This window comes from Ambystoma mexicanum, chromosome 4q, assembly GCF_040938575.1.
Source record: "Ambystoma mexicanum isolate Mex_15411 chromosome 4q, UKY_AmexF1_1, whole genome shotgun sequence".
Classification (NCBI taxonomy): domain Eukaryota; kingdom Metazoa; phylum Chordata; class Amphibia; order Caudata; family Ambystomatidae; genus Ambystoma; species Ambystoma mexicanum.
The window spans coordinates 752,769,647-752,841,735 of NC_090928.1; positions in this window are offsets into that span (position 1 = coordinate 752,769,647).

The following is a 72,089-nucleotide window of genomic DNA, read 5'->3' on the forward strand; positions in this document are numbered from 1 at the left end:
ATAACTGGTTCAGCCCATCATGTCATAATATCAGCTTTGTCACCTCCCCCTACTATGTTGCCTGTATTTGCATAATAAAAGGGAGGAAGAGTTGACAATCCTCTAACTGCAAATCTGTGGTCTATTTTCTCTCCTTCAGCTTTCTTATGGTACCAGTCTTTCTCTTTCTCTTTATTTATTCATTTATTTATTGAATGTATTTGTTTGTTAGGCGGCGAAAGCCTGCAGGCATCGGGACACAGACATTCACACAAAAGGATAACCATCAAAGACAAGCCAATGGGGCGGCCGGAAAAGTGCAGGAAGTCACTCGTATAGGTGAGATTTGAAGGTTTTTCTGAAAACTGTCAAAGCTGCCTCAGATCTCAGTGTAGAGGGAAGGGAGTAACAGAAGATTTTTCACATTCCCTCATTCCATCCAGTTCTCTCAAACCACTGTCTCCTCATAATTATTTTCTGTCTTTTATCCTCTGTGACAAAGTGACCTCAGGGTTATAATCAAGATGAAGCCACTGCGAACCCGAAAATTGAGGATTTTCTTTTCACATTTTTGCACTTTTTTTTGCAAAAATATAGATGGAAAGTGGGCAAGGGGTTTTAATAGGGAATGGTGGATGTAGAGAGGCTGTGGGTTGTCTCCCCCTGCATTTCTTTGTGCAAAAAAGTGCAAAAAAAGGGAAAATAAGTCTGGCTTTTCGGGCTTCACATTAAAGGATTCAGTATTTTCACATAGATCTGATGCCAGCAGTATGATAGGATAGGATATGATATGATATGGCATTTATAACGCACCTGTACAGTAATTATAGGTGCGACAATACAAGGAGGGGGAAACAGAGGGGGAAACAGAGGGAGGACAAACCAATGATCTTACCAGACCTTGTGTAATTCAGATCGCGCAAGTGCAGGCAAGTGGAAGGGGAGAAGTGCTGAAGGAGGGGGGAGACGTGCAGGTAACCCAATAAGTGCAGCCAGCGAGTGGCTCATAAGTGCAGAGAGAAGGGACTGTAGGATTGCAGATACAGATCATAAATGCTGGGTGGGCCCGGAGGCAGTGCAAGGGCAACTGGAAATGTAGGAGCCTCGGCTTGAGTTCAGAGGGTAGCCAGGAGACCAGTGTGTGGAGCAGTCGGGACAGGGGAGAGGAAGAGAGAAGTGAAAAGGAAGGTCTTGAGCTGCTTCCGGAACAGGAAGTGGTTCTGTTCAAGTTTGAGAGAGGCAGGGAGGCTGTTCCAGAGGGAGAACCCAGCCGACGAGAGAAATCTACCCCCGACTCCCTGCTTGGAAAAGCATCTGACCCTCAGAGAGTTGGAAGTGGATGAGCGGAGAGCTTGAGAAGGGAGATGTTCAGGAAGAGAGAGTTGGAGGTAGTACGGTCCCAGGCCCCAGAAAGACTTGTGGAAGATCTTAAACTTGATCCTTGCTGCCACAGGTAGCCAATGAAGAGATTTCAGAGCTGGAGAGATATGATCCCTAAGCTTGAGGCCAAGGACAAGTCTCACAGTCCTGTTCTGGATAAGTTATAGAGGCCGGGGTGTAGAGGCAGGCAGGTTTAGAAAGAGGCTGTTGTAGTCCAGCCTAAAGAGGACCAAAGCTCTGGAGACAGTGGGCCTCATTATGAGGTTGGCGGTAAAAATAGCAATTACCGGCATGCCGGTACGAATGTGTCCATGTTGCACTGCCCCCGTAATCAACGGTTGCTTACGATTCCGCATGCACACGTGTACCGGCATGACCGTAACGGAAGCACCGCCATGCCTGTAAGGACCTTACCGCCCCCGATAGCAGCATCATTGAATGCGCAGAGACTGCCACCGTCATCGCTGGATCTGCTAAGAGCGGCACCGTTGACACCGACACCGGTAATGCAGCCACCAGAAATAACATCATCGCGCCAGAATGGGAAATGCGCCGGCAGCCATCTTTGAAAACACAATACATTGCCATTCACTGCAGACATGACCTGTTTCAGAAAACACACTGCCCTGCCTGCCAGAACATGTCAAAGGTAACCAGAGAAGGTACCCCTTGCCAGCGAAAACCCAGGTTCAGCGATGATTACCTTAACATGCTTGCTGATACACTCTTCGAGCATTGCAACTGTTTTGCGCTGAACTGCGCCGTGCAGCACAAATAGGGAAAAAAATATATGGGAGGAGGTCACCAGGAAGGTATCTGCCGTAGGGACAACCCCACGCAGTGTGAAGGACTGTCACAAGAGATGGGATGACCTGCGGCTGCAAGTGAGAAACATCCAGTCCGCCAACCGCAGCCAGGGGCAGGCAACTGGTGGTGGACCTGCCTCACCCATGAAGTTGGCAAGGTGTGAGGAGACGTGTAGCTATGTCATGGATATGGAGGCAATCGATGGAGTTGGCCAGGCAGAGATAGGAGTCCCATCATCAGACGATGACGGTGAGTGACCCTTTGCGCAATACAGAAGTCACTGCATACACCTGATATTCCAAGTACAAAGTTGTACTCCAAATGGGAAGTAGATGAGATCAAATACATGGCCCCTCAGCCCCACCTAATCACATCCCTAAACCAAACACCACATCCCAGCCATAAAAACACACAAGCAAACACAAAACCACCAACACAATGATAACACAGTTGCACACACAAACAAGATATGCATGCACACACACACACACATACACACATCCCTGTTGAGATGCTGGCATCACCACTGTCCCATACAAATGCATGCTGCACGCCTCTCCACTACAGAATACACACATGATACACAACCAAACAGCACATGGCTCACAGCCCCTGAGCCATGGCTACAGCACGCAAGCCATGACACACCTGTAGGCCACCCAACAGACACCATGGACATCATGGCAGCACCAGAAGGATGCCAATACAATCCCCCCTAATCCTGCAAGCACTATGTGTGCCCCTCAAACATGCACACAAAGATGCACATGACCCAAATTGTACCAACATTGATACATGCAGGATGTAACATGCCCTGCCTCTCCATGACCCGCAGGCACGAATCCAGACTGTGACGCCGCATCAACAGGAAAGACACCTGCACGCATGGGCAGGGATGAGGATGATGCCAACAGGCCATCAACTTCTAGGCCTGCAATGCATAAGACAGGCACACCAAAATCACACACCAGTGCCCAACAGGGTGCACACACCCCCAAGACCAGGAGGAGCAGCCACCTGCAACAGTCACCCAGGAGCACCATGGCGGACACATTTGTGCCATCAAGGCACACTTGCAAAAAGATGTTGCGGCCTGAAATGTCGCACCAATGAGGAAAATGGCCCCCCCGCAGACATCACTTGCTGACGATGAACCAACCAAAGTGGCCAGTGATGTTGATGGGTATGCATTCAATGGCCACAAGTTCTGTGGGTGAGGTGGCAGCCTCAGCACAACAAAGCGCTGAGGAGGACGATGGGCCTGAAGATGAAAACACTGGAGGACCTAGCATGTTGGGGGATGGCCAACACACCCCAAGCATGCAGAATATACCACAGTGCTCCCCTGGACATGTGGCTGGTGCCCACAGCACTGAGGAGGAGATGGCTGAACACAGCTTCAGACCCGTGATGAGTATATCACCACTTCCCGTACAACCATCTGGAAGCACATGCATACAGGACATCGAGGGGCAGCTGAGCCGCATGGAGACGAGACAGCAAGCCATGCATGACATGGTCAAAGAGCACTTGGCCGAAGGGGAGGCTACACGCAGGGCTAACAGGGACACACAGGCAATCATCTGTGCAGTGAACCGTGTGGCGAGCGGGGTACATGAGGGCATCTTAGCCTTGACACAGTCTGTCGACCGTATGGCTGGCAACATGGCGCAACAACGTCCTGCACCGGCTCACCCACAACCACCATTGTCAAGCACAACACCTGCAACCTCGACGCAGACGAGCCCTGTGCGCAGGTCCCTGCGTAGTGTGCGCCATCCAGATCTACAAACCCCACCATCCAAAAGGGGGCGACAATAGCCAGTGACACTGGGACATGTTATGTGGCAGTACTGTTGAACTCAATTTGGGCTGAGGGGGCGTGGGTGTGTGGGGGTGTTGGGGGGTGGGGAGCGTGGGTGTGTGTGGGGGTGTTGGGGATGTGGGTGTGTGGGGGTGTTGGGGCCTGGGGGGCGTGGGTGTGTGGGGATGTTCGGGGGTGGGGTGGATGGATGTGTGGGGGTGTTGGGGGTGGGTAGTCTGTAACATCATGCGGGTTGAGGGTTAATTCATGTACACTGTACTATTTAATTAATACACCTATTGTGTGAAAAGAATTACCTGACTGGACATTGCTTCTTGAGCATTTGTCAATTTATTGTTCAACAGTGACCAGTGCCCAGAGTCTCCCAGTGCCCAGTGTTACACATTGCCGGCACCTTCTGTGACCCAGTGCATCAAAAATATTGTGCTATCAATGATTGGCGTACAGTACGTCCCTCACGCGCATCGCGACGTGGCGGATGTGCAGCATCTTCTCCATCATCATCATCTTCACCCGGTGGTGTCTGGTCCATGTCAGGTGGCAGAGGTACGTTGCCCAGGGTGCACATGTTGTGCAGCATGGCACATACCAATACAATCTTGCCCACCTTCTTAGGCCCATAAATGAGTGCTCCACCCGACCTGCTGAGGCAGCAAAACCGTTCCTTCAACAGGCCAAAAGTCTGCTCTTTCACCACACGAGTGTGTGTATGTGCACGATTGTAGTCCTCTTCATGCTGGTTCTGTGGATGCCTGACAGGGGTAAGGAGCCACGGCTTCAGGGGATAGCAAGCATCACCGGCATGGGAGCAAAATTAAGTGTGAATGTGAGTATTTATGCCATTCCATGTGTGCACTGCCTGTACATTGTTCATGTTCATATGCAAAACATTTCCAATGTCAGCTATTGCCATCACATCTGCACAATTATCAGGCTTGTGTACTAATCGGCAAACCATGGTGGGGGGTATGGGTGACGTACACAATTTAGGGACCCTGACTTTAGATACACCACTCACCCAGATGAAGGTCCATGATGTACTCACATGTGAGTGGTGTGTGGCAGGGAATGAAACCAAATGCATGTCGAGCTTTGTAAAATGCATGTGTCTGATGTCCAACATGATACAGGTGGGTTTGACTATCATGCCATCAAATTATTGATGACGCCATGCACATGTCCCTCAACACCTTCACCCATGTAACCATGGCAAGATGTGAATGGTGGTATGGTCTGCCAGTGTAGGGATACATCCCTTTCATGATGCAGGGTGTGAACTGGCATGCTGGTATTTATGTACTGTGGATTGTTCCCGCACCAATCGCACTCATGTTGGTAATGTTCACTACTTTATGTAATCTATTTTCAGCATCCTTGTAACATGGGATTCTTGAGTTTGCCCTCATCTGCACATAATGTCATGGTGTTATGCGGTGTTCCCATCAGGGTGGGGCAGTGACAGGGGATTTCCTGAGTGGCATTTTACATTGCACAGTCATGGATGCATGACCCGTGATGTGCTTTCATGCGCTAATGTGGATTCAGCTTTGTGACTGCCGGATGGTGCATCGTGGTACCTGTGGGTGCGGTCCGATGATGTCCAGTGAACATGTGCATGGGTAGGCGCTGAATTGGAGTCTGACATTTGTACATTGATGTGCGGCCATGGTATGTCTGCATCCATTGTCAGTGTCATGCATCAGGTTGGGATGATTTGGGTCAGTGTTTGCCACCAAGGACAATGCCCGAACACCCAAATGACCCCCATGGCCCAGGAATCAGACATTTTGCATATGCATGTGATACCCCCAAAATGATCCCCATGGCCCTGTGGTCAGACTTACCCAACAGCCAGGCACGTTGTGCAGCATGTCGTTCCATGTAGCAGGGGAGCATGGAGTTCCGCAGCACCATTGCATCATGTGTAGATTCTGGGTATCTAGCACAGCAATATGTTATCATCTTGCTTGCATTACACACCATCTGGACATTGATGGAGCGGTATTGCTTCCGATTGCAGTACACCACCTCCACGGCATGCCGGACTACCAACTCCACGTGGGTGCAGTCGAGGGTACCAATGACATTTGGCATGCCTACCAGTGCACAAAATACACTTTTGGTGTCATTCACCTCCTGTGCAGTCCGTGGTAGAGATATGTAGACACTTGCTTGCTTTAGGAGTGCATCCACCACCTGGTTCAGCACACCAGGAAAACATGGCTGCGAGATGCCATGCAGCTGACCCACTGTGTGCTGGTAGGTGCCTGTGGCCAGTAAGTGGTGCACTAACAGTACCTTCAGCACAGAGGGGATGGCGGTGGCGATGTTGATCAGGCTGACCAGGTCATCATGAAGGAGATCCACGATGGTGGTGTAGAGGAGGTCCCAAATAAAGCCTGCACTGCCATCGCCCATTTTGAAGTACCAGGAATGTTCACACCAAAATATATGACGTATGATGAGCAAATAAACCAGCAGAGAGCCGCGGTAGGGCTCTGCCCAGTACCCATCAGAAGAGCAACACATATTGAAGTACTAATACCCAGACAACCATGGACAGTAAGGTATCCATTGAGAAAACCCTACCAACAAATGAAATGAAATGAAGAAGTACCGTCCCGGAAAAAAACAAAAAGGTCTTAATGGAGACGAATAGTGACGTCACGAGAGCCCGGACGGAGTCACAGATAGAACAAATGAGGAACCAAGAATGACACGAAGAGGCCAAACGCCCTGAGAAAAGAGATTGTGAGCTTAAAGTGATAGAAAGCTATCAAAGCGTAAGAGAGTTAAGCTGTAAGCAGGATGAAGATATTCAACCAGCTAACACCTGGACATACGCTTGAAACTGCAAGAAAGCTAAGAAAACCGTGCAGCTTGCTATGCTAAGTAGAATAATAGCGCGGCAAGCGCCATTGTACATAATCTACCTCAAAACGAAGCACATTATTATAAGTGCGATTCCACTTTGCGCAAAAAGCAGAATCATCTCAGGTTACTAGAGGCCAAACAAGACAAGATTCATATTCTAGCAAAATGAGAAGAGACGGCTGAATCGAAACTCAACAGATGCAACTCGTGCCAGGAGAGCCAAGGTCATACCAATAGAAGGCAAAAACAGTAGCTCCATCTAATTGAAACTTAAGAACAGAATATCCTGTCTTTGAAAGGTCAAGATGAGGAAGCGTGGGCAGGTGGCAAGCCGAATAAGAATTAAATGCACAAATTGAGAGAAACTAGGCAAATTCACGGTGTCTGCATCACGTGACCATCCGAGCGAGGAGAAGCACAAGTTCACACCTACTCTTGGCATCCGCCCAGACAGAGATATCAGAACTTTTCCAGACAGAAGATGCAGTTTCGAGGCCAACCACAGTAAAATAATTGACACATAGTTGCTGAAGCAATGATTGATTGTAACTTTAATTGGAGGAAGGCCGGGTAGCTGAGGGGGCACCCTGCACCTGGCTGACCGTTCTGCGAGCTACTAAGTAAAGTGGAAATTTATGCATGGGGTTGGTGCCAACCCAATCACAATGGACCAAATAATCTAGGGTCCTATAGTTGGTAGAACCAATGGGACATCGTACTTTTAGTGACGTCTACAGTAGTCATTTTTGAAGGAAGGGCTTAGACGCCCACCTGACAGTATTTACCCAATCCCCTCACTCCGTTACCATATACAGATATAGTATCTATATTAAAGTTACCTTTCCCTAACCAATAGAATTGCATGTTAACTTTTAAGTGTAACACGTCAATTATGACGAGATTTGAGTATAAATGTTACTGTTTGTATGACGCTCGTTGGAGTTGAAGTGAGACAGACTATCGCATCACTGCTGATTGCAATGACTCCCCGTTTTTTTTACTTGTCATTAAACGGACTCCCTTTGCCAAACCATTGAGTTGTCCTTATTGATTGGTGTTGGAGTAATAAATCTACACCCTCATCCATCTCAAGGTGCAGCTATTTCGTCTTAAAGTACTTCGGAGTAAATCTCACCTCTATGGACCGGCTGGGGGTCTCCTGAGTACACTTGGTAGCAGAGGATGGTTATCGATTATTGATTTGAATCAGACACCAATTGACCGTCGACATAAAGTAACTCTAGGTCTTCGGCAATATCACAAGTCCTTTGTCATTCGGCTGAGTAGAAGCTCCCCTTAGACAGTGGTAGTGTAAAGAGACTGCAGACAGGGCCTGAAGGGACCCGTGTTCCCCACGGATCCCTTGCCATTTCTACGGGCAGTTGAATGAGCATTAAACCAAAGAAGGCGTTAACGAAGGCAGCGATCCCGAGGGTCCAGAGAGGAACCATGCAAACGGTGAGTGAAAAAGACTAATATTCTGGCAAAAGTGCATGCTTTAGAACAAGTAACGGGAAAAGGTAACGAGGGAGGTGGGAAAAAACTAAATATAGTTAGAAGTAGAGAATACTGTATAGATATATAAGGGGATAATGACTCGGGAATAATTAAATAAAGGTTACCAGGGAGGACATCCGAAAAGAGAGAGGATTCGCCTGATTCCTACACTTTTAATACAAGCGGCTATAAGAAATGTGTACCCAGAGTCCCAGCTAAAAGGGGAACGATTAGACTACCATGACGGTTAAAGACGTCGTGAAAGGGGTACCTTTAGACTCCATGAAGGGGTATTGATTAGAGGCAAAGATAACTGTGACCAGCTGGTGTCTGTCTAGTCTGTCAAGCGTCTGTCTTACATGTTTTTTGTTGTGACGTCATATGTAAAAAAAAATCTTAGAGAAAACTGATTTCTATTTTATGTAACTTAATAGCCGAGTTAAAATCGCATATGAATTGATGGTTTTTGAGTAAATCAGAAGATATAACATTTTGTGAAAATTTGGATTGGAGCATGCAGTGTTTGGTGCTCGCTCATATTGTTGGAACTGTTTAAGACACAAGAAAGTGTTGACCGGTGTTATATAAAAGGAAAGGGAACAGATTTAAAGAATGGAGGATATAACTCCATTGACACACTTATGGAAACAGTTGCCGAAACAAGTACCCAAACTAAAGAAATAAAGTACAGAGTGGGTTAAAGGGACTGGCCACAATATGTGTCATGATGCCTACCTCCAAGGAGCCAGGTCCGACCCAGCAACCCCAGAGGCAGGCATCATTTCCCCCAGGGGAGTGCCAGCAGGCCCAAGCTGGGGCCCTTTGGACGCAGTCCTGGTGCCTTAGGCGCCAGGCTCATGTTGGACCTCTGTCCTGGCGCCTTAGGCACCAGGCTCATAAAGCTAGACATGTCTTCAAGTGTTTTAATGTGCACTTACCTGATGCAGACCATGCTGCCACATCCAGGCCCTCTTGAGGCCTGAATAGGAACTACTTTACCCGTGGGACTACTTTCCACCCGGGTGTGGTCGGGGAAGGATACATACCTGATCGGAGGAAGGATACACACTTGGAACTTCTTCCAAAGCTATTTAAACCACACCCGATCAGCAACTCACGCTTCGCGTTGTTCTGCTCCTCGCAGCTGGGCGCTCACCGTGTCAGCTCCTGCATCTGGACTTCAGCCACGCCTGTCAGCATCCTGGGTCACCTGCAAAGGGAGACAAGAGACCTACCAGCTAATCTGCACCACGGAGACATCACCGACGATCCTGAAAGGGAAGAAAATCATTTTTAAAAGCATTTCGTTACGATCGCTGCAGCGCTGCATTTCACTCACCTTTCCTGGGTTCCTGCATCTTCAGCAGCGATCATCCGGATACACAGCCACTTCCCAGAGCCTAGAGAAAAAGACAAGAATAAGAGGTGAGAGAAGGAAGGGAATAGGAAAAGCTCAGTTTCCTTCTAAGACTTACCTGTTGGGTCATTCCCATTTCATTTCGGGTCTTGCTGCTTCAAGCAGGACCCCGGCCCCTATGGGGAAAAAAGACAAAGACATTAGATGAGCGAATGCAAAAACATTACCTGAGCGCTCATCTAGGACTTACCAGATCTTTACTGCAACTGCACGTTTCACTTCGGGTCAGCGCCATATCTCCGGCATTCCGAACCCCGGCCCCTATGGGGAAAAGACATCAACATCAGCGCTTTGTTGCAAGAAGTCTCCAAAGGAATCTTCATTCATCACCTGAAAAAAGACAATGAACATTATTATTTAAAGCTTGAACTTTTGAACTTGCAACAGAACTTTTACAGCGCCTTACCAGTATAATCAAGCTTACCTGAACTCCCATCCAACCTCAATCCAGTGAAGTAACTGGGTTCAACGCGCCCCTGCGTCAGAAGCATGATGGAGAGCTTGTCCTTTCAGACCCTAAGGTGAGACCTCACGGGGAATCGTGGAAGGGTATCGTGGAGGGTTGGAAGAGAGAGGGAGGCTTGAGCATAACTCAGTCAGTAGGTAATACCCCTTTTCACGCACAGGGGAATATTCCTGCGAGCCAGAGAAGCCAGAGTAGAGGGCCCTTCCTGTCCATCTTCAGAGTCCTGCGCTTCACCATTGAAGAAGCATCAGCACTCGAAGCCAGACCTGCGCCTCCGTGGGAATCAGGTGAGCGTTACAGAACGCGAAGCCTACCCACAATTTCCCACCCGGGCGCTATGGAGACTTCCGAGACTGACCAGCTGGCCCAGCTTTTGGGGGAATTACAGGCAGAGGTGCACTCAGCCCGCCAGGAGACTAACGCTCTGAAAAGAGAACTGATCTTATCTAAGGAAAGAACTGATGACCTAGCCAAAAGGTTATTACAGGCCCAGGCAGGGCACACTCCTTTACCTAATTCCGGAGACATTTCCACATCAATGGGTTTCAGTAACCCGGTACAAATTAATCTACCTGGACACATGCCTTTGGCCCTGCCTGAACGTTTTGCGGAGGATCCCAAGAAATATGCCGTCTTTATGAACCAATGTTGTTTACACTTTCTATGCAGACCCGGAGTCTTCCCTAACGACCAGACCAAGGTAGCCTTTATACTATCTTACCTCAGTGGCAGTGCTGCCGATTGGTCTATTCCGTTGGTAAATCAGGATGATCCCATTCTCCAGAATTTTCAGGGCTTCCAGGCCAGCATGGAAAGATTGTTCGCTCGACACTCTCAAGGACAGGCCCTTGATAACAAACTGCTATCCTTACGACAAGGTAATCAGGATCTTCTGTCCTACATAGCCACCTTTAACAGACTGGTTGTGGAAACTGGATGGCCAGAAAGCAAAAGGATCACATTGTTTCATCGAGGCCTGCGCGGAGAGCTTAAGGATGTTCTAGCTCAGATAGTAAACCCACCCCAGGTCTGCGCAGACTACATTGACTTGATGGTTCAACTTGATCACAGACTTCAAAATAGAAAAGCAGATCAGTTCAAGTATGAAAACCGAGCACCGATCAAAACCCACGCTACCTCCAAGAGTACCGACGTATCTGAACCTATGCTAATCGGTGGTTTTAAAGGACCATTAACGCAGAAAGAACGAGAGAGAAGGCGGCAAATGCAACTTTGTCTGTATTGCGGGACTTCCGGTCACTTTCTTCGAAATTGTCCAGTTAAACCACTTAAGAAGGTGGTTGGAGCTACTGATAACGAATTAGTGACACCTGATTCGGGAAACGACCTAGCCCGGCAAGCGTAGGGGTCTGCTTGCCGAGCTTGAAAACTAACTCTTTGACGTCGCATTTCATCATGCCAATGGTGCTCGTGGACCCAAAACAGCCTCAGCAGTTGCATGCTATAAAAGCATACATCGACAGTGGAGCTATTGGAAATTACATAGACCGTGAATTGGCTTCCAGGATTAAGCTTCCTCTCCGCCCGAAAGTAACCCAAGATGTCATTACTACAGTAGATGGAACCGAAATAGCCTCAGGGCCTGTAACGCATTCCACTGTTGAAGTGACACTGGTGGGTCAGGATGGACATCGGGAAGCAATCATGTTTGATGTGATCAAGGCCCCACAATTTCAAGTAATTCTTGGAATTCCTTGGTTAGAAACACATAATCCCAGAATTGACTGGCGAGCAAAGAAGATAAGTTTTCCTGATTGTGAACCAACTTGTTATCCAAGAAATCCAGCTATGGGTCTAGCCACAGCAACTTCCACCCCTGTACAGCTACCGTCAGAATACCAAGAATTCCAAGACGTTTTTCAGAAAGAACAGGCTAACACGTTACCTCCCCATCGGTCTTATGATTGCCAGATCGATCTGGTACCCAATGCTCAACTACCTTGTAGTAGGATTTATGCTCTTACGGAACCTGAGAACCTGCATTTGCGTCAGTATTTAGATCAGTACCTAGCCAATGGTTTTATTCGCCCGTCCAAGTCTCCTGTCTCTTCAGCTCTGTTCTTCGTGCCAAAAAAAGAAGGCGACGTTAGAACGTGTATAGACTATCGCGCCCTAAATCAAATAACGATTAAGAATCGTTATCCTCTGCCCTTGATCCCTGAGCTTATCGACCAGGTGAAAGACGCTTGTGTGTACACCAAGTTAGATCTCCGAGGAGCTTATCACCTGGTGCGCATAAAAGAAGGCGACGAATGGAAGACTGCATTCCGCACCAAATTTGGGCTCTTTGAATATCAGGTGATGCCCTTCGGTTTGTGCAATGCACGTGCCGCCTTTCAGTACTTTATGAATGATGTTCTTCGGGAACTTATCGATGTCTGCGTCATTGTTTACATTGACGACATCCTGGTGTACTCTTCTTCAGAATCTGATCACAGAAAACATGTTAGAGCAGTTCTTGAGAAACTGCGCCAGCACAGACTATTTGCAAAACTCGAAAAATGTGTTTTTCATACCACAGAAGTTGAGTTTCTCGGATTCATCCTGACACCTCAAGGAGTCCGAATGGACTCGCGAAAGGTGGACGCCATCCTCAAATGGCCATCTCCAAGCTCGGTGAAGGGAGTTCAGAGCATGCTCGGCTTTGCCAATTTCTATCGAAGATTCATCCCAGAATTTTCCCGAACAGTCCAACCCATCACCGCTCTCCTAAAGAAAAACAAACGCTTCGAATGGACTCTTGAGGCCGAACAAGCCTTCCAGGACCTGAAAACCAAATTCACCTCTGCACCTGTATTGAAGCACCCGCACCCAGATCTCCCGTACATAGTGGAAACCGATGCTTCCAGTTCGGCCATGGGAGCTGTCCTGTCGCAAAGAGACCCAAAAACTAACCAACTAGACCCAGTGGCCTTTTGGTCCAGAAAATGTTCTCCTCCTGAAATCAACTACGCAATTACTGATAAAGAGTTACTGGCCATCAAATCTGCTTTCAAGGCTTGGCGTCACTACCTTCTCGGGGCAAGACACACCATCACCGTAATTACGGACCACAGAAACTTACAGTATTTAAAGACGGCCAAAGCTCAATCTTCACGACAACTCCGATGGGCTCTATTCTTTGCGGAATTTGATTTTGTAATTACCTATCGCCCTGGCTGCAAGAATGGAAAAGCAGACGCCTTATCCCGGATTGGCATGGAAGAACCTAATTCGAGCTTAGAACCTGTGCCCATCATACCTGAGCAAAGAATCTTAGGCTTAACTTCATTGCAATTTATTGAGGATATCCAAACGCAAGTAAAACAACTTCTAGACTCTTCAACCTTACTGGAATGGAGTCAAAAGGGTCCACATTACACCGTTAAGGATGACTTACCCTACTTCCAGGAGCGGTTGTTTCTGCCAAGTAAAGAATTGCAAGAACTTGTTATTGCCCATCATCATGAATCTTTAATGGAAGGACACCCTGGTATCGCTAAAACGGAGGAAAAAATCAAACGCCACTTCTGGTGGCCTTCTTGGAGACAAGACATAAAGTCTTTTGTACTGTCTTGTGGAATTTGCACCCAAAACAAGGCTCAAAAGAAAAGGCCAGCCGGCCTACTTCAACCCTTGGATATTCCACCGGCACCATGGCACACCCTGTCAATGGACTTTATAACAGATCTGCCTCCTTGTGCTGGTTACAACACAATCCTTGTAAATGTGGACCTATTCTCCAAAATGGCCCACTTTATCCCTTTAAAGGGTTTGCCTTCAGCTTCCACCTTGGCCAAGGAATTCCTGGAGAATATAGTTTGCATACATGGTTTCCCTTCCATTTTAGTCTCGGATCGTGGAAGTCAATTTATCTCACATTTTTGGAAGAAGTGTTGCCAACCTGCACAAATAGATGTGCGGTTATCCACCAGCCACCACCCCCAGACCGACGGACAAACCGAGAGAACCAATCAGACTCTCGAGCAATATCTTCGGTGCATGTTACACCAATCCGAGTTAAATTGGAAAGACATCCTTTGGATCGCAGAATATGCATACAACAATTCAGTGCATTCTGGAACCGGACAAACCCCCTTTTATACTTTGTATGGTCACCATCTCGGACCTCTGATCTAGATCCACCTCTGACCCTGGAAATGCCCGCAGTAAATCATCTTCATTCCACAATAACCCGAGCCTTCAAAGAAGCTGCAACTCATTTACAGCAAGCCAAGAAAAAGTATAAAGAAAACGCTGATTTGCACCGAAGTAAAACTCCTCCTTTCCAAGTAGGAGACCAGGTATGGCTAGCAACTTAACATTTACCCCTCAAGGGCCCGCGAACCTTCAATCCCAGATTCATAGGACCTTATTCCATCAAAGCTATAATCAACCCAGTGGCCTTTAAACTGGATCTACCGTCCAGCATGCGTATTCATCCAGTTTTTCATGCATCACTTTTGAAGCCAGTACAACCAGGAACCCAATTGTCCAAGCCTCCAGATCCAGTTCAAATTGAAGGGGAATTAGAATTCAAAGTTAAAGACATTTTAGACTCCAAGGTGGTAAAGTCGAAACTCTTCTATCTTGTTGACTGGAAGGGATATGGACCTCAGGAGAGATCGTGGGAGCCTAGTAACCATGTCCACGCACCTCGATTAGTACAAAGGTTTCACCAGAGATTTCCGAACAAGCCCAAACCCCCGGAGGGAAGAACCTTGGGAGGGGCCTTGAGGGGGGGTACTGTCATGATGCCTACCTCCAAGGAGCCAGGTCCGACCCAGCAACCCCAGAGGCAGGCATCATTTCCCCCAGGGGAGTGCCAGCAGGCCCAAGCTGGGGCCCTTTGGACGCAGTCCTGGCGCCTTAGGCGCCAGGCTCATGTTGGACCTCTGTCCTGGCGCCTTAGGCGCCAGGCTCATAAAGCTAGACATGTGTTCAAGTGTTTTAATGTGCACTTACCTGATGCAGACCATGCTGCCACATCCAGGCCCTCTTGAGGCCTGAATAGGAACTACTTTACCTGTGGGACTACTTTCCACCCGGGTGTGGTCGGGGAAGGATACATACCTGATCGGAGGAAGGATACACACTTGGAACTTCTTCCAAAGCTATTTAAACCACACCCGATCAGCAACTCACGCTTTGCGTTGTTCTGCTCCTCGCAGCTGGACGCTCACCGTGTCAGCTCCTGCATCTGGACTTCAGCCACGCCTGTCAGCATCCTGGGTCACCTGCAAAGGGAGACTAGAGACCTACCAGCTAATCTGCACCACGGAGACATCAGCGACGATCCTGAAAGGGAAAAAAATCATTTTTAAAAGCATTTTGTTACGATCGCTGCAGCGCTGCATTTCACTCACCTTTCCTGGGTTCCTCCATCTTCAGCAGCGATCATCCGGATACACAGCCACTTCCCAGAGCCTAGAGAAAAAGACAAGAATAAGAGGTGAGAGAAGGAAGGGAATAGGAAAAGCTCAGTTTCCTTCTAAGACTTACCTGTTGGGTCATTCCCATTTCATTTCGGGTCTTGCTGCTTCCACGCAGGACCCCGGCCCCTATGGGGAAAAAAGACAAAGACATTAGATGAGCGAATGCAAAAACATTACCTGAGCGCTCATCTAGGACTGACCAGATCTTTACTGCAACTGCACGTTTCACTTCGGGTCGGCGCCATATCTCCGGCATTCCGAACCCCGGCCCCTATGGGGAAAAGACATCAACATCAGAGCTTTGTTGCAAGAAGTCTCCAAAGGAATCTTCATTCATCGCCTGAAAAAAGACAATGAACATTATTATTTAAAGCTTGAACTTTTGAACTTGCAACAGAACTTTTACAGCGCCTTACGAGTATAATCAAGCTTACCTGAACTCCCATCCAACCTCAATCCAGTGAAGTAACTGGGTTCAACGCGCCCCTGCGTCAGAAGCAGGATGGAGAGCTTGTCCTTTCAGACCCTAAGGTGAGACTTCACGGGGAATCGTGGAAGGGTATCGTGGAGGGTTGGAAGAGAGTGGGAGGCTTGAGCATAACTCAGTCAGTAGGTAATACTCCCTTTTCACGCACAGGGGAATATTCCTGCGAGCCGGAGAAGCCAGAGTAGAGGGCCCTTCCTGTCCATCTTCAGAGTCCTGCGCTTCACCATTGAAGAAGCATCAGCACTTGAAGCCAGACCTGCGCCTCCGTGGGAATCAGGTGAGCGTTACAATATGTTTATGCCATGGCCACAAGGTGGTTCCTTATCTAAAGCCGTCTTACAGCATATGACGACATATTGGCATTTGCATGCCACATACAAGGGCAGAAAGCTAGAAAAACGCCTCGCTGCCCTGGAGCTTTGGAAAATGTATGAGCAGGGAAAGGAGGAAGAGCCGCCAACAGATTGGATACTTAATGTATGCACAGAGGTGGGTGAGAAGCCTACCGCGCCACCTGCCCCACCCGAAACGAAAGTTGAACAAAGTAAGGACGAGGGATTATACCCACTGAGAGAACTCAAAGCAGCCATGGGGTAGAGCAACCCCGCATATGAGTCACCTACACATAGTAGTGACGAAAATCAAGGAAAAGATAAGGATAAAAATATTGCCTCCACAATCCCATGGGACAAAGGGAGATGTGATGACGAAAGAAGGGATCAGGCACAGACAACTGCATCTCTCGACAAAGAGAGAGAAGGGAAGAGATGGAAGGGAAACGAAGATAGAACTGATGAGAAAGCATTTGCAAAAGACGAATGGATGGGAGAGCAAATTTTATCGAAACTTGATGGCAAAGGCATTGATGACGCAAAACCAAGGGAAAGGATAGAGGATGTACAGGGAAAGGGAAAAGAGAAGGAGTTAAGAGACGAAAGAATAAGAAAGAAAAAAATATTGCGAAGAGCAAGAGAGACAGCTCGATCGCAACCCAAGAGCAGCCAATGATCAAGACAGACAGAAACAGCAGAGGTTAGAGGAAGAGCAAAGGATACGTGAGAAAAGAATAAAGAGACGAAGAGATGAGGAAATTCGGAGGGCAGATGAACGTAGAAATGAAAAGAGAAAGGAAGAAGATAGGGTCAGAGAAGAGGCGAGGAAACACAAAGAATTAGATGACGATATAGAACATAAGCGATGACAGAGTACACAGGATCTTGAATATCTTGGGAAAGAGGTTAAAAAACCTGATCCAGTAGTAGATTGGGAAGATATAGAAGAATTCTTTCCAGCATACCATTCAGTACCAGGCACGTCTAGGACAAATATGGAAGATGATTTCACCACCAGAAGCATTGGAGAAACGATCAATAGAATATATGATGATATGGGGTTAGAACAAACACCCCAAGGGGAGGGGGAAGACGAGCGCCTGGAGAGCACTCAGCTTTACGATACTGAGGATGTCTCCTGCAGTAGTGGGAATAGAGACTTATCCCTGGATAGATTAGAAAGAGTAAGGAGGACACAAGGAGAGGCACTAGTTGGGGACAGACAATGTCCGACTCGGAAAGGGAAGAGCGCTAGAAAAATGAGGAAGAGAGACTAAGTGAAAGACGACTCCCAAGGGGAAAAGGAATAGGATGGTCAGACACTAGCAAGTCTGCACCAAGGGTATCAGAATCAGCCACACAGTCTGACCGACATGAAGAAGTATCTCATGGTCAGAGGGGGGTGTCATCACCGCCCTATGTAGACAGGCTCAAGACATTGCGAGGCAGACAGCAATGCGGAAATATCACCCCTGCAATACACAGAAGAACAATGAGAGAAGAGAGAGAGGGTTATGCATCCCAATTTCCATTGCTCGAGAAGGGGGGAGTAAGACCGCAATATATTACATGGCCAATCATGGATCAAGAAAATTTGAAAAACAATCTGCCAATGCTGACATCGGGAGCTGGAAAGTGGATACATGAGTTAGAAAAAATGCAGGAGGAAACGCGTTAGCTATAGGGGACATTAAGTGTCTCCTAATCCCCATACTTGGTGAGAGAGCAGACGATGTGTGGGCACTAGCAGGCTACCCTGGCGTAACCACAATTAATACCGCACATGACGGAGCTCCATTTAACAACTGTAGAGCTTCAGTATGGAAAGCGCTACGAGTACTATATCCAGATACTTCAGATATGGGAGCTATAATGATGCGAAAAATGAAGGAGTCTGAAGATCCGTTAATTTGCATACAGAATTTTCAAGACGCATGGGTGCTCAAGACTCATTAATCTTGGACAAAATCTATACCTGTGTTTTACCATATATTGTGCCAAGGGCTGCCCGAGCCGGTGCAGAAACAATTCAAGAAATTGGTGGGAATTGAAGCCAAGCCTTGGGCTCAAATCCATTTGACCATCGCACATTATTGTAGACTGCTGCAGGAAAATAATTTCAAAAAGGAAGCCGCTCGAAAGGGTGAGGAAGCGAAATTGGTACAAAAGGAATTGTCAAAATTTGCTCTTGAGGGAGCCATGATAACTAGCACAGCTGAATCAAGCATGCAGCAGGTGATTAATCCACAGCAGAATAATCATGGCAACATGGGGTTTTACCCCAGGGGAAGAGGATTTAGGGGAAGAGGATGGCAGAGTAATCAGAGAGGTTTCCAAAATAGCCAAGGAGGTTTTCAAAATATGCAAAATGGTAACCAAGATATGTCAAATGGGCAAATGATCTGACCAACTCCAGTATGTTGGCTGTGTGGAATGACAGGGCATTTGGCGGGCACATGCAGAAGTCAAGGCATGATGCAGAACGGCCAAGGAACCGGATCAGGCATAGCAAATCCACCTGCAGTTTTACAGCAGGGTGGTGCACAGAATCACATGGTGCAACAACAAGCTCCAGGAGCGCAACAAGGGGTGCAACCGCAAAGCATGGGGAATTTTCCACAAGGAAAATCCCAACAGGCACCGCTGCAACTATCGCAGATAATGAGCACAGGGCAGACCATGAATCCTGGAATGGGAAGTAGTAATGGGAATGGGGGAAATTCACCAGGACACAGTGGGCCAAAATATGTATATAAACTAGGACAGCTCACTGGGAACCCTGATGTGTTCTATCCTATCAGTGACACCAGACCCTCACAGGGAACCTAGGGTGGATGTCGTTATAGGGGATAAAGAGTATGTGAAGGCAAGTTTTCCTTGTCCGGTGAGGCCATAGATACTCAGCGTTTTACAGGAGCAACCAGTCGTGTTCCCTTCACAAATGCACGTCCAGGAGAGGTTTAAAGGATGGTCCGGAATGTTGGGCATGTGTTCAGGATAATGGTAGGATGGAACATATGCTGTGGGATTGTGTGAAGGTTCGTGGGTTTTGGAGTGATGTCTGTGAAATTTGTGTAGAAATCCTGGAAGTGACCATTGATTTTAATTTCGAGACGTTAATTCTGGGGAATGACTCCATCTTGGATGACCTATCTCAGTGCCAAAAAAAATGGTTATTTAGAGGGGCTGCAGTGGGTAAGAAAATTATCCTTAGGAATTGGAAATCAGTTGCTACATTAGAAAAAGAAATGTGGCTAAGTGAAATGCAAGATTTGGCAGCTCTGGAGGAACATTTATATAGGAGACAAGGCAAAAATGGGCTGAAGCCATATTTAAAACGGCTAAGCCACACACAATAAAGCAGATGCAGAGGGCCTCATTACACGGTAGGTGGTAAGGGTTTACCAGTACCGGTAAGGGCACCTGTACCGGTAAACCCTTACCGCCTTACTACGAGTTCCCTTTGTGGGACCCGACCTTAACGGCTGGTTTTACCAGCAGTTAAAGTAGGGTGCCGCAAAGGGACCTCAGTGCTAATTACGGTACCGCAATTTGCGGTACCGTAATTAGCTCCTTCCCCATTCACATTATGCCCTATGGGGCAAAAATGGGAATGGGGAAGTGCCTTGGTGAATGGGGAATTACCGCCCCGCTCACCTTGGAGTAGGATGGTAATTCCGCCATCCACCAAGGCAGACACGGTAAAATACCGGCGGCAACCATGGCGCTAATAGCGCCATGGTTACTGCCTACCGTGTAATGAGGCCCAGAGTCTTTTAGGCCTATGCAACTATGTCAGGGCATAGGTATTCGACTACAGCTCTTATACCAAGCCTCTACTTCAGGCCCTAAAGAAGGCCCAAGTGATGAAAGAAAAAAATCGAATGGTCTAAGACCATGGAGAAAGGATTTGCTGAACTCAAAAGAGCCATCTGCACAGCACCAATTCTAGGGATCCCCAATTATGCAGAGGAATTTTACCTGTTTTCACACACAAATGGTAGCATTATGACGGCAGTACTCACACAGAGAACCACGTTGGGGTACAAGCCCCTGGCATTCCACAGTGGGAATTTGGACCCAGTACTGAGAGGTAATTTCCTGTGCGAACAAAGTTTAGCTGCCGCAGCATTCGCCATAGAGAAGGCTACAACCATTGTTATGGGTTGCTCAATGACGTTGTACGTCGAGCACTCACTATTTTCCATTCTAGAAAAACCAAAGGGCACATTGACATCTCAGAGAGCTTCTGCTTATGAAGTAATCATATAAAATCCATCGAATAAAATAGTCTGATGTAAGATAGTAAACCCAGCTATGTTCATAGCAGAGCCAGTCACTGAAGGAGAGCCCATACAGGAGTGTGCAATTTATGAAAAATTCTATGATGAAATACACAGGGTGAAAGAAAATGCCTTGGCAGAAGAAGAGATCGTCTTTATTGATGGGTCTTCGAGGATCGACCAAAATGATGGGCAAAGATACACAGGCATTGCTGTGATGAAGCACACAACGAATGGAGAGTTTTGAGTGCTTCTTAGTGCACAAATACCATCTCATTATTCAGCACAGGCTGCAGAAATAATGGCATTAATACTCACCATTGAAAATCGCGCAGACCAGGAAGTAACAGTGTACAGTGACTCCGCCTACGTGACATCAACAGTGCACGCAGGCTTAGCGCGCTGGAAAAGGAGGGGCTACCTCTGAGCAGACGGCACGCCAGTGCAGCACGCAGCCTTATTGGACAAGCTGATCAAGACACTACAGCTCCCAGCGGGCATAGCAGTCATGAAATGCGCCGCCCACACGAAGGGGACAGATTTTATCTCACGTGGGAATCAAGCAGCAGACACGGGAGCCAAGCGTATGGCATCCAAAGCGAAACAATTATGGAAGTGGAAGTTATCCATGCCAACGACCGAATGTGGGTTAGATGAACTGCACCTGAAAGTTACAGTAATTTGGGGCAAACACAACTAATGGAACTCCAAGGGGAGGCCCCACAGGAAGAAAAGAACCTGTGGAAACATTGAGGGTGTTCTTTAAACCCCTCTGACAGCTTGTGGCAACAAGACAGCACTGGTAAAACAGTAATGCCAGTAGCCCTATTAAAAATAGCACTGGAGCAGTTAAATTACCCGGCACACAGGACAAAAGAAAACCTAGCAGCAACACTCGCAGAAGACTGGTTCATACCGAATTTAGCAGAGCACGTTGCATTCTTTATGGTAAACTGTATAGTTTGTCAGCAATTCACGGCTGGGCACATATTAAAAGTAATGAGAGGAGTCATCCCAAGGCGAAATGGGCCTTTTCAACACTTGCATGTCGATTACGTTGACATGATTCAAGTATATAACGGGCACAGATACTTAATTGTTGTGGTGTGTCCATTCTCTATATGGATTGACATAACCAGACTCTACCTGTGGAGCCATATTTTTTGTGAAAGAAGTGTTCCCCAGGTGGGTGGTGTGCAATGTCATGAGGTCAGATAATGGCCCTCATTTTGTCAATGCAGTGTTCAAGCAGATTAGCTTGCTGCTTGGTATAAAGCACAAATTCTCATCAGCGAGGAATTGAGGTTAAACATTGGGCCGAATTACAGTTGACTATTGCACAAGGACATAAAAAACAGATACTCTGTGCATCCTGGTTGCAGGGTGAAGAAGAAAATTGCATGCACAAGCCACAACACAGTCTGATGACTTTGAACTTTAAACTGAGGCATACTTAAGCCTTGATGAGAAAAGAATATGCCAAATTTTGACCGAGGACACTTACATTGGAAGCAACTACAGTATCCCGACTCGTTCCACACTGAGACCCTATTCGGAATCACTTATGGTGTCCTGCAGTAGCGACATCACCAAGGATGTGGTCACCTATTTTGATCTAGTGCTAATATCATACCCGTCATTAGTAGAAAGGCTCACCAGTGTCACTGACTTTCTACATCCTGAAAACAATAAGACAATAAGACAACTCCTCACTGTCATTGCCGAACAATTTATCCTACTCCCTGAGTACAGTGAGGAAAAATCAAATGTTCCCAACACAGGCGGAAATAGATGATCTCATCAATACACTGTTCTTTCGCATAATCAAAGACTGTCCAACTCTTTTCAGGTGAACAACAGATACACTCACATTTCTTCGAGACCCAGCAAAAACAGAACATTTAAGCCATCTTTTAAATAAAATCATAATTCTAGTTGCACTCCATGCGACCGGACAGTGCAGACATTGTTCACATTTAGGAGAAAACATATAATCCCGAACCCCAGCAAGACAGGACGAATGTCCCTGTCACCAGAAGAGACCAGGTTGGCCCATAATGTCCTCTTTCATCTAGTCACTGACTTTCCAGAGCTAGTGGGGAGACCAATCGATTTTGACGTCCTCGTTTTCATCAGAGACCCAGCTAATATTGCACAGATGGGAATGCTACTACACGGAATCATGCTCCAAGTCGAACTCCTAACACTCAGAGGAGCTATCTGAGAAAATTCTAAAAGCCTTCCGCCGAGGGACAGATCAAGGAAGCAGTGTCAAGAACTCTCTGTGTCCTATTTGTTGCTACTTTTTCCCCTAGTGCTCCGCACTGATCAACGTACACTATGTCCTCAGGACTGAAGCAAATCCGGGGAGTGGATTGGGAGCTTACCTATTTTGAACATGCACAGTAAAGGGACTCACTAAAGTGTTATTTTACTTGGATTTTTCCCATAGACTAGCAAAAGAACTGTATCCTGACATAAGAGACAATTTGTCACTCGCGAGAGGGGGGACACTTGTGGAACACCTGACACTCTTAAAACTCAGAACTCAAAAGACAATATTGGTTAAATGGACTAATAACATTGACATTTGGCGAATGATCAAGATAGGGGTCCAGAGCAGCAATCTGGTCCTCCCACAAGAAGAGAGGCACCCCCGCTTCTCTGGAGGAAAATGCTGCCGCCTGACCTACAGGGGCATAATGTACCTATGCATCATATTCATTATTGTTTTACTGTCATTAATGATCAGAACTGCATTCTTTATTGGTGCACAAAGCGCTCCAATTTCAGTGCACCCACCTAATGATGCATGCATAAAACCCACAAAAGCACCCAGACCTTATATAGTCATTCCAGTCCCTAGAAGATCTGACGGTGGACTGAATGAACTTGAAATGGATGTGATTAGCAATGATACACACACACTTGTGGTCACGAACAAACAAAAAGGCCAGAGACAGGGTCAGCAAGGAATGAATGAAGTAATATCACTGACAACTACACGCATGCAAACACTGAATGCACACGAAACAGGCCTAGTGTCAATGACTGCAGAACCACAAACCAAAGCAGTAGAGAAGAAGAGACTGCCTGCCATAAGAAACTCCACAGAAGATGTTGTGAGAAAACAAGAAGAGTTCAAATGAAAACCAACAGAAGCGGTTATATCAGAAACTCTTAAGAAAACAAGGGCCAACTCTGAGAAACTCTCTGCACGGACACAACTGAGAGTAGACTCACTAGTTCCGCACATAGCCAGAGCAAGGAAACTATAAGAGGAACTGAAGAACAAAACCACAGAGACTGTATTACCAAGCATATATGTTCCAATGCAAGGGACATGTACCAGTTCTACAATACAACCATACACCGGACCAGTGTTAGCCTGGTTGGCATGGGCATTTGTAACCAGCAGGAGAAAGATGTATGAGGAGAGGGAAAGAGCTGCCAGACTCTTGTAAACTCAAATGGCGCAGATGAGTTTTTGGTAATCAAACTATAAAAACGGTTTGAATAAAAAAAAATGTTTTTAAAAATAAATGGCGCAGATGAGGAGGCCTGCACCATGGACCAGGATACCTGAGAATCCTCCAGCAAGAAAAAGCCATACAGATGCATTCAGGGATGTAGTGATAGCCAACTACAGGAAAACATTAAGAATCAAGAGAAGCATGCATGGAGATGACAATGAACTAAACAACTACCTGGACAGCACAGCACATCTGGGAAACAACATTTGGTACCAGCACATGAAGGAAGTTGGAAGACGGAATTCAGAAGGGGAATGCTTTGTTTGCACACTCCTACCATACAGCATGGGGAAGTCCAAGATCTTCGTAGCTGTAGAAATCGATGTCCAGACAGCACACTGTATGCCACACGTAGCAATGTGCAAGACCAGAGGCCAGTTCATGGGTGGTGATGCTTCACTGAAATGGGCAACTGAAGCAACTGATCCAAATGAAGATGATTATATCCAAGACATAAAGACAAGAAACAATGAAAAGACAAAACACAATGTGATCAAATATGAGAAGCCTGGGGTTAAAGGAGCAGAGATCAGAAGAGAAGCAAATCAGAAGCTAAATGTCCAAAGAAAAACTGCAGAAGAAGTTCGGAGATGGAAGAATCGAGGCCAAATGCAAATGCGAGCATGGATGGTCTACGGTCAATACGAGCCCACCATCAACATAGTGTGAAACAGATGCAAGTCATTGTGGCCAAAACTTACAAAACTACTGACATGGGTCGAAGACAGAGGAGGACCGTTGCAGATAGTGCCACTAGAAAGCCCAAAGTTCTGTTTCAGAAATAATGGCACAAGAAAGATAGGAGAGAATCAGAACTGTGGACAAGTTTTTGACACTCCAGGAATGGTACATGGAACTGCAGTGATTATGGATCATTATTGGGCGTGTGGGTCCAAAGCATACATCAGACTGCCAAGAGACTGAGGAGGCATATGCACGATAGGGAACGTCCACGTTCCAGCATTGGTGATCCCAAAAAGTGACCTGAATATTGACAGTTTCCTGAAAGCAGATGCTCACCTGAGGAAGAAAAGATCTGTAGAACTGCTGACGTGAATGAAGAGAGAAAATTATTTCTCTGCTTAATCAGAAGAAGCATTTCATGCAATCCCATATGAACACAGGCTGTTCAGCCTCACCTCATCAGTGTTCACAACGATTTTTATGCCAAGAATCCAAGTTGGAGTAAATACTAAATGGTTGCAGATAACCAGATGGGAGTTACTACAGACCATCAACACAACCATAAAAGGATTCAATGCAATCAAGGAAGAGCTAAGAGCCATTCAAATGTTGACTCTCCAGGACAGATATGTCCTTGACATGATCACAGCTATGGATGGAGGAGTTTGTGCAAAAATAGGAGAATCATGTTGCACATTTATACCTTCTCACGACGAGGAAAATGGAACTTTAACAGAAGCCATAGGTATGCTGACGAAGCTACAGAACCAGATGATCGACGAAACTGACGAAGTTGATGATGACAGCTGGTTTGGATCACTATTCTCTTGGGTCCCACAATGGATGGCAGACATATTCAAGTTCTTAGGAGCCCTGCTAGTAATGGTGTTACTAGGATTTTGTGTTATCAAGATAGTAATCTTGCAATGCCAGAAAACTGCGAAGAAAGCCATAGTGATGAAGATCATGATTGATGTCAAGCCAGGATGGAAGCCCAAAGACCTAACTGATGAAGAAATAAGAGACTTTGTGAAGGCCAGCAGGCACGCGCCAGACGGTACAAAGTTTCTCTATCCCACGAAGCACAGAAACTATGTGGGAAGATGGGTTTACTGTAGCCCAAATGGAAAATGTCAACTCATGACATGGAATAAAGACGAACATGTAAGAACAGCAGGAAGCATGAAGGGAGTAATAAAGATATGGACTCCGAAGAGACACTTTTTCAAACCATCATGTACAGATCCAGAAGATGAAGAAGGAATGAAACCAGGTGATGGAGTGAAGATAAATATAGAAGAACCAAGTGAATTGCATCCAAAGAAGGAGGTGAAAATGGTCGATGAATCGCCCCCAGAGGGGGGAGTGTAGAAGAGGTCCCAAATAAAGCCTGCACTCCCATCGCCCATTTTGAAGAACCAGGAACATTTACACCAAAATATGTGATGTATGATGAGCAAATAAACCAGCAGAGAGCCGCAGTAAGGCTCTGCCCAGTATCCATCAGAAGAGCAACACCTATTGAAGTACCAATACCCAGACAACCATGGACAGTAAGGTATCCATTGAGAAAACCCTACCAAAAAATGAGATTAAATGAAGATTGCCCGGAAGAAACCAAAAAGGTCTTAATGGAAAACAAATGGTGATGCCACAAGAACCGGGACAGACTCACAGATAGAACAAATAATGAACCAAGAATGACACAAAGAGACGAAACGCCCTGAGAAAAAAGATTGTGAGCTTAAAGTGATAGAAAGCTATCAAAGCGTAAGAGAGTTAAGCTGTAAGCAGGATGAAGATATTCAACCAGCTAACGCCTGTACATATGCTTGGAACCGCAAGAAAGCTAAGAAAACAGTGCAGCTTGCTATGCTAAGTAGAAGAATAGTGCGGCAAGCACCATTATACATAATCTACCTCAAAACGAAGCACATTATTATAAGTGCGATTCCACTTTGCACGAAAAGCAGAATCAACTCAGGTTACTAGAGGCCAAACAAGACAAGATTCATATTCTAGCAAAATGAGAAGAGACAGCTGAATCGAAACTCAGCAGATGCAACTCGTGCCAGGAGAGCCAAGGTCATACCAATAGAAGGAACGAACAGTGGCTACATCTAATTGAAATTTAAGAACAGAATATCCTGTCTTTGAAAGGTCAAGATAAGGAAGCGTAGGCAGGTGGCAAGCCGAATAAGAATTAAATGCACACATTAAGAGAAACTAGGCAAATTCACGGTGTCTGCATCACGTGACCATCCAGGCGAGGAGAAGCACGAGTTCACACCTACGCTTGGCATCCACCCAGACAGAGATATCAGAACTTTTCCAGAAAGAAGATGCAGTTTCGAGGCCAACCATAGTAAAATAATTGACACATAGTTGATTGTAACCTTCATTGGCCGGGTAGCGGAGGGGCACCCTGCACCTGGCTGACCGTTCTGCGTGCTGCTAAGTAAGGTGGAAATGTATGCATGGGGTTGGTGCCAACCCAATCACAATGGACCAAATAATCTATGGTCCTATAGTTGGTAGAACCAATGGAGCATCGTACTTTTAGTGACGTCTACAGTAGTCATTTTTGAAGGAAGGGATTAGACGCCCTCCTGACAGTATTTACCCAATCCCCTCACCCCGTTACCATATGCAGATATAGTACCTATATTAAAGTTACCTTTTCGTAGCCAATAGAATTGCATGTTAACTTTTAAGTGTAACACGTCAATTATGATGAGTTTTGAGTATAAATGTTACTGTTTGTATGAAGTTCATTGGAGTTGAAGCGAGACAGACTATCACATCACTGCTGATTGCCATGACTCCCAGTTTTTTGTACTTATCATTAAACGGACTCCCTTTGCCAAACCATTGAGTTGTCCTTATTGATTGGTGTTGGAGTAATAAATCTGCACCCCCATCCATCTCAAGGTGCAGCTATCTCGTCTTAAAGTACTTCGGAGCAAACCTCAGCTCTATGGGCCGGCCGGGGGTCTCCTGAGTACACTGGTGATGGTGTCCCTGTCCAGGCCGTAGAGGGTGTGGATCTGTGCTGGGGTTAAGTCTAATGGACTGGCCCTTATGCGAGGGATTTGTGGCTGCCTGCGGGGAACCACTGCCTGCACTGGTGGTATTTGCTGGGTCAGTCTAACCCTCCTCTTCCTCCTCCTCCTCCTCCTGGGTCTCCTCTGTAATCCCTGGTGTACTGCCTGCTCAAAGAGTAGCAGTGCAGGCATGTCCTCCAGCTCCTGTATCACAATTGATAGTGGTATCAATTTGGTCTTGGAAGTGGTGTGGTGTGTGGGTGTGCAACTTTTGTGCTGGGCCAGACTCCATTGCCTCCATCTGTGCCGATTGTGTGCACCTGTGGCATGTCAGAGCACAGCAAATTGCCATTAACAGCTGACCCGCGATGCCGTTGTTGCCGGCATCTTGGTGACCCTTCTTACCGGCATCTGGATGCCGGTATGTGCATGTCCGTGCGACTTGTGATGTCCTCTTCCTTGTGGCATGCCGGTTTTACTGGCACGTTGCCCGCGTGTCCATGCACAAACCAATATGGTGGTGCATGGTCACAGCGGGTCCCTGTCGATGCTGGTAGGACCCCCAATGCAAGTCGTGATGGCCCGGTCCGGTAAATGATGCCGGTATTCCCTTACCAATATCGTTATTACCGGACCACCAACCTTGTAATGAGGCCCAGTGAGCTTCTGGGCGGAGGTGAGGAAAGGAAGAATACCTCTGAGGATATGCAGCTGATAGACTTTTTAGAGACGTCAGAGATGTGAGGAGAGAAGGAGAGGGTGGAGTTGAAGATGACACCAAAGTTTTTAGCCTCACAGGCCGAGACGTCATTACACTTAAATGCCAGGGGTAGCGGAAGTAACATCACACGACCCTTGACCCCTGATGACATCATAGAAAGTGATGTCATTTGACTCCACCCCCAAGTGATATCGCGGGAAGCAACGGAACACGACCTTTCACACGTTGACAAAACAGGAAGTGGCATCCCATAGCACTACACACTACGAAAAATAATGTGATGTACATTTCAGACAAGAATGGATCGCCATATGTATCATTAAGATCAGTGTGTATGGGCCCATATTACTGTGAATGCAAGCAGACGTCCATGACCAAATGATAATGATATGTTATTATATAGCACTTACGCTTAAGCGCTTTACATAGACAAAATATACAGCCAATATCACCCAACCTGTGTTGGTACCCATTTATCAACCTCAGAAGGATGAAAGGCTGAGTTGAGGCGTTTAAGAACAGACTAAATCAGTGACTCACCCCCTGAAGTGTGCCTGAAATAAACCTTTAATGAGTCTAGCAAATATTGTATAGAATTTCAGAAAGACACATTTTTTGGCATTCCTATGCTTTCTTATTTAGGATCAGTGTTGAAAGTGTTAGACTTGTGGCACTCCTGTTCTTATTTTAATTCTTTTTCTTCTTTTTTTTAGGGGCCTGAACAAGAATGCTAGCCACTCCAGAATTAAAGATCCACATGGTGCTGGCCACAGCCCATGAGCTTGCATTGCATTAAAAAGAAAAAAATATATATATTAGTTATGGTTAAGTTGCTGTTTCCATAGGAAGAGCACTTTTCGGCCGGTTTATAACTTCGCTCCCCCTAGACGAATCCTCACCAAACTTTGCTAAAAAAGTATATGGCCCACTCTGAATTTTTTTTGCAAAGTTTGGTCCAGGAGGGGGGGGGGGGCAAAGTTATAGGGGGGTCCCAAATTTTTCACATAGACATAATGGGAAAAAACTTTGCTCACGCCTACAGCCCAAACCACTGGACGGATTTACACCAAATTTGCGGCAGGAGCGGCGGCTTGGTCCCGAAAGTGTGCTTTTTTTATTTGGTGTAAATCCGTCCAGTAGATTTTTTTTAAATGACAAAAATGTAAGTGAAAAAAATTAGTGATATCTATGTCTGCTTCGCGGACACACTTCCCTGTTCGCTCCGCGGACAGGACAGGGATTGGGAAGCGGCTTGTGTGATGTCCCCGGACATGTGACGCGCTCTCCCATTGGCTGCGGTGAAGCGTGCTGTCGAGAGGCTTTGTTAACAGGAGTGGAATCTGCCACCTGCACAGTAAGTATCTCCCTCCTGTTCCCCCCACCCCCCGCTCATTCTCTGCGTCTCCGCTCATGCCCCATGTCTCTCTCCTGTTGCCCCCCACCCCCCGCTCATGCCCCTTGTCTCCCTCCTGTGCCCGCCACCCCCCGCTCATGCCCCGTGTCTCTCTCCTGTTCCCCCCGCTCATGCCCCGTGTCTCTCTCTTGTTCCCTCCCACCCCCTGCTCATGTCCCATGTCTCCCTCCTGTTCCCCACACCCCCCGCTCATGCCCCGTGTCTCCCTCCTGTACCCTCCCACCCCCCGCTCATGCCCCGTGTCTCTCTTCTGTTCCCCCCACCCCCGCTCATGCCACGTGTCTCTCTCCTGTTCCCCCACCCCTCGCTCATGCCCCGTGTCTCCCTCCTGTTCCCCCACCCCCCGCTCATGCCCCATGTCTCTCCTGTTCCCCCATCCCCGCTCATGCCCTGTGTCTCCCTCCTGTTCCCCCCACCCCCTGCTCATGCCCAGTGTCTCTCTCCTGTTGCCCCCACACCCCTGCTCATGCCCAGTGTCTCTCTCCCGTTCCCTCCACCCCCCGCTCATGCCCCGTGTCTCCCTCCTGTTCCCCCCTTCCCCCACTCATGCCCCGTGTCTCCACTCATGCCGTGTCTCTCCTGTTCCCCCCACCCCCCGTATCTCTCTCCTGTTCCCCCCACCCCCGCTCATGCCCCGTGTCTCCCTCCTGTTCCCCCACCCCCCGGCCATGTCCCGTGTCTCTCTCCTGTTGCCCCCCACCCCCTGCTCATGCCCTGTGTCTCCCTCCTGTTCCCCCACCCCCCTGCTCATGCCCCGTGTCTCTCTCCTGTTCCACCCACCCCCCGCTCATGCCCCGTGTCTCTCTCCTATTCCCCCCGATCATGCCCCATGTCTCCCTCCTGTTCCCCCACCCCCCGCTCATGCCCCATGTCTCTCTCCTGTTCCCTCCACCCCCCTGCTCATGCCCGTGTCTCTGTCCTGTTCCCTCCACCCCCCGCTCATGCCCCGTGTCTCTCTCCTGTTGCCCCCCACGCTCATGCCCTGTGTCTCTCTCCTGTTGCCCCCACCCCCCGCTCATGCCCCGTGTCTCTCTCCTGTTCCCCCACCCCCCACTCATGTCCCGTGTCTCCCTCCTGTTCTCCCCCACCCCCCGCTCATGCCCCGTGTCTCTCTTCTGTTCCCCCCACCCCCCGCTCATGCCCCGTGTCTCTCTTCTGTTCCCCCTACCCCCCGCTCATGCCCCGTGTCTCCCTCCTGTACCCCCCACCCCCCACTCATGCCTCGTGTCTCTCTTCTGTTCCCCCCACCCCCTGCTCATGCCCCATGTCTCTCTCCTGTTCCCCCCACCCCCCGCTCATGCCCCGTTTCTCTCTCCTGTTCCCCCCACCCCCCGCTCACGCCCCGTGTCTCCCTCCTGTTCCCCCACCCCCGCTCATGCCCCGTGTCTCCCTCATGTACCCCCACCCCCCGCTCATGCCACGTGTCTCTGTTCTGTTCCCCCCGCTCATGCCCCGTGTCTCCCTCCTGTTCCCCCACCCCTGCTCATGCCCCGTGTCTCCCTCCTGTACCCCCCACCCCCGACCCATGCCCCGTGTCTCCCTCCTGTGCCCCCATCCCCCGCTCATGCCCCGTGTCTCTCTCCTGTTGCCCCCCACCCCTGCTCTTGCCCCGTGTGTCTTTCCTGTTGCCCCCCACCCCCGCTCATGCCCCGTGTCTCTCTCCTGTTCCCCCCACCCCCTGCTCATGCCCCGTGTCTTTCTCCTGTTCCCCCCACCCCCAGGTCACATCCCATGTCTCCCTCCTGTCCCCCCCCCGCTCATGCCTCCTGTCTCCCTCCTGTTCCCCCCACCCCCGCTCATGCCCCGTGTCTCCCTCCTGTACCCCCCACCCCCCGCTCATGCCCCGTGTCTCCCTCCTGTACCCCCCACCCCCCACTCATGCCCCGTGTCTCCCTCCTGTGACCCCCCACCCACGCTCATGCCCCGTGTCTCTCTCCTGTTGCCCCCACACCCCCGCTCATGCCCGGTGTGTCTTTCCTGTTGCCCCCCACCCCCGCTCATGCCCCGCGTCTCTCTCCTGTTCCCCCCCCCCGCTCATGCCCCGTGTCTCTCCTGTTCCCCCAACCCCCTGCTCATGCCCTGTGTCTTCCTCCTGTTCCCACCCACCCCCCGCTCATGCCCCGTGTCTCTCTCCTGTTCTCCCAACCCCTGCTCATGCCCCGTGTCTTTCTCCTGTTCCCCCCACACCCCGCTCATGTCCCGTGTCTCCCTCCTGTTCCCCCCCGCTCATGCCCTGTGTCTCCCTCCTGTACCCCCTCACCCCCGCTCATGCCCCGTGTCTTTCTCCTGTTCCCTACCCCCCACTCATGTCCCGTGTCTCCCTCCTGTTCTCCCCCACCCCCCGCTCATGCCCCGTGTCTCTCTTCTGTTCCCCCCACCCCCCGCTCATGCCCCGTGTCTCTCTTCTGTTCCCCCTACCCCCCGCTCATGCTCCGTGTCTCCCTCCTGTACCCCCCATCCCCCACTCATGCCTCGTGTCTCTCTTCTGTTCCCCCCACCCCCTGCTCATGCCCCATGTCTCTCTCCTGTTCCCCCCACCCCCCGCTCATGCCCCGTTTCTCTCTCCTGTTCCCCCCACCCCCCGCTCACGCCTCGTGTCTCCCTCCTGTTCCCCCACCCCCGCTCATGCCCCGTGTCTCCCTCATGTACCCCCACCCCCCGCTCATGCCACGTGTCTCTGTTCTGTTCCCCCCGCTCATGCCCCGTGTCTCCCTCCTGTTCCCCCACCCCTGCTCATGCCCCGTGTCTCCCTCCTGTACCCCCCACCCCCGACCCATGCCCCGTGTCTCCCTCCTGTGCCCCCATCCCCCGCTCATGCCCCGTGTCTCTCTCCTGTTGCCCCCCACCCCTGCTCTTGCCCCGTGTGTCTTTCCTGTTGCCCCCCACCCCCGCTCATGCCCCGTGTCTCTCTCCTGTTCCCCCCACCCCCTGCTCATGCCCCGTGTCTTTCTCCTGTTCCCCCCACCCCCAGGTCACATCCCATGTCTCCCTCCTGTCCCCCCCCGCTCATGCCTCCTGTCTCCCTCCTGTTCCCCCCACCCCCGCTCATGCCCCGTGTCTCCCTCCTGTACCCCCCACCCCCCGCTCATGCCCCGTGTCTCCCTCCTGTACCCCCCACCCCCCACTCATGCCCCGTGTCTCCCTCCTGTGACCCCCCACCCACGCTCATGCCCCGTGTCTCTCTCCTGTTGCCCCCACACCCCCGCTCATGCCCGGTGTGTCTTTCCTGTTGCCCCCCACCCCCGCTCATGCCCCGCGTCTCTCTCCTGTTCCCCCCACCCCCCGCTCATGCCCCGTGTCTCTCCTGTTCCCCCAACCCCCTGCTCATGCCCTGTGTCTTCCTCCTGTTCCCACCCACCCCCCGCTCATGCCCCGTGTCTCTCTCCTGTTCTCCCAACCCCTGCTCATGCCCCGTGTCTTTCTCCTGTTCCCCCCACACCCCGCTCATGTCCCGTGTCTCCCTCCTGTTCCCCCCCGCTCATGCCCTGTGTCTCCCTCCTGTACCCCCTCACCCCCGCTCATGCCCCGTGTCTTTCTCCTGTTCCCCCCACCCCCGCTCATGCCCCGTGCCTTTCTCCTGTTCCCCTCGGTCATGCCCCGTGTCTCTCTCCTGTTCCCCCACCCCCCAGTCATGCCATGTGGCTCTCTCCTGTTCCCCCCACCCCCGCTCATGCCCCATGTCTCTCTCCTGGTCCCCCCACTCAGTGATGTCATCAATGACATTTGTGATGTCATCTTTGATGTCCTGGGTGTTAGTCTTAGCAGTGCACGGTGGTGGCGCGATTTATGGTTGCTTAGCTTACCATAACTGGCGAATTTCAAGGGTTATTCGGTTTTACTTGGAACAGAACGTCCCTTTAACAAAGTTTTTTCACTGAATATATATATATATATATATATATATATATATATATATATATATATATATATATATATATATATAAAACACACCTGGCGTTGTATGATGGGCTGATTTGTGAAAACTGAAACTGGTGTAAGACCACAATTTGGAGAGAGCTGTCCCCCTGTTGAAGAAGTGGAATTTCTTCTTCCTTTTGTTGAAATAATTACGTGCCTTGTGACAGGCACTGGACAAGCACCAGCTGCTAAAAAGGATGCGAAAAGGAGCACTGAGTCACTCGCGGCTGCCCATATACCGCTCCAAACCAGGACATACATCTAGGAGACACGGAGTGTGTGACTAGACGATCCGTAACGGCTTTTATGAAAGCGTGTTGCACGCAGTATTATTACACGTGCATTCCAAGCGGTCATTTCATAACGCCAGGTTTTCTCCAAGGATCACAAGCTTCTTTCTCGGCTGGATTTCTGTAAAACATATACCCATCAGCAACTTTCTTTCCAGTACATGCCTGAAACATTTTTTTAACTTTAAAAAATGGCATCACAAACAGATAGAGAAAATGCATGCCGTGAACAGGCACAGACTTTATTCTGTGAATCCCAGCATTTAAAGGCACCATCTAAAATGACTGCAGAAAAAAGCAATGTGGAAAAAAATGAAATAAGCTTGCTAAAAGAATTGGAAAAATTACAAAAAAAAAGAAGTAAGCAAATGGTGGGAGGAACATTCACTCCAAAACTATGTGGATGTTGGAAGAATTCCGCGAGGATTAAGAATTCTAACCTCGCCATCGTTTGCGGAACAAGATCCGGAAATGTTAAGAGAGTGGGGCGACTCTACTAATGTATGCTCAGGTCAATTTTTAAACAACTTAATAAAATATGTGCGCATAGACAGACGAAAAACATTGATAAAAATAGAAGAAATCAATGAACAACTTTCTGCACTTCCCTCCAGTGAAGATGGCAATAAACTCAGAACGAGTATGGAGGGCAGTCTTAAAATCTATGAAGATGACATCAAATTGCGCAAGCAAAGGACATTTCTCGATAAGGAAGATTATGAACTGGGCAGAGTCTATACATTTGCACAGCGATTCGACCATCTGAGGAAAAACATGCTAAATCAGAATGCCAAGGACCAAGAGATAACCCCAAGCTCAAATGATGTGGCAACTACATCCGATTCGGAAGCCTCAACCAGTACTAATGAAAACCCACCAAAAAGACCAATTTTTTAGACGAGATGAGGATGCTTGGACTGGATGGCCGAAAAAACACTACCAAAAAGAACACAGGAACGGGCTGTGGCAAACATCAAGGATCAGGAGGAAAAAGAAAACAAGGAGGGGACAAAGGAGCAAGCAGCTCATAGTCAGATCAAAATATAAAAACACCCTCTGGGACCAAAAAGACACAACAAACTTAAAGGAAGCTGACAATAGCATCATTAATCTTTCAGATCACGTTCTCACCTTGGAACAAACTAAAGTTCAGCAGTATGGATTCAATTTCTGCCCCACTGCCCCATTGCTGGCTATGATTATATGGAAACGAGAATTGATTTCTACAAATACATGAGAAAGATTTGATTGAAAAGGTTTTTTATTATCAATCCACCTAAAGAAAAACGAAGTGCTGGCCTATCAGGTCGAACTATGGTAGCTATTGAGGACCTAGACACATTAATAGATCAAACCGAGCTAGAACTAAGTGGGGAACAAACCGAGGGATCCATTGCTGTTATACCTGAAATGTTGAATATTGACACCGATTGGCCTATAAAGAGCAATTTAAAGGCAAAATCGAGATTTAATCCAATGTTCCAACCCGGAGGAAAAATTGAAGCCTTCCAGGACCTATTCATCGAGGACCTGAAAAAACCCAGACTTCCAAAAAAGAAAATCAAATCGAACTTCTCAGAAAAAGAAAAGAAAATTATCAATGACTTGCAGGATTTAAATAATGTTGTTATAAAAGCTTCCGACAAGGGCAGCAATATAGTAATCCAAAACAGAAAAGATTACATTAAAAGGAGCAGAAAGGCAATTACTTGATACCAGTTGCTATGAGAAATTGAATGAGAATCCTACTGAAATCATAAACAACAAGGTAGAATGTTTTCTGAAAAAATGGACAGACCTAGATATTTTGAACGACAATGACTACAAATACCTTTACAATAGGTTCCCCATCATTCCTACTATTTACTTTCTACCTAAGGTCCATAAACATCCCACCCGCCCTCCAAGCAGACCCATTGTCACCTTAAATGTAGCCTCCCTTGAAAACATGTCGAAATACGTTGACCAAACGTTACTGCCTTTAGTATTTACCTTACCATCCTATTTACGGGACACAAAAGATTTTCTGAGTAGGATTGAAGGAGTCGTTTGGGAAAAAGACTTTATGTTTGCAACACTAGATGTGGTATCTCTCTATACCTCCATAGAGCATCAGGATGGAATGAGGACGTGCAAACACTTTCAAGACAGTAGATCACTTAATTATCGCACCCATGGTGAAATGATTATAGAAATGATAGATCTATGTCTATGTAACAATGTTTTTTTATTCGACAATGTTTATTACAACCAATTGAGAGACACAGCAATGGGTCCGAGCTTTCCCCCCTCATACGCCAATTTTTCTATGAGTTGGTGGGAAAAATTCATTGTATGGACAGAAGCCAACAGCCAGCACACCAATCAAGTACTCCTTTGGCTACGGTTGATAGATGACTTATTCATCCTCTGGAATGGCAAGGAAAAAGAGTGGCTCGACTTTGTTGAAATTTTGAATATTAACAACCTAAATTTGAAATTCACTGAGACACATAGTCGAGAGTCACTAATTTTTCTTGATGTACGAGTTAAAACAGATCAAAAAGAAATGAGTACTGAGCTTCATTGGAAACCTACTAGTTCTGACATGCCTCTGTTTGCCAGCAGTAACCACCCAACTCCACTAAAATGGAGTATACCGTATGGAGAATTTGTTAGAATTCGGCGTAATTGCAGCAAATTGGAGTGCTTTGATAAAGAATGTAAAATCACTGCCAATAATTTTGCAAATCAGAGATATCCAAAAGCAGCTATTGAAAGAGCTTACTCCAAAGCACGCAAATTAGACCGTACAGCCTTATTATTGACTAATCGAACATCTGAAGATGTAACAAAAACAGATGAAATAAGGTTAATTCTCACATACGGTACCGAAGATACTGCAATAAGAACAATACTGCAGAAACATTGACATGTCTTAACATCAGATGAAGCTCTACAACCATACCTTGAGGAACAAGCAAATATAACCTTTAGAAAATCAACCTCTATCAAAGACTTGCTTGTCAGTAGTTTTCTACCCCCTAAAGTGGAAAACCTTGGCATCTCTTCATGTCTAGGAAGTAGAAATACAGGCTTTCACAAGTGTACAAAGTGTAAAGCATGTCAATATGCTCTAAATAAGAACAATTTTGTACATCTGATACTAGGTCATAATGTAGAAGTGAAATCCATGATTACATGCAATACAGAATTTGTTGTATATGTATTATGTTGTTCATGTGACCTTTGGTACGTGGGAAGTACCATAGGTAAATTGAAATTACAAATTCTACAACATATGCGAGCCATAAAAAATGTTGATGCTTCCTACCCTATGGCAGTCCATTTTAGAGATATTCACCAAAGCAAGCTAGAATCCTTTCGGTTTTTCAGAATACATCATGTAAAAGAGAATCCACGAGGGGGCAATCGAGAATTAGAGCTTCGTCAGATGGAAACAAGGTTCATCCTAGATCTTGCAACCAAAAAGCCTAAAGGACATAACTTAGACGAAGAGTTATATACTTTTCTTGGAACATGAATTGCTTACATTCTGCGTTTTTTAGAAATGTTCTTTAATTTAAAAGAACGTTAAAATGTCTTGAATACTGGGTTTCACGTAAGAAGAAACATCTCTAAAATAACCTTTTAAGAAAGTCTTTTTTTACTGGTTAAGTATATTATATGTGGATTTTATCGCCAATAATACATTTTTCATGCAGAGTTTGTAACCGAAATATTGAGAATTAACTGATTTTTAATTCTTTTCTCCTTTGGTGATGAGCTTTTGGGCCAAATTGTGACAATAGAAGGACAAAAACCTGTGGCAGCTACACATTACTTGCACAAGGCACTATGTACTTTAGTCTTTCTATACATTGATCCAACTAGTTTTAACTGGCTTATAATTATCACCTCATTTTATTTTCTTAGATTGCGTAGCAGTTTTCCAAACAGAAATATTGTGGCATAGTCACCCTGGCAAAAGTAATGTGATTCAGACGGTTTGCAATTGGAACAATTATACATGCACGATAGCACTTTGTAGTAAATTCTCTTCGGCAATGAAACTAATTTAGAAGTAATATGCACGGGCACTATGCACTTTACACATTGCCTGAATAAGAATTGTACACACCTAGAAAGACGTAAATAAGTCCAGTTTAAATTTAATAATTAACTAGTTCCTGCATGCTATAATCTAAGAAATAATTCCATTATAAATAGATTAGAGGCAATTGCAAAACTGTAAATGACTTCATCTGTTATTTTACTTTTACCCATATGTAACTAAATACATGAGGAATGAAACTAACAATTTTATCTTTCCTTAAATGCACTAAGCACTTTATATAATTTTTATAAAAACAACTTGGTAGTTCCTCTGCTACATTTATATATTTCAGTAGATACAGGAAATATTAGGAAGACTGTGTAAAAACGAAACGCACACAACAAGGTGATTTGAATCTACAGTGAAATGTATATAAAACCTATTACAAAATGGCTGAATGCGTTCACCAAAGGAAGCTACAGAACCTATTGAGGATAAAAAGTGAAAACGGACAAACCAAACTCACAATACCATATAGTGTTACATGTGTATGTATTTAATAGAGGTTTTTAACTGTTGTTCATTTGTACGTGATCAAGCAGCAGGAGTGCTGCGAAACGCGTTGTACCGTGGTTAATCTATCTTGTAGATGCCTAATAAAACTGGATATTTCAAACACACCTGGTGTTGTATGATGGGCTGATTTATGAAAACTGAAACTGGCGTAAAACCGCAATTTGGAAAGTGCTGTCCCCCTGTTGAAGAAGTGGAATTACTTCTTCCTTTTGAGAATATATATATATATATATATATATATATATATTTTTTTTTTTTTTTTAGAGGTCACAAGGGAGACCACAGAGGTCACAAGGGAGACCTCAGAGGTCGCACTTGCAACCTCTGGCGACCCCCAAATGACATCCCTGCTCACAGGTAGGAGCAGGAAGAAAGCCCAGTGTGGGCGGCCAGAGAGTGAGAGAGGAAAGGAGGGAGCTGGTGTTCCAATGAGGAGGGTCTCAGTCTTACTGGCATTAAGGCAGAGATCATTAGTGGCACACCATTCCTGAATTGTGGTCAGACAGTTTGGTATGAGAGACAGGGAAGAGACGGCTGAGGGGACCCTGAAAGAGAGCTGGGTGTCAACAGCATAACACTGAAAGTTGGAGCAGAAAGTAGCGATGCAGTGGGAAAGAGGTGTCAGGTAGTGGTTGAAAAGTCAGGGAGAAAGGTTAGACCCCTGTGGAACACCACAAGTAGAGAGAGAGAGAGACTGAAGAGAGAAAATACCCCAGTTGGAACTGAGAGGGTTGGTCAGTGAGAAAGGAGGTCAGCCAGGTCAGGGCCTGATCAGTGATACCCAGGTTATCATGGAGGCAATTGAGCAGGATGGCATGGTTGACCTTATCAAAAGCAGAAGAAATATTGAGGAGAATGAGGACAGAAGGAAGGTTAGAGTCAGGGTTAAGGGGCAGGTCTTCACGGGTGTTGAAAAGAGCAGTTTCCGTGCTTCTCGCAGCTCTGAATCCAGATTGATGGTGGTGGAGACAACCAACAGACTCAGTGTGCCGATTAATTTGGGAGATGGCCTGCTTTTCCAAGAGTTTGCCCAGGAAAGAAGTGATGGAGATTGGGCGATAGTTAGCCAGAGAGGAAGGATCGACACAGGGCACCTTTAGAAAGGGGTGCAAAAGGGTGTGCTTAAGGGGGAGGGGAAGGTTCCAGTGGCAAAGGAGGGATTACAGAAATCAGTGAAGGCTGGAGCAAGAGTGTCAATGTGGTCCTTGATGGTTCTGGATGAGCAGGTGAGAACCTGCTTTGATGAGGCTTTCATGGATCGGACTTGTCTAGAAACATCGTCTGGCGTGGCCAAGGGAAAGGAGGAGAAAGGAGGAGGAGGGACGGCTGCAGGTGGGAAAGGAGTGGAGGAGGAGGATGAGGTAGTGGAAGAGAGGGTGGACAGGGTGTCCTGAGCTTTAGTGATGAAATGAGAAGCCAAGGCCGTGCAGAGGTCCTGTGAGGGAACAGGTGAAGTAGAGACTGGAGCAGGATTGGCCAGCTCCTTGCAGATTTTGAAGAGTTCGGCCATGTTGGTAGATGCCGTAGAAATGCAGGCTTGGATGTGGGCTTTCTTCTTAGTGAGGACAGAGAGTGTGTGCTGCCTTTGGAGCAGACGGCGGCCAGTTTGTCAGGGAGTGTGCCTGATGCCCTCCACTTCTTCTTAGCCACCCTACACTTGCGTCTAAGGGTGACGAGTTTGGAATCGTACCAAGAGTTGCACTTGGATTTGGGCTTCAAATTATCCTCATGATAGGGGCAAGGACATCAAGAGTGTCAGAGATAGTGAGATGAAGTTTAGATAGGGCAGTGTCAGCGGGTGAGTCAGCCAAAGGTGCAGAAGAAGGGGCAAAAGTAGTGGCAAAAGCCTGAACTGATAAACGCTTCATGGGTCGGATGACTGAGAAGGTAGGTGGCAGTGCTGGAGTCTGCTTGGCCTGAGGTGTAGAGAAAGAGAGCTGGGGGGAAAGGAGAAAGTGATCACTCCAGAGAAAAGAGTTAGAGAAGGAGAGGTCTCAAGAGATTAGAACATCCAGGGTGTGTACTGCAGAGCGAGTCAGCCACAGGGAAGAACAGAGAGAGAGAGAGAGAGAGAGAGAGAGAGAGAGAGAGAGAGAGAGAGAGAGAGAGAGAGAGAGAGTCACATAGGTTGCGAAAGAGTCAGAATAAGGGCAAGTAGCATCCAGGTGGATGTTCAGGTCTCCGAGGAGGAGAAGTTGAGAGGTAGAGGTGAGGAGGGAGGAGGAGAGGTCAGCCCACTCAGAGAGGAAGAGGGCGACCTGGCCAGGCAGCCTGTAGATAGTGGCCAAAGTGAGAGAGAGGCCAGGAGAGAGAGAGAAACTGCAGACCAGGCATTCAAAGGAGGAGTAGTCCTGCATAGGAATGATAGAAGCAGGGATCCACTCCGGTAAGACCCCACCAGGACGGTTGGTTCTGGGTTCGGAGACGCCACTTAACCCAGCATGGAAACCCCAAAATGAGGAAACCACAAATGGATCTGGACTAGTTCTGGAAGACTCACCCACGGCTCTGAGAGGAAGAGACCAGGTGAAAATGTACACAATGTTGCCTAAGGTCAAGCAGATCACCAGAGAACACAACCCTAGCCCAATCTATCAGAGCATTGTCAAGAAATGACACCAGAAAGTCTACGTCTATCACTATCCCCCTTTCCTACAGAAGGAAACCTTATCTGGACTAGAAGGACTCATTGCTTTGTTTTGCCCAGGAACCCTACAGGGACAATGGGAGTATCCAACAGGGGTATTGCTCAACCCCAACAGGGGTCCTTCATGGCCCTTTTCCCAATAAATACTCAGAGGGACAGAAGGAAGATCATCAGCGAACCAATGAGGGAAACCTCCCCACCAAGTCACAGGCAGGAGAAGTGGTTCTTCAATCTCCCCAAACCTGAAGTGGAAGCTCAGCACTCACCTGGGGTTGACACGAGACAGCCACATCAAGTTCCTAAAAGGGTAAGTTTCCGGCCAATATCCCTGCTTGATAGCTAGGGAAAAATCACTGAGAAAGTGATTCTTAGTCATCTTCAAGAATGGGCGGATACAAATGATATAATCAGTGACCTCTAGGCAGGCTTTCGGAAGAATAGGAAGCTGTGAATCACTGCTTTCTGCTGTTCTTAATGATCCAGAAATATGCTGTGCTGTGGACAATTAAGCTGTATGCTGTATTTCTGGATCTGAGAACCCCTGCTTTTCTGCAAATACATCCAGGGGATCATAGACGCAGTGGCAAGAGACTGCTATGATTGCCCAAAGATGTAGGTTGAGCGATATCCAGCATTATTTTATGCTGATGATACTGTCGTCTTGGCTACAACTCCCCAAAGCCTAAAAAAGACACTGGAGGTTTTTATGTCCAAAAGCAAGAAATGACATATCCATTTAAATACAGAGAAACCCAGGTTATGGTTTTCAAGCTGCAATTTACAAAATATATCCCTCTGTCCATCGAAGTGAATAATACGAAATTGGAGCAGGTTAAACATTTTGACTATTTAGGTATTAGGTTTCAGAAGTCAGGTGGATGGACAGAGCAAGCACACAAGTTTGGAATAACTTTGGGGAGGTATAGTGGAGCTACCCAATCCTTTATCAAGCATGGTAGCAGCGCAGTGTCGCCGGTGCTGGACCTATACAAGAAACAGGTATTGCCTGCTTCTACCTATGGTTCAGAGGTATGGGGCTATGGCAATGCAGAGAAGCTGGATATATTACAACACAAGTTCTTGAAAAAAATGGCATTAGTCTATTTGGTGTTAGATGTTACCCCAATTGGTGATCTGGTTGCCCTCAAGCCCATTATATATTGGCAAAGACTTTGGAAAATGGTGGGCCTAGAAACATATTGATATGCTTTGACTCACATATTTTCATTGGATGGGGTAAAAGCTTAAAATTGGTCACACATGAGAAGAATTCTCTTCTTGATTTGGGTGTAGGAGGTCTTTGTGATAGCCCAGCAAACCGTACAGGCCCGAGAGCCACAACATTGAAATAAATGCAAGATTGAGAGTAAAAGTGCAGTTAGAAGAAAAAGCAGCACATCAAAAATTGGGGTCAGAGTACCTCATGCGTAGAACATGGCTGGGTTTAATACCAATCTTGATAAGACTGCCCGATCTTATGAACAATCTCTGTTCGTATGTCTGAGGTTGGGGATACTGCAAACGGCATCTTTTACACAATCATGGTCTGGGCTGGGTGTGTGTCCTATGTGTGGGGCAGTAAGGGAAGCCATAATACATTACCCACCAATCTGCCCCACGACATTAAATCTGAGGCGTGCCTTTTTTGAAACCTGTCTTGGTGAATGCAGGGATTTGCGGTACAGGCGCAGCCATGCAATTTTTAAGACAGTCTATACGGCCCAATGTAGTTTGTGCACTGACTCGTTACATACATAGGGCATGGTTACAAAGAAGGAGGGCCCTGAAACAAACTGGACCCAAAGTATGCTGAACATTGAAGATATCTTCATGAAGGCCATTTAAGCTATTAAACAAACAAGACAGGATTCATTGCACATGGTCTACTCCTGCGGGCTGCGTGCAATGCTCTCCCCGCAGGAAAGATCTTATATCCTCCAATGAAGGAGAATATCCATACGGGGGGTAACTTGCCCATTATCCTTTGAACTTGATAAAACCCCTAATCTCTATTGATGGTTTTCCTCCCCTTTTGATATGGCCTTTCAGTAATGGAATTATTTTTTATCAGTTGATTATAGTATATTTGATTTTAAATTTGCCATATATAAACATCGTGGCAGTATCAAATTCTTAAATGGACTGTTGCATTGAAGGTATTCAACTAATAATTGTATTTTAGATCAACTGGCAGTATAACCTTTTTATATTGTATATATGTTATGATATTCTGTCTTTTTAACAATGTATTTTTGTACTTAAAGGTTTTTCATGCTGAATAGAGGTCTGGTTGGCTGACTGGCTTCTGGCAGCAGATTTGAAGAAAATGCAGAAGCTGTCACCCATCCAGTTCAAATGAACTTTCTGGACTGTGATCCAAGATAGTGACTAGCCTCTGAAAAACCTTCCTCTACAGTGACAGGTCTACATAGTCTCCTTACCACTTTGAATGCTGAAACCCATCAGCCAATCAGGATGAAACCATACAAGCCAAGCCATATATAAAAGCCAGTTCCCAGCACAGCAGTGTAAGGGAGTTTGAACATGGAGAAGTAGTGTTGGAAAAAGCTTGGACTAAGAGCAGAAGGGCAAACGCAGAAGGCAGGAGGCTGGAGAGAGTTTGACGGAGATCAGGAGAAGAGGTTGGCAGAACTAGAGATTAAGAAGGCGATAGAGAGTAAGGAGGGGGTGTGTAGGAATGCCATTCCGAGTGAGGCAGCTGGAGCAAGTGCTGAAAGAAGAGAAGGAGGAGAGGGAACAGAGAAGATTGACAGTTACAGAGTGGAGGGGAAGAGGGTTGAGATTAGAAGAAGGGAGGAGAGTGTTAAAGAGTGTGTTCATGAGGAGGTTGGATGCAACAGTGGCAGAGAAGAATAGTGTGTTAAATAGAGTATTAAGAAGGAAGTTGGAAGAAGACTTGAGGAGGACTATTGAGGAAATGACTAGAGGAGAAATCAGAGGAGAGACAAAGGAGTGTAAGGGAGGGGGTTGGAAGATTTTTTGGAGGAGGAGGATGTTAAGAGAGAGAAAGGTGGAGGTGATGAAGAACCAAGCCATCCTAAGCAAAGAGGGTGTGACATGAGGTTGAGTGGAAGTACGAGTCTAGGTGGAAAGGATGACGAGAGAAAAGGAGAGTCAGGAAATTGGAAAAGAGGTCCCAGAGGTACAATACTGTAGCAACATTTCACATAGGTGGAGAAGGGTGGGGTGTGTGGGTTTAGAGCCAGGATTATAAGAAAGGGAGTTGGTAAGGAAAAGCAGACTGAGCCTATAGAGCAGAACTGTAGGGCAGCCTCTTATTGTAAGATGCTGTTACCTGGTCTGTTCTAGACCTAGTCCAGGGGAGTCTCCCAAAAAGCAAGGAATGGAAGATAAGGTTTCAGAAATACACATTTCGGACCAAAGAAGAACAGGTGGAGAAGTGAAAGACCAATGAACAAGGGAGACTATCCAAGGAAAGAACACTTGAACTGTTTGAGCCCCAGAATTGTATGGCAACCCCTTGGACCTCTTTTTGAGCCCCAGAGTAATTTGGTTTAAACCTTTCAATTGCAAACTCCTCTGACTACTCTAATAGTTAGGCAAAGTGAAAACACCAGCTAAAGAGAAAGGCAGGGGTCCCTCTTCTCCAGATTTGGGGAACAACATTGCAACAACTGATATGTCAAATCTGGTACAATGAATAAACAAGAAACGTTTCAAGTATATAATCAACAATATTTAAAAAATGATTTGTACTTCATGAACATCCCATCATAAATGCATATAACAGCAGAAATTGGATTACTACACATAGAACCTAATCACACACATCAAATCAAATCATACCATATACACATATATCGCAGCTACACCATAAAATATATATAAACTAACTCAGACAAGAGGAATTGTATAGATTCCACAAACACAAAAATCGTAAATAAGACAATTATCATGAACAAAACAAATATGTAGCCGAGTGAAGACTCGATGATTCAGTTTAGTATAATTGTCTGCCGGCTACGTCAACACACACGGGCCGGTTTTGATGTTAATACATTATTTTCAACGTCTTCTTCAGGGCAACAAAATAAACAATGAATTCAAGGCCATATGATTCATAAGGGCCTAAGCATCAGCAGTAAGCAAACAGAAATTATGGAAACCTAAAATGGTGGGCGGTACCCCTTAGAAATCGTAAACCAGACTGACAAATGCACAGCCAGTCGGCTTGTACAATCAACTAAACAGCACAATGATGCTGTCTCGAGTCATATGAGGATGCCTATTACTGGTTAATTCATACAAGCAAAGATGTAAGTGTAGAGGAGCAGCCATCTGCCCTTGCAGGAAGTCCCCCCTACTACCTGTATGCTGGCAGCCTGAAATTGTGCCATGCTTGACACCAGCAGTTGAGTCTTCGAGAAAAGGTATCCACTAAGAAAACCTTATCAGATGTATTCCCAAAGAAATGCCAATCTCTTGGAGGAGATCCCCGAAGGAATATGAAAAAGAGAGAAAGAGAAGTTGGTGACGTCACAAGAAACGAGCGTGACACACCAAGTAGACTGCCTGAAGAAGAGAATGTATGGCCCTTGTAGAAACTGATAACGAAGTAAAGAATCAAGTAAACTTTCATGTGCGAAACAAAGATTGCACATTTGAAGAGCACTGTAGAACATGCAAGCCGTTCAATAACTGTACAGATGCAGCAACACAAGTACAGCAAGTAATCTTAGAAGCTGGCTATACGTAGTGAATAGACTGCAGGCGGAGCAGCCATTATATAGAAGCTGGACATCGGTGTCACAACTTTAGTAAGTTCAAACCCATGCAGGGAAGGGCTGAAAGCTGTGTCGCAGCAGAGAATTAGCTGGGAGCATGAAATAATCGAGAAGGGCCGTCTGGCCTGGTGTCAAGACTGAAGGCAGTCAAGACTAGTTATCTATTCTTGAAGGCAGAGAACGTGAGAAGCTGAATCATTCCTTGTTAAGGTGCAAAGAAAGAACACCATGAGTGCCAAGTGTTATTAATTCAAGACAATTAAATTCTGCAAAATGGGCTGAATTGCAGTCTCCTGTCACGTGAGCCAAGTATGAAAATAGAGTGGGCACGCAGTTCCAGAACTATGATAAGCGTGTGCTCACACTCCCTTATATACCCAGAGACAATCTTCATGGCAGAGGGTATGGGTGATGAGAGATGTTGGGCTAATTGGGTGGGGAGGTAAAGTCATGTCCACCTCCTGACACCTGGGGTATGAACATACGTGCTGCTAGTGAGCCAAATGTTCCAGAAGGGCACAAGACTGTCATGATCTCTGCTTCCAAAAGGTCAGGGTTTTCCCAACTCCCTTGGAAGCAGATCCATAACCCAGGTTCCGAGTGCCAACCAGTCCCAATTGGGACCTTTTGGACCCAGTCCTGGCGCCAGTGGCACCAGGCTCATAAATATGCCCAGTCCCAGCGCTGGAAGCGCCGGGCTCATAATGCTTGGGTGGACTTACCTGCAGCAGACCATGCTGCTTACTTGCCTGCCAGTTGAGCCTCTGATCCTCTTCTGTTTGGAACTACCTTTCCTGTTGGGTGGGGCAGGAGCCACTCCCTAGATTCAGAACACTGGAACTCTTCTGGAAAGCAGGAACTCTTTTCTTACCTAGGCGTGGCTGTGGAAGGAGACACCTAAGCACTACAGGAGGCTATTTAAACCACACCCGATGGATGAATATTGCTTTGCGTTATTCTGCATCCTCTGCAGCAGAACGCTCATCGTGTCTTCTGCATCTGATCCTGAGCCTAAGGAAAAAGGCTTACCATCCTGAATCCAGTCTTCAGCAACACCTATAAAGACAAGAAAGAACAGGTTAGCATTACGGTCTTCAGTGACAGCTCTTCACTTACCTGGTCCATCGGCTGTCACCAACGCCTCGCGCTGCATTCCGGCATCTGAAAGACAAAGGCTTACCTACTCTTCGTGCGCTCCGGAGGTCTTCACACTGCATTCCGGCATCTGAAAGACAAAAGCTTACCAACTCTTTGCACGCTCCGGAGGCCTTCGGCGCTGCATCCCGCATCTGAAAGACAAAACAAGGTGCGTTTAAAGACATTGGGGAACTTTAATACTCACGTGCCATTACTCCTTTCCACATCTAACCCAGTGGGTATTCCGGCACCCTGCAGCCGCTCCGAACTTGTACCTGCAAAATAAAAAGACAGTTAGAGCGCATCGTGAAGCAGGCAACAAGCGCTTACTTACGTGCTTCCAGGTGCTTCTACTCATCACACGGGCTCCATCTTCAACTCACTTCAGCCCGTTATCCGCCATCGCCGGAACCCTGCAAAACAAGAAACATCATTACTAAAGACTTTAAAGAAATTAGAATTACTCGAAACTTACCGTTCGTGCAGTAAACGACGGACAGCAGTCCTCTGAAGTCAAGAGGCCTGCTCCCCTTATCCAGTGAAGAAACTGGTTACAGCACCCTGCCCCGAGGCAGATGGAGAGCACGGCGTTCACTTACCTAAGGTGAGAGCGTTAACCTTTGGGGTTCTACAGGAGAAGAGAAAGGGAAGAAGAGAGAGACATTCAATAACCCAGTTCCTTAATCCCATATTTTCTATCTGCAGACATCTTACCCTTCGAGTCAGACATACAGTGCACAGAGGTCCAGCCCAAAGAGCCAGCCGTGTGTTACACATCACCTTTGAAGATACGGTATACGCCCAGTCAAGACCGGCGCCTCTACGGGAATCAGGTGAGCGTTACAGAACGCAAAGCCTACCACAAAACTCCCGTCCAGGCGCTATGGAAACCTCGGATACCGACCAGCTAGCCCAGTTACTTGGGGAACTAAGGGCAGAAGTGCATGCAGCCCGTCAGGAAACGAACGCTCTAAGAAGGGAACTGATTATTTCCAAGGAGCGAACAGATGATCTCGCTAGACAATTGCTACAGTCACAAGCCGGACAGACCCTGTTACCCGCATCTGGGGGAAATCTTCCTTCTACATCCTCTATGAATCCAGTGCAGATCAACCTACCTGGGAATGTACCTCTGGCTCCACCCGAACGATTTTCTGGTGCCCCAAAGAGGTTTGCAGTATTTATCAATCAGTGCCGGTTGCATTTCTTATGCCGGCCAGCAGCCTTTCCAACTGATCAAGCTAAAGTAGCTTTCGTGCTTTCGTACCTTAGTGGCAATGCGGCAGACTGGTCGATCCCTCTAGTAAATCAAGAAGATCCGGTCCTCCATGATTTTCAAGCTTTTCAGCTCAGTATGGAAAAACTGTTCGCAAGACATTCACAGGGGCAGGCCTTGGAGCTTCTTTCGTTGCAACAAGGTAATCAAGACCTTTTGGCTTATATTGCGTCTTTCAACAGACTGATAGTGGAAACTCAATGGCCTGAGGACAAAAGGATTACGCTGTTTTATAGAGGTCTACGTGGAGAGCTCAAAGATGTGTTAGCCCAAGTAGTGAATCCCCCACAAGATTGTTCGGACTATATAGACTTAGTCGTTCAAATAGATCACAGACTGCAGAACAGGAAGGCCGATCGTTCCAAGTTTGATGCTCGAGTATTTTCCAAACCGCCAACTCCTTCCAAAGGAGTAGACTCCGGGGAACCCATGCAAATAGGGGGTCTGAAAGGTCCTCTAACACAAAAGGAGCGGGAAAGGAGAAAACAGTTGCAATTATGCCTCTATTGCGGAAACTCAGGGCACTTTCTTCGAGACTGTCCGGTGAAACCTGCCAAGAAGGCAGTAGGAGCTGCAGTTACCAAAGTTACAAACTCTGAGCAGGGAAACGACCTCGCCCGACAAGAATAGAGGTCCTCTTGCCGAGCGTGAAAACCAGTTCCGTGACCTCGCATTTCGTGATACCTATGGTCCTCATTAGCCCTGATTATCCGGATCGATTACATGCAATTGAAGCTTACGTCGACAGCGGTGCCATCGGCAATTATGTGGATCATGAAATGGTTTTGAGGATGAATCTAACTCTTTGTCCCAAGGCTGTAAAGGACGTCATTAGTACGGTGGATGGTACGGAGATAGCCTGCGGGCCAGTAACGCATACCACTCAAGAGGTGACGCTAGTAAGTCAAGATGGACACCATGAGAAGATCGTGTTCAATGTGATCAAGGCCCCTCAGTTTCAGATTATTCTAGGAATACCTTGGTTAGAGAAACACAATCCTCTGATCGATTGGCGAGCAAGAACGGTCCAGTTTCCAGAATGTGTCTCTACTTGTCACCCTCCACCTGGTGTTGCACTGGCAGCAATTTCTTCAGAGACTCCCCAGTTACCTCCCGAATACCTAGAATACCAAGATGTTTTCCGGAAGGATCAGGCTAACTCTCTACCTCCTCATAGGTCTTATGACTGCCAGATAGATCTGATACCTGGATCTGCTCCTCCTTGTAGTAGAATTTATGCCCTCACCGAGCCTGAGAACCTTCACCTTCGACAATACCTGGATCAATACCTGGCAAATGGGTTTATTCGTCCTTCCAAGTCCCCTGCTTCTTCAGCTTTGTTCTTCGTTCCAAAAAAGGAAGGAGACCTTAGAACTTGTATAGATTATCGCTCCCTGAACCAGATCACCGTTAAGAATAGATATCCGTTACCTTTGATCCCTGAACTCCTGGACCAAGTCAGAAAAGCATGCATATATACAAAGCTGGATCTTAGAGGAGCTTACCACTTGGTACGAGTAAAAGAGGGCGATGAATGGAAGACGGCCTTCCGCACCAAGTATGGGCTATTTGAATATCAGGTCATGCCCTTCGGACTTTGCAATGCCCCGGCCGCCTTTCAATATTTTATGAACGATGTCCTCAGAGAGCTCATAGATGTGTGTGTTGTTGTTTACATTGACGACATCATTGTTTATTCTTCATCGGAATCTGAACATCGGAAACACGTGAAAATGGTCCTCGAAAGATTGCGTCAACACAAACTTTTCGCTAAGTTGGAAAAATGTGTTTTCAACGTGACTGAAGTTGAATTCTTGGGATTCATACTATCACCTGGCGGAGTGCGTATGGATTCAAAGAAGGTCGATGCAGTTCTCAAATGGCCATCACCATCCTCCGTAAAAGGTGTGCAAAGCATGTTAGGCTTTGCTAACTTTTACCGCAGGTTTATCCCCGAATTCTCTCGAATAGTCCAGCCCATCACTGCCTTGTTAAAGAAAAACAAACGTTTTAAATGGTCTACCGAGGCGGAACAAGCTTTCCAGGATTTGAAGACTAAATTTATCTCTGCACCAACCTTAAAACACCCTCGCCCCGAACTCCCCTACATCGTGGAAACTGATGCTTCAAGCCTTGCCATGGGGGCAGTTCTATCACAAAAGGACCCGGTAACCAATCAGTTGCATCCCGTGGCATTTTGGTCCCGCAAATTCTCGCCTCCTGAAATCAATTACACGATTACTGACAAGGAACTTCTGGCTATCAAGTCTGCCTTTAAGGCTTGGCGGCATTATCTGCTGGGGGCCCGACACACCGTTACTGTGATTACGGATCACCGAAACCTGCAATATTTGAAAACCGCAAAGGCCCAATCCTCTAGACAACTCCGTTGGGCATTATTCTTTGCAGAGTTTGACTTCATAATTACCTATCGACCTGGTACAAATAACGGTAAAGCTGATGCCCTTTCTCGGTTGGGAGTGGAAGAACACTTGATCAACCCTAAACCTGTACCAATCATTCCCGAACAAAGAATTCTGGGTGTAATCGCCACAGAATCCATAGAGGAAGTTAAGGATAAAGCCAGGCAACTTGTAACTCCAGCAGACATACAGAATTGGCATCTGCAGGGAAAGGACTTTGCAGTAAAGGACAACTTATTGTATTTCCAAGAACGATTATACCTACCCAGCACAGATTTACAGAAAAAAGTAATCTCTTGTTATCACGATTAGGACATCCCGGTATGGCCAAGACCTCAGAAAAGATCAAGCGCTACTTCTGGTGGCCGTCTTGGAAAAAAGATATCAGAGACTTTATAATGTCCTGTGGAGTATGCGCCCAAAACAAGAGTCAAAAGGAAAGACCAGCAGGCCTCTTACGCCCTATTGACATCCCACCTCGCCCTTGGCATACGCTTTCTATGGACTTCATCACCGATCTACCTCCATGCTCCGGATACAATACGATTCTAGTAAACGTGGACTTATTCTCCAAGATGGCGCATTTCATTCCGTTCAAAGGCTTGCCAACAGCAGCAACTCTGGCCCGAGAATTTCTCGAAAACATCGTCCGACTGCACGGTTTTCCTTTGGTTCTAATTTCGGATCGAGGTAGTCAATTTATTTCTCATTTTTGGCGAAGTTGCTGTCGGTCGGCTCAAATTGATGTGAGACTATCGACCAGTCACCACCCTCAGACCGACGGACAAACCGAGAGGACCAATCAAACTCTGGAAAAGTATTTACGCTGTATGCTGCAACAAACTGAAAAAACTTGGAAAGACATCCTTTGGATAGCCGAATATGCCTACAATAACTCTGTCCATTCGGGAACTGGGAAAACCCTGTTTTTTCTTTTGTATGGCAGTCACCCTCGAACCTCGGAGTTGGATCCCCTCCAAGATCTTGAAACACCAGCAGTAGACTACCTGCATTCTACAATCACCCAAGCCTTTAAGGAAGCTGTTTCTCACCTTCAAAGGGCTAAAGAACAATACAAGAAAGGAGCAGATCAACATCGGAAGGAAGCCCCTCAATATCAAGTAGGGGATCAAGTCTGGTTATCCACCAAATATCTACCTCTAAAAGGGCCACGCACATTCAACCCAAGATACCTTGGTCCCTATTCCATCACTACCATAGTAAACCCAGTAGCGGTCAAGTTGGACTTGCCCCCGCACATGAAGATACATCCCGGCTTCCACGTCTCACTATTAAAACCTGTGCAACCTCAAACCCGACTAACTAAATCTCCAAAACCTATCCTAGTTGATGGAGAACTCGAGTTTGAAGTCAAAAGCATTCTGGACTCCAAGATCTCCAAATCTAAACTATTTTACCTAATTGACTGGAAAGGCTACGGCCCCCAAGAGAGATCCTGGGAACCTGCTGAATATGTCCACACTCCTCGCCTAATCAAAAGATTTCACCGAACATTTCCTGACAAGCCAAAACCCCCGGAGAAGCCCAGCTTGGGAGGGGCCTTGAGGGGGGGTACTGTCATGATCTCTGCTTCCAAAAGGTCAGGGTTTTCCCAACTCCCTTGGAAGCAGATGCATAACCCAGGTTCCGAGTGCCAACCAGTCCCAATTGGGACCTTTTGGACCCAGTCCTGGCGCCAGTGGCACCAGGCTCATAAATATGCCCAGTCCCAGTACTGGAAGCGCCAGGCTCATAATGCTTGGGTGGACTTACCTGCAGCCGACCATGCTGCTTACTTGCCTGCCAGTTGAGCCTCTGATCCTCTTCTGTTTGGAACTACTTTTCCTGTTGGGTGGGGCAGGAGCCACTCCCTAGATTCAGAACACTGGAACTCTTCTGGAAAGCAGGAACTCTTTTCTTACCTAGGCGTGGCTGCGGAAGGAGAAGTCTAAGCACTACAGGAGGCTATTTAAACCACACCCGATGGATGAATCTTGCTTTGCGTTATTCTGCATCCTCTGCAGCAGAACGCTCATCGTGTCTTCTGCATCTGATCCTGGGCCTAAGGAAAAAGGCTTACCATCCTGAATCCAGTCTTCAGCAACACCTATAAAGACAAGAAAGAACAGGTTAGCATTACGGTCTTCAGTGACAGCTCTTCACTTACCTGGTCCATCGGCTGTCACCAACGCCTCGCGCTGCATTCTGGCATCTGAAAGACAAAAGCTTACCAACTCTTCGCACGCTCCGGAGGCCTTTGGCGCTGCATCCCGCATCTGAAAGACAAAACAAGGTGCGTTTAAAGACATTGGGGAACTTTAATACTCACGTGCCATTACTCCTTTCCACATCTAACCCAGTGGGTATTCCGGCACCCTGCAGCCGCTCTGAACTTGTACCTGCAAAATAAAAAGACAGTTAGAGCGCATCGTGAAGCAGGCAACAAGCGCTTACTTACGTGCTTCCAGGCGCTTCTATTCATCACACGGGCTCCATCTTCAACTCACTTCAGCCCGTCATCCGCCATCGCCGGAACCCTGCAAAACAAGAAACATCATTACTAAAGACTTTAAAGACATTAGAATTACTCGAAACTTACCGTTCGTGCAGTAAACGACAGACAGCAGTCCTCTGAAGTCAAGAGGCCTGCTCCCCTTATCCAGTGAAGAAACTGGTTACAGCACCCTGCCCCGAGGCAGTTGGAGAGCACGGCGTTCACTTACCTAAGGTGAGAGCGTTAACCTTTGGGGTTCTACAGGAGAAGAGAAAGGGAAGAAGAGAGAGACATTCAATAACCCAGTTCCTTAATCCCATATTTTCTATCTGCAGACATCTTACCCTTCGAGTCAGACATACAGTGCACAGAGGTCCAGCCCAAAGAGCCAGCCGTGTGTTACACATCACCTTTGAAGATACGGTATACGCCCAGTCAAGACCGGCGCCTCTACGGGAATCAGGTGAGCGTTACAGAGCATGGCAACTAATAACTGTTGAAGAATGACTTGTACTAGGGGTGGGCATGATATTATATGAGAGTTTATTTATATTGGGCCAATACACAAGTGTTTCAGGGCACAACGAGGCAAGGGAGGGGTACAAGGTAGGACAAAAACAACAATCTTACTAGGCTCAGTGACACTGTGAACATGCAAGTGCAGGGGAGATGGAAGGGGGAAAGTGTAAGGGGAAGGGGAGGAATGGAAAAGTGCTGAAGACGTGATCAAATCAATAACAGGTAGTACGGCCAGCAGGTGGCAAGTGCAAGAAATCAGCGCACACAACGGTGTCAATAAGGGCAGGTAAGGGGACTGTAGGGTTGCAGATACAGCCCCAAGTGCAAGCGTTGCCAGGAGGCAGTGCAGGTATGCAGTGGGATGGGCAGAGATGTGGGCCCGAAATCAGGGGGTGGCCAGGTGCCCAATGCAGAAAACAGAAGAGATCAGCAGGGGAGAGGAAGAGATAAGGCCGAAGCAATGAGCAAGGTCTTGAAGTGCTTCCGAAACCAAAGATGGTTCTTCTCAAGCTTAGAGAGGCAGGGAGGCTGTTCTAGAGGGAGGCCCAAGCCGAAGAAAGAGATCTACCACCAACTCGTTGCTTGGAGAAGCGACTGACCCTGAGGGAGTTGGAGGTGGTGGAGCGAAGAACTCAACTAGGAAGATATTTTTGAAGGGAGAGTTGAAGGTACTGCGGACCCAGGGCCCAGAAGGCCCTGTGGACAACGCAAATGGTCTTGAACTTAATCCTTGCAGACACAGGGAGCCAATGAAGAGATTTCAGGGCTGGAGAGATACGATCCCTGTGCTTTAGGCCAAGGACAAGTCTCGCGGTTCTGTTCTGGATAAGTTGCAGAGGACGGAGAGTAGTAGGAAGCAGATTTAGAAAGAGGCTGTTGGAGTAGTCCAGCCTGGAGAGAATCAGAGCTCTAGAGACAGTGAGCTTCTGGGGGAAGAAGAGGAGAGGAAGAATACCTTTGAGGAGGTGCAATTGATAGTTTGACTTCTTGGAGACGTCAGAGATGGATAAAAGGAAAGCGTGGAGTCGAAGGTGACCCTGAGGTTCTTAGCCTCACAGGTGGGAATAGGGAGAGGGCCAAGGGAGGCCGGCCAGAGAGGGACAGGAAAGGAAGGTGCCGGAGTGCCGAAAGGAGGATCTCTGTCTTACTGGCATTAAGGCAGAGGTTGTTGGCGGCACACCACTCCTCGATTGCAGACAGACAGTCAGAGATGGGAGAGGATGTGTCAAAGGGGAGCCTGAAAACGATCACAAAGCGTCTGGGGGAAGGAGAGGAGAGGAAAAATACCTCTGAGTTATCCATCTGACTATAGATACACAATCGCAACCCAACCCCTTATATAAAGTATACTTAGATGTTCCCCTTAAGCCAACCACAACCCCATGTATTTGCCACGTAGTATGATGTCACAAATGAAGAGTTTTTACTATAAAAGTGTTGTTTTTTTATTAAATGATTTGAGAGAACGCTGTGCGATGTCCATTGATGTCCATTGTAACTCCCTGTTTTAGACGATTGATAATAAAACAGTAAACAAACTTTGTCATCTTCCTGAGTTGGTTTGATTATTTGGTGTAAAGAGTTACTCTGCATCCCATCTACTGCATGACGCGCTACCCACAAGGGCCCTAAGCTCATGTGGTAGCAGGGGATGGTTCAGACTCATCAATCAGTTAGCTCCAGAGATTCAGATGATCGGACATCCTCCATCATCTAGCCGGAAGATCGCAGGGGTTTCCTGTGGAGAGTGGCCGAATAGACACTTGTAAGAAAAACTGAGACGGTGGCCAGGGTCCCTCTTTGATGAAATCCCTACCTGGTTTCTGCGGACGGAAGGCGAAAGGGGTCAGTTGGAGGAGGAGACGATACCGAAGGCCTTGAGTCAAACGACCGAATGGTGAGTAGACTGAGAGGAATGGCAAATTAAGGGTGCCGGGGTTGTGGTGATTTAAAGGTTACGGGAAATATTGTGTGGAGCTAGAGATAGAAGCACCCAGAAGCCTGAACAAAGGGGGTCTAGAAGAAGTTGTCTAACACTCCAGTAGGAGTCAGTAGACTACGTTTGAACAGGTTCACATAAGGAAACAACTTAAATCCTGTGACAGGATATTTGAATAGGGGTGAGGAGAAAAAGGGTGATCACAGAGTATTTTTAGTAAATGTGTAAAGTCGACTTGTCTGTCTGTCTGTGTTATGTGTTGAGTTAAGGTGTTGAAGAAGTGACAGATGTTGTGAAGGAATTGAATCAAAGTTAAGGAGCTAAAAAGACTACGTAAGGAAGTGGTTGGTACCAATCCAGAGATTGGAGAGATAATTGATAAAGTAAGAGGCTTGAGCGGCGATTGTTGGAGCACACTTATATTTGTTGTTTTAAGAATATTGAAAAGTGGTGAAAGTATTTCACAAAACCTGCTAAGTATTGACAGTCAATTGAGACTCGTCACAATGGGAGAAACTCCTCCAATGCCTTTATTTAAGACTTTGCCAAAGCACATGCCCAAGCTCAAACAGTATAGTGCTGAATGAGTGAAAGGCACGGCAGATAAGATGTTGATGTCATGGCCACAAGGGGGATCACTATCAAAAGCTACATTGCAACACATGACCACATCCTTGCAAGCTGCGTACACAGGGAAGACAGGAGAAAAGATTAGCTATCCTAGAGCTCTGGAAGATGTACCAGGAAGAAAGGGAAGACCCACCACCTGAGGAGTAGATGCTTAGCCAGTGTAAGGAGGAAGGTGTTGAGCCCTCAGCTCCCCTTACCTTGCCCAAAGTAAAAGGTGCTAGTGTGGAGGAAGTAGGATTGTACCCTTTAAAGGAACTGAAAGCGACAACAGAGTATAGTAATCCGATATATGAACCGCCCGCCTATAGTAGTGACGATAAACCAGAGAAGAATAAGAGACAAAAGGAGCTCTCTAAGTTCATAAAAGATAAAGACGAGAAGAGTGCGCAATCAAACGCATCGACAGAATTAGAAAGAGAGATTAAGAGATGGAAAGGAGAAAAGGACAAAGTTGATGAGGTAATGCCCTTGCAGAACGAATGGATGGGAGGACAGATATTACTCAAGCTAGATGGGAAAAGCATCGAGGCAATAAGGCAAAGAGAAGATAAGGACGAACAGGATAGAAAGGCAGAGAGCGAGAAAAGAGGTTGAAGGAACATAAGCATAAAAGAAAGAGCAAGGCGCGACGAGAACAGGTGTATCAGGAGGATCAAGAGAAAAAACAGGAGCGGGCAGAGGAGCAAAGAAAATACGACAATAGGCAGCGAGCAATAGAAGATAGGAATAGAAAAGAAAGGAAGAGAGAGGAGGAGGAAGCACAGAAATTATGGACAAAAGTATACAGAGACGAAGAGAAGAGGAGGAAAGGAGAGCAGAAGTGAAGAGAGAAGAGCAAAGACAACAAGAGGAGAGAATTAGAAGGGAGGTGAGAAAACTCCAAGAATTAGATGAAGCGTTAGAACAAAGAAGGAGACAGTGGGTCTTTGATATTAGCCTTGTTCGTAAGTAACCAGTAGAGCCAAGCCCAGCAATACAATGGGACAGAATAGAAGAGTTTCTTCTGTTAAAGGGAGAAACGTCAGAGTAGCATTAGAAGAAGAAAACTTTAATATAGGAAGTATCAGTGACAGGATCGATAAGGCCTATCAAGAATTAAAGGAAGGTAGCAAATCTGGAAGTCTAGGCAGGGTCCCTAGTATTCCAATCACGAAGCGAAGAAGAAAATCCATTTAGTCTCGAGCACAGAGTTTTATCCGTAAGCAGACTGAACCTAGATAAAGGCGAAGGAGCTGAGAGTCACACTAGTTAGGGACTAGACATGTCAAATGAGGAAAGAGAATCCTTCATTAGGGAAGAGGAAGGGAGCGAGTGGGCCCCAGAGGGAAGCCTGCAGGCAGACCAAGAAGATGGTCCAATCTAGAGTAACCTAAGGATAGGACACCAGATCCCATACCATATCCAGAGCATCCCAGCGGACGATCGTGTAGGGAAAAAAGAGAATCACTGCCATATGTGAGCAGGTTAAGATCACTACCAGTGGGGAGACGGTCAGGGACAATTGTCCCTGCCATGAATAGTCAGACGATGGGAGCCGACTGTGGGTTAGGGTTTACGTAGTTTCCCTTATTGGAAAAAGGGGGAGCAGGACCACAGTATATTCCATGGCCGCAGGTGGATAAGGATAATTTAAGGTGCAAGCTCATGAAATGGATATGGAAATGGATATATGAGTTAGACAAAATGACAGGAGGAAATACACTGGCCATAGGGGACTTTAAGGGTCTCTTGGCAGCTGTTCTTGGGGAGAGAGCTGTTGACATATGGAGAAGAGCAGGCTATTCAATTGTGACAGCACAAAACACAGTGCATGACGGAGCACCTTTTAATAATTGCAGAGCAGATGTTTGGAGGGCTCTTAGGGTGCAGTATCCCGACACATCAGATATGGGTGCAATCATGACACATAAGATGAAGGAAGATGAATACCCCATTGCTTACATTCAGGACATTCAAGAATGTTGGTAACTTGAAAAGCGCGAGCCGTGGGAAAAAACAGTGACATTATTTTACAACATTTTATGTAAGGTGTTGCCCGAGCAAGTACAGAGGCAAATGAAGAAACAAATGGGAATGGAAGCAAAGCCATGGGCTGAAATACAATTGACAATAGTGCATCACTGTCGGCTTTTGCAGGAGAAAAACAAGGAGAAAGATGAGGCTAGGAAAATTGAGTAAGCTAAATTGGTACAGAAAAATTGTCAACGTTTGCCATGAAAGGGTATATCGCAGGTGAATAATCAGCGCCAGATGGACCAAGACGGGTATGGGTTCATGCCACAAGGCATAGGTATGGGCTATAGAGGAAGGGGTGGATTCCAAAACAATCAGGGTGGGTTTCAAAATGCGCAGAATGAGAAGGAGGATTCAACCAAGGGGGACTAGTCAGGCGGCCTCCCTCTATATGTTGGACTTGTGGGATAACAGGACACATTGCACGTGTATGTGTGAGCCAAGGGAATGTACAGAAAGGCCAATTCTCAAGAGGCGGGGGGGAAGCATATCATCCACCATATAACACACAAACTAAGGAAGGATTTGCCCAAGATCAGACAGTGTATTTGACACAAGCGCTGCAAATGCAACAGACACAGAAACCAGAGCAATTGCAAATGAATCCAACGCAAGGGCAGTCACAACATGCCTCCATGCAGACACAACAGTATGCAAACACGGGACAGTTACTGATACCCAGAATAGGATATGCCACTGTGGTAGGAGGAAATCCTTGACAGGTGCTGGGGTATTCATGTACCCACAATAGGACAGCTCATAAGGCGACTTGATGTGTTCAGTGCTATCAGTGACACCCAAGAGGAGCCAAGGGTTGATGTGACGATAGGAGGCAAATCGTTTTCTTTTCTAGTAGACACTGGGGATACTTGTTCATGTATATGAGAGGGAAAATATCCAATGTCTGGAAGCAATGAATGCTCAAGGGTTCTCTGGAGCTACAAGTCAAGTTCCTTATACTGATGAATTACCAGTCTCTATAGGAGACTGTGACATGTCTGTTCCATTGTTGTATTCACAACAAACACCAGTTAACATTTTGGGAAGAGATTTGATGACAAAACCTAACATGACGATTTCATTTACTAACGAGGGAATAGTGTGTTCCATTCCCGGAACACACTAATTAAATGTGGGGGAATTCACATTGGCGTTCACAGAGCAAATGGCTCTGTGAGGCGTTCCAGTAGAGCCTGAGGTTTCTCTTTATAGAGTGAGAATTCTACTAACATGGCTACCTGGTTTATTGGGGAAGATTGTGAGGATACCTGACAAATTCTTATTCAGACCACAGTTACCTATGGACAAAGGGTAGGGACAGACTATCCCTCTAGAGTTAGAAGCAGCCATAGTATGAAGGGAAATGGCAATGCTCGAAGGAATATATGATGAGGCTAGACCATGGAGGACAGTAATAGCTCTCGAAGAAGGGTACAGGTTGACTGTCATTACTGATGATGATATGTTTAGAGAAGACCCAAAAGACGATGAAGTAGTGTTCTTTATGAGCATTAGTTACTGGATAAGAATAGAAAAGAGGGAAATCCCACAGCAAATGGCAATAATGGAGCAGCGTCCCGCATTTCTTTAAGTGGACTTTGCGAAGGTGCAGAGTGTCCTATGGACTACATGCCCTTATGAGTTAGGATTATTAAAGGGATTGGGGGAAGTTAAAATAAAGTTGAAGCCAGGAGCATTTTTACCTCATGCAAGACAGTACCCCATGTCTCGAGAGGCTGATGAGGGTATATTCAAGACCATTTCAGCACTGATGAAACAAGGTATTCTGGTGCCATCAGAATCATCGTGCAACACCAGGGTGTATCGTATCAAAAAATCAAAGGTTGGGTTGTGGATATTCATACAAGATATGAGACCGATAAACCAGATTGTAGATACAGAGTGCCCTCTAGTTCCTAACCCAGCAACAATACCATGTAGTATCCCAGTAGAAGCATGATATGTCACAGTGATTTATTTGAAAAATGTGTTTTTCTCAATCCCTCAATCACAAGGACTTACAAGATTTGACTTAATTTACGTTTCGCCAAAATCAACTGAAACACACTAGGCTGCCTCAAGGGTACTGTGAATCTCCATCAATCTTTAACAGGGTCCTCCACATGGATCTAGGCAATGTTGATTTGAAAAGTGTGGTGATACAATATGTAGATGACATTTTAATTTGTAACACTACAGAAGATGCGTGCAAGCAGGACTCGATTCAGTTGATGACTATCTTAGCAGACAAAGCATATAAGGTAGACAAGGAGAAGCTACAGTACTGTCAAGAAGAGGTGTTACACATAGGGCAGTTGATTTCACATGAGGGAAAAAAGGTGACACCAGAAGGAGCTGAGGAGATTATGACAACTGCAAAACCGCACACGGTAAAACAGATGCAACAATTTTTGGGACTATGCAATTATATTAGAGCCTGGGTGTTTTACTACAGTTTGTACATAAGACCCCTTTTGCAGGCTTTAAAGAAAGCACAGGTGAACAAAGTAGAAATAGAATGGAGGAAGGGTTTGAGGAATTGAAGAAAGCAATTTGCACAGCCCCTGTTTTAGGAATTCCCAATTATGCGGAGGAATTTAATTTGTTTTCACACACAAATGGGACAGTCATGACAGCAGTGCTTACACAGAGGACTACATTGGGGTACAAGCCTCTGGCATATTACAGTGGGGTTTTAGACCCAGCTATGAAAGGAGACTTTCCTGCGAACAGTCATTGGCAGCTGCTGCATTCGCAATTGAGAAATCTACAAGTATTGTTAAGGGCTGCTCTATGATTCTTTTCGTAGAGCATGCTCTGTTTTCCATTTTAGAAAAACCCAAAAGTACATTGATGTCTCAGAGAGCTTCAGCCTATGATGTAATGATTTCGAACCCAACAATCGAAATTGTCAGATGTGAAATAGTGAATCCTGCCACATTTGTAGCTGAGCCAGTAACAGAAGGCGACCATGTGCATGACTGTGCAAATTATGTTGAATTGTATGATATATCTTGCGTGCAAGAAAATGCTTTGCCGGGAGGGGAAATTCTCTTTATTGATGGTTCTTTGAAAATCTATCAGACTAGTGGACAAAGGCATTCTGGCACAGCTGTAGTGATGCATAGATTGAGTGAAGAATTGGAATTGTAGCAAGTGCCAGGCTACCGTCTCATTTTTCAGTGCAAGCGGCAGAATTGGTAGCGCTTATTGTCGCGCGTGATAAACTCGAAGGGCAGGCAGTGACTGTGTACAGTGACTCCGGCTATGTGATGTCAACTGTGCATGCAGGATTAGCATGCTGGAAAAGGAGAGGCTACATCCGAGCAGACAGCACTCCAGTGTACCATGCATCCTTATTGGACAGGCTTATCAAGGCACGACAACTCGCAGTAGCCATAGCGGTCATTAAATGTGCCTCTCACACTAAACAAACAGATTTTATTTCTTGCGGGAATAAAGCCGCAGATGCAGAAACCAAAATGGTTGCATATTCCACAGATATCTCAAGTTTTGACACTCCAAATGTCAAAGAAGAAGTAGTCCCGATTATGGTAATGCAAGAATGGTTTAATAATTTGCCAAAGGCCCAATAATGGAGATTCAAGGCATTGCACAGCAGTAAGAGAAGGAGCTATTGAAACAAGGCAGTGCACGGCAGTAAGAGAAGGAGCTATTGAAACAAGGGGGGTGTTATTTATCCCCCACAGAAGCATTATGGCGACAGGATAGCACTGGAAAGCTGGTGATGCCAGTAGCATTGTTAAAAGTAGTACTTGAACAGCTGGATTACCCTCCGCATGTAACTAGAAAAAGTCTTGATACAACAATTGCTGAAGACTTGTTCATTTCAAATTTGTTGGAACATGTTGCATTCTTCATAGTGAATTGCATCCTGTGTCAAAAGATTATGGCTGGACATACACTGAGAAGGATTAGAGGATTAATACTCAACCGAATGGTCCTTTTCAGCATTTACATATTGATTAGGTTGACATGCTGCAAGTATGTAATCGATACAGGTATATGATAGTGGTGATATGACCTTTATCTAGGTGGATCGAGGTAGGTTTGTGTACACACCCTGACGCCACTTGCACAGCCAAGGTTTTAGTACGTGAAGTCTTTCCAAGATGGGTGTGTGTGAAGTGCTGAGATCCGATAATGGGCCACATTTTGTTAATGAAGTATTCCAACAGATAGGACTATTATTGAGTATTAAGCACACGTTTTCTTCTGTTTATCACCCGCAAGCAAATGGGATATGTTAGAGACTCAAAGGCCTCCTTAAAGAAAGGATTGCCAAAATCAAGCTAACTTTGAAGAAGTGATCGCTACATTGCCTGCTGTTAGCGTTATATGCCCTAAGGAATCAGCCTGGTTCAGACATTGTCATGATGCCTACCTCCAAGGAGCCAGGTCCGACCCAGCAACCCCAGAGGCAGGCATCATTCCCCCCAGGGAAGTGCCAGCGGGCCCAAGCTGGGGCCCTTTGGACACAGTCCTGGTGCCTTAGGCGCCAGGCTCATGTTGGACCCCTGTCCTGGCGCCTTAGGCGCCAGGCTCATAAAGCAAGACATGTGTTCAAGTGTTTTAATGTGCGCTTACCTGAGGCAGACCATGCTGCTACATCCAGGCCCTCTTGAGGCCTGAATGGAACTACTTTACCTGTGGGACTACTTTCCGCCTGGGTGTGGTCGGGGAAGGATACATACCTGATCGGTGGAAGGATACATACCTGGAACTTCTTCCAAAGCTATTTAAACCACGCCCGATCAGCAACTCACGCTTCGTGTTGTTCTGCTCCTCGCAGCTGGACGCTCACCGTGTCAGCTCCTGCTTCTGGACTTCAGCCACGCCTGTCAGCATCCTGGGTCACCTGCAAAGGGAGATAAGAGAGAATTGGAGAGAAAGAAGACCTTACCTGCTAAAGCTGCATCACGGAGAAATCACACCGACAATTCTGAAAGGGAAGACATCATTTTAAAAGCATTTCGCTTCGATCGCTGCAGCGCTGCATTTCACTCACCTTTCCTGGGCGCCTCCATCTTCAGCAGCGATCATCCGGATCCGCACCCACTTCCCAGAGCCTAGAAAGAAAAAGACAAGAAAACAAGGTGAGAGAAGGAAGGGAATAGGAAAAGCTCAGTTTCCTTCTAAGACTTACCTGTTGGGTCATTCCCATTTCATTTCGGGTCCTGCTGCTTCCTGGCATTCCGGACCCCGGCCCCTATGGGGAAAAAAGACAAAGACATTGAATGAGCGAATGCAAAGACATTACCTGAACGCTCACCCAGAACTTACCTGTCATTACTGGAACTGCACGTTTCACTTCGGGTCGGTGCCATATCTCTGGCATTCTGGACCCCGGCCCCTATGGGGAAAAAAGACAAAGACATTGAATGAGCGAATGCAAAGACATTACCTGAACGCTCATCCAGAACTTACCTGTCATTACTGGAACTGCACGTTTCACTTCGGGTCGGCGCCATATCTCCGGCATTCCGAACCCCGGCCCCCAAGGGGAAAAAGACATAAGCATTAGCGCTTGCTGCAATAAGACAATGAACATTATTATTAAACTTGAACTTTTGAACTTGCAACAGAACTCTTACAGCGCCTTACCTGAATAGCCAAGCTTATTTTGAACTCCCATCAAACCTCAATCCAGTGAAGTAACTGGGTTTCAACGCGTCCCTGCATCAGAAGCAGGATGGAGAACTCATCCTTCCAGACCCTAAGGTGAGACTTCACGGGAATCGTGGAAGGGTATCGTGGAGGGTTGGAAGGGAGTGGGAGGCTTGAGCATTATTCCGTCAGTAGGTAATACTCCCTTTTCACGCACAGGGGAATATTCCTGCGAGCCAGAGAAGCCAGAGTAGAGGGGCCCCTTCCTGTCCATCTTCAGAGTCCTGCGCTTCACCATTGAAGAAGCATCAGCACTCGAAGCCAGACCTGCGCCTCCGTGGGAATCAGTGAGCGTGACAGACCACCACTTCACCCCATATGAACTAGTGACATGGAGGCGAATAAGAATTCCCCTTACACATCCATCGAGGAGTAGAAGTGATGCCCAGAGTACAGCTAAATGGTTAGGTGATGAGCTGCACAATTGTTTGACATGCATGACCTCTAGCATCTCTCTCATTTCAGATCAACTCACATTTCAGAGGGGTCCGTCTCAGAACACAGATGAAAACAATCAGGCAACCGAATCTCCTGAACTTTTATCAGCACATAAATTGTTTGGTGGTGACACCGTTCTGATTGAAAATGTCACCCGAAAGTGGCACGAGCCATGTTTTAATGGCCCCTTTTGCATTGAAAATATAACCCCCTCAGCAGTAAAAGTCCAAGGCAGGCGAGCTTGGCTTCACTTGAACGACATCAAATTGTACAACGGCGAGACTGCCCCTCCTACTGTTGCCAATCCAGATGCAAGACACGAGGAAGAATTTCAGGGTGTGCAGACTTGATCGATGACAAAGAAGGACGACAAACCAACCAGCTGATAATGCAGATTATGCATTTGGACTGTGACTCATTCAGACACTCCTTATAGATATTATAGTAGGAGTGCAAACCCTTGCTGAGAGCCACAGGAATCATGAAAAAATGAACTTTAGAAATCACATGGATATGTCAAATTTATGCCTAAATGACAGTTCCTAATTAAGAATTGGAAACAAGAGCAATATCCAGACGCCTTTCTCACTAAGTATCGATTTGCTTACCCCCATGGTCCTGACCAACGTGGATGTACACAGGCCTATATTTGCTGTTTTTGTAGTTATCTTTCAAGTTTATACTGCTCTTGTAAGAAGAGATGTTGATGTTCAATCTTTTTTTACAGGATGCAAAGACTGGCCCTGTAATCAGAAGACTGAACATTGCAATAACAGAGGAGACATTGCAATTGCAGGAGTAAAAGCATTTTCGGATGATTATATTAGAAATGAGGAATGATGAGGCAAACAAGATTTTAGGGAATGAACAAGCACAGCCAGTACCAGGATGACGGGAGAGGTGAGTGTCAATGATCTTATGTATAGTGTATGCATGTACACTTTCTCTTTTTGTCTTTCTGTTTCTCCCGTTTCTCACACTCTATTACATTGGTCCAAAAAAGGCAGATGTCCCGTTGGTCCTCCCCTCTACGGGAACTACTTCTGATCTGTTTATTTCCATTGAGGCAGACGCCCCTATGATCCACCCCACTAGGAGAACTGCTTTTAAATTATAACCTTTACATTTGGGAGTCACAGGAGAATGCAGAGGAAGATAATGAAGGGATAAACACTTATCTAGATAATGCAGCACACTTGGGTAATAACGTGTTATCACCACATGAAAAAGGTGGGAGAGAGAACATCTAAGGAGGGTTGTTACGTGTGTTCCCTGATACCTTATGCTTTGGGAACCTCTAAAATATTCATAGCCACAAAAGTATAAGTGAAAAAAAGCACATTGCCTGACACATCTCACACTTTGTCTGACAAGAGGACAGTTCCAAGGCAGAACAGCATCCATGGTTCCATGGTGTCATGGGCGTAGGACATGGGGAGGTCAGGGGGACAAATCCCCCCCACACAATTAAGTGGCAGGAATATAATGTCATTTATCCCCCAGAATGTGTGTCCCTTCAGGCTGCAGATGTCATGCACAGGGACGTCATTTAGGGGTCACCAGAGGTCACAACTGCGACCTCTGAGGTCACCCTTGCTACCCCGAAAAAAAATGAAAAAAAAAGAAAAAAAGTGTCTTTTTTTGTAATGCAAGCTCCTGGGCTGTGGCCAGCACCATGTGGCTCTTTACTTCTGGAGTGGCTGGCTTTCTTGTTCAGGCCTCTAAAAAATAAATAAATAACAGGGGTGCCACAAGTCTAACAATTTCTGCACTGACCCTAAATAAGAAAGAATAGGAAAACCAAATAATGTGTCTTTCTGGAATTCTATACAATAATTGACTCATTAAAGGTTCATTTCAGGCACACTTCAGGAGGTGAGTCATTGATTTAGTCTGTTTTTAAACACCTCAACTCAGCCTTTCATCCTGAGATCGATAAATGAGTACCAACACAGGTTGGGTGATAATGGGTGTATATTTTTTCTATATAAAGCGCTTAATCGTAAGTGCTATATAATAACACATCATTATCATTTTGCCATGGACGTCTGCTTGCATTCACAGTAATTTGGTAATATGGGTCAATACACACTGATCGTAATTATACATATGGCGATCCAATCTTGTATGAAATGTACATCACATAATAGTGATATTGTAAACATATTTTTCGTAGTGTACTTCGGAACAATGCTATGTGATGCCACTTCCTGTTTTGTCAAGGGGTGAAAGGTTGAGTTCCATTGCTTCCTGCAATATCACTTCAGGGTGGGGTCAAAAGACATCACCTCCTGTGATGTCATCAGAGGTTAAGGGTCGTGTGATGTCACTTCCGCTACCCGAGGCATTTTGGTGAAATGACATCCTTGGTCATGCGTGCAAAAGTACAAGTTAACTTCAGACTTCAGGCAGCAGCGGGCTAAAACAAGAGCTTCTGCTGCTTGCTCATGCGTGTCCCGCGCCTGTGCATTTGGAACGTGCCCAGGCCGGGGAACTGCATGTGCCCCTGCGCAGTGCACTGCTGCCTAGCCTCAGCTTCCAGAATAAAGGAGAAGCCAGGCAACAATGCATGCTCCTGCGGAGAGTGACTGACTGACTGACAGCGTATGTTAATATCGAGGGAGACAGAGTGAGGCTGACTGCGACTCGACATCCGGAGACGTCAGCTACCGTACTTAAGGCAAGTCAAATAGCCCCCCTCTCCCAGGTTTAGTGCAGGTCGGCATAGGGAGGATTTATTAGGGGGATTGTGCCAACGTCATATTTATACAGTGTTTAAACATGTGCAGCGCATTGCAAACTGATCAGGGAATCCTGGCCTCTTAACGTTTAATCATGAATTGAAAAACCTGAGGGTCGAACCCTTGTTTTATTTCATGATAACAGGAAAAAACAGGCTTCGCCCCATGCCTCGTGAAGGTTTCAAATTGCATGCAGGTGACCCAACAGCACACAAGTGCTAAATTGGGCTGTTCTGTGCATGCAATGTGCACTTTTAAACGATGAGCAAAATACATACGTCCCTGATGTGTTGCATGCACTGTTCACATTTCGCATAGCCCCATTACAGAACATAAATGATAAATCAACACCCAAGACCCCTGTGTTGCGCAACTTGCTCACAAGTGCATCACAAACCTACGCGACTTCAGAAAAAAGCTCCCAGCTCAGAGGGATTCAATATTTACAGATTTTTACCCGCTGGTGGAACTCTTTGTAGATTGCCGCAGGGAAACTGGTTTGTGGTGACATAACTGGAGCACGAACACAGGAGCGCTATTCTGGGAAGTTCTCCACTGTTTGGAAAATTAAGCTATTTGTTTAAGTTGAAGCCCATAATGGGGTGCATTGTGCAATGTGGTCTTCCCGATAATTAGGGCATTCGTGAGGACCACAAAAGTGGGTGTGAAATGCAAGTTGCCTCAGCTTGTACCCGGAGCAACGGGATGTGCTCACGCGTCTGTGGATTCATTTGAAGCAGTTGAACCCAACTACGGTATTGTGGTGGCTGTGGCTGAGGGGAGGTGTGCGTCGTAGGGAGCGGTTGGCCTGGGTCCAGGGGGGAGCTTGTTTAGGCCCTGCAGAGCTCGAATTCGGATTTAGGAACCATAAGTGTACTGTGAGGTCAGAGCACCACCACCACCGCCCCGCCAAATGCGCCTTGTGGGAATTAAAAAAGCCATGATAGGGAGATGACTGTTTGGAAATCATGTCGACTACAAAGAATAGTCTGTATTACATGAATGCAGAAATGAGAAATTACGTAGACCTGCACTGCAGGCTAATGTGCAAATACTACAAAGACCTGACCCCACAGCTCAACACCACGAAAATAAGTGCAGGCCAGTCACTTGCATCATGCTACTTACCTGGTGACAGTGACCCGAGACAGCACTGTATGGCCTTGTTAGCGGCCCTCTTTCCCCCATGGACCGGCGTGCCAGTGCACATTCCTGTCCATGCTCCGTTGCAGTTTCTTTTCCCTTGTATTGTGTGTTTGCCTCCCAGAGCTCCCAGGTTCCCTGTGGTATATGCAGTATTAATGCTGTTGCTGTGAAAAGAAGCATGTTGCCATCTTCCCTTCCGTTCCCTTAGCACATCCAGAACAGTGCACTAGCTTATGGAAGTTCAAGTGGCTTATAATCCCCATTACCCACATGCCCCCTCAACCTCCTGCGGGTCCATACCTGGTCTTCATCACCACAGAGCGATGAGTGTATGTATACTGACACTGCATACAGTGCAGGTGAGACAAACATGTGGTCTCAGACCAGTGCGGTGCAGGCCGGTATGGGGGGGTGCAGCATCCAGCAAGCGGGAAGCAGCATTATAGTGTAAATAATAAATACAAGCATGTGTGCACAGCCCTGGCTGGGCCTTGCCTCGACAGTGACCGGGAGAAGACCCCAAAATGAGGTACGACAATGGAGCATGACTAACAGATGTAGAAAAGGATCTCGAGGGTGCTCTGAAGACTGAGGAAATGTGAGAAGTGAGGGACTGGGGTGCAGTAGAGTGGGGGAATGCAAAGTGAAAAAGGGTTGTAACGGTGCAGAGGACAGAAAAAGAGAGGAGCACGGTTTGGGAGAGATAGGAACAAGAACAGAGTGCAGATGAAAGATGGGGATGGTTTGCAGCACGGGGTGTGATGGGTACAGGAAAAACCAGAACACAGGGAGAGTAGTGTAGGGCAGAAATGGCATAGGATGTGCTTCGGGTTTAGATAAAGCCATTGACTTAGGGATGTTTGCACGGCACGGCACTGGCTTCTCATTTCATCTCTAAAACTCAGGACATCCTGTCCTCTCTCTCCTCCCCTCCCCTTCCTCCCTCAACTCCCTGCTCTTTCTCTGACCTTTCTTCGGCCACCTCTCCCCCTCCTTCTCTGCCTTTCCCCTGTTCTCCCCAGATGAGGTTTCTAGACAAGTCTGATCTATGAAAGTCTCATCAAAACAGGTTCATCCCTATTCCTCCAAAGCCATCAAGGACCACATTGACTCCCTGACTCCTGCCCTGGCCAACTTCTGCAACCAGCCCCTTCGCCACTGGAGTCTTGCCTTCAACCCAGAAGCACTCCCTTGTGCATCCTCTCCTTAAGAAACCCTCTGCCGACCCGTCTTGCCCGGCTAACTATCGCCCAATCTCCATCACTCCTTTCCTGGGCAAGCTCCTGGAAAAGCTGGCCATCTCCCAGCTCAATCTTCACACTGAATGTGTTGGTTGTCTCCATGATCATCAGTCTGGCTTTAGAGCAGCCAGAAGCACGGAAACTGCTCTCCTGAACATCCGTGAAGACCTGCTCTCCAACCTTCATTCCAACACCCCCTGCGTCCTCATCTTAATTGATCTCTCTTCTGCCTTTGACTCAGTCATCCATGCCATCATACTCAACCGTCTCTGTGATAACCTGGGGATCACCGGTCAGGCCCTGGCGTGGATGACTTCTTTCCTCTCTGATCAACCCTCCCAGGTTCAACTTGGGTCCTTCCTCTCCTCTATCTCTATCTCTACATGTGGTGTTCCCCAAGGGTCTAACCTCTCTCCCTGGCTGTTCAACCAATCCTTGGCACTTCTTGCCCACCGCATTGCCGCACTCTGACCCAACTTCCAGTGCTATGCGGATGACACTCACCTCACTTTCAGGCTACCCTCAGCCACCTCTTCTCCCTCTCTCTTCTCTGACTGTCTGCCCGCCATACAGGAGTGGTGCGCCGCCAATGATCTCTGCCTTAATTCCAGTAAGACCGAGATTCGCCTCATCAGCACACCCGCTCCCTCCTTTCCTGTCACTCTCTGGCCGGCCTCTCTTGGCCCTCTTCATGCTCCCAACTTTCAAGCCAAAAACCTTGGCGTCATCTTCAACTCCACACTCTCCTTCTCTCCTCACTTCTCTGACGTCTCTAAGAAGTTTTACTACCAGCTGCACCTCCTCAGAGGTATTCTTCCATTTCTCTCTTTCACCCAGAAGCTCACTGTCTCCAGAGCTCTGGTTCTCTCTAGGCTGGACTGTTCCAACAGCCTTTTTCTAAATCTGCCTGCTACTCTCTGCACTCTGCAACTCATCCAGAACAGGATTGCGAGACTTGTCCTTGGCCTCAAGCTCAGGGATCGTATCTCTCCAGGACTCTGCATTGGCTATCAGTGGCTGTGAGGATTAAGTTCAAAACCCTCTGCATTGTCCATAAGGCCTTCTAGGGCCTGGGGCCTCAATACCTTCAACTCTCTCTTCCTAAATATCTTCCTTCTCAAGCTCTTTGCTCATCTGCCTCCAACTCCCTCAGGATCAGACGCTCATCCAAGCAACGAGTTGGTGGTAGATCTCTTTCTTCGGCTGGGGCCTCCCTCTGGAACAGCCTCCCTGCCTCCCTGAAACTTGAGGAGAATCATCTCTGGTTCCGGAAGCACCTCAAAACCTTTCTCTTTGCTTCGGCTTTTTCTCCTCCTCGCCCCTGCTGACTTCCTGGCTGATACTGAAACTGCACAGGTTACCTGGCCACCCTCTGATCTCGGATCCATGCCCCCTACTGTGCCAGGCGCACTCCTGCACTGCCTTCCTGGCAACCCCTGCACTTGGGGACTGTTTTCTGTATCCCTACAGTCCCACTACCAGCACTTGACACCTGTTGTTTGCACTTACCCTTGCATTTGCCACCTGCTGGCCTTACTTTTACTTTGTTTATTTATCTTTTTATCCCATGTACTGTACTTTCTACTTTCCCCACCCCCTCCGCACTTTCCTCCTTCCTCTTCCCATGCACTTGCGTGACCTGAATGACACCTGGCGTAGTAGGATTGTTGTCTGTCTTCCCTCTGTTCCCCCTCCCTTGCCTCGTCGCGCCTTGAAACACTTGTGTATAGGCGTGTTATAAATGCCATATCATATCATGTTACAAAGCCCTGTGTAGTTAATAACTTAATGGAGGTGGGAACATACTACTGGTGTAATACAAATGTCTTATCCAGGGATGACTTGAGCCACTATATTAGCACTTTGCATTTCCTTCACTAAAGTCCTGCTAAAAACCAGCAATGGCAAGTGTTTGCTTGTGTATACGTATTGGGCATTTGCCAGACACTGCCATTAAATGTCCAGGTACTTGCACCATTTTGTAGCTGCTACC